Genomic DNA, 72,089 nt, shown 5'->3' with positions numbered 1-72,089 from the left:
GGTTTTGGCTGGCATAAAGTTAATGCTCTTCACAGTGGCTAGTACAGGGCTATGTTTTCAATTTGTGCTGAAAACAGTGTTGAAAATACAGACATAGTTCCATTACTGCTGCGTGGTGCTTGTAGTCAAGGCTTTTTCTGCTTCTCACCCCACCCCAGCAGCGAGCAGGCTGGGGGTGCACAAGAAGCTGGGAGGGGACGCAGCTGGGAGAGCTGACCCCAACTGACTAAAGGGTTATCCCATACCATACGACATCATGCTCAGCATATTAAGTTGGGGGAAGAAGGAGGAAGTGGGGAATGTTGGGAGTTAGTGTTTGTCTTCCCAAGTAAATGTTGCATGTGGTGGATCCCTGTTTTCCTGGATATGGCTAGGCACCTGCTTGCTGATGGGAAGTGGTGAATGAATTCCTTGTTTTGCTTTGCTTGCACAAGTGGCTTTTGCTTTGCCTGTTGAACTGTCTTTATCTCAGCTTATGAGTTTTCTCACTTTTAGTCTTCTGATTTGCTCCCCCATCCCACCAGAGGGAGAGTGAGCAAGTGGTTGTGTGGGGCTTAGCTGCTGGATAGGGTTAAACCACAACACCTCTACTGCATCCCAGGAATGAATGTATTTAAGTACAGCAGTAATATAGTGCAACACATGGGAGAGAAAATCCTCTTCAGTTCTTAAGGCATGAGACCTGCTTTATCATTACATACATAACAACAAATGTATCTTAAAATTTAATTACAGGATGACCTTCATTTGCAATAGTTTCACAGGGGTGACTACTTACTCTTGGGAGGTGTAATAATGTATATTTTATATTTTCTAATAACACTAATTCTTAGTGTCTACCAATCTTTTGTAATAATATAGTGTAATGTGAAGGAATTACACCAACCAGACTAGTTTATGCCATGGAAATCTGGTCTGTTGAGATTCATTTGCTCCTACTTTAACTTTCTCTGTCTTTCTTTGCTATTGTCTATCACTCTTAGAAAAAGAATATGTCAGACCTGAATCTGAACGAATCCCATTAGTTTTTATTTCCTTTACAGAAATAAAACCAGAAGTGTTATTTCTGACCCTTCTCTGCAAAAAAGAAACAAACAAGATGTCCCTCCCAAATGTCTTTTTTCTGTAATCTTTCTTCAGCTACTGTACGATAAGGTTTTGTGGAAATTATCTCATGTTTTCTTTGACTAAGAAATCTTGGAAAGGTGAGCTTTCTTTTCACTCCTGAATACTGTCATTATTCTCTGCAAGAGTTCACAAGAAGTGTTTGGGTCACATATTCACAGTTAATATATATGAACCCAAGTCAAGTCCCTTAAAAGGATGTTGCTTGTTAACAAGGCCTATTTTCCTGGCCCTGGTTGCTGCACTGCAGATAAAGTGGAGTCTTCTGCAAGGAAAGAAAAGATCACATTCCACAAGAGCTGGTGAGCACATCACACAGGGGAGAGGGGCTAGAAAGAACAGTGAGATTCACAGTGGACCCACAGATATTGTGTGGGATTTTTTGAAATCCATCATGTAAAGGCATAGGAAGGAAAGGGGAGATTTGCTTACAAGTTACTTTGTTTCTATTCTTTCTCATCCCCTGTTCTTTTTATTTCTGAAAGCTCCTTGTTTCAATTTCTGTTCTAATAAGCTAGCTTTGTATAGTCAAAGCGCTCTGATGTACAGACTTCAAAGACGGAGTGGAAGCAGGGCCATCTTAAGGGTTTAGGGACCACATCCTTATCCCCGAAGACAAAGAGAAGTTCTTGTCTTGCCTTTAATATACAGTTCTCTAACTGCCTAATGGTGGGGGAGACGAAATAATAATAAAAAGAAATTCCTACTTTTCACTGAGGGATAATTATTCTATCAGGGAACATCTCCCCTCAGTCTCACTGCTTCTTTTGCAGCCCATCCAATCCATTGAAATTCATCTTGTTCTTCTGCATCTCTACCTGAGATGATGATTTAGCCAAGTACATGTTTCTGCTTCTAAAATACATGAGGAAAGGCTTTTCATCTGTTGTGGGTTGACCTCTGCCCACAACTCAACCCCACACAGCACTTGCTCACTCCCTCTCAGTGGGACATGGAGAGAATCAGAAGGGCAAAAGTGAGAAAACCTATGGATGAAGATAAAGACAGTTTAATAGGTAAAGCAAAGCCACTCGCGCAAGAACACAAAAAAGGAATTAATTCACCACTTCCCATTAGCAGGCAGGTGTTCAGCCATCTCCAGGAAAGCCAGGCTCCATCACACGTAATGGTTACTTAGGAAGACAAATGCCAAAACTCCAAACAATCCCCTTTCCTTTCTCTTTCCTCCAGCTTTTGTTGCTGAGCATGATGTGATATGGCATGGTATATATATTAAAAATAGATATATAATATATAATCCTGGTAAATATAGGAAGTTTGTTTTTATTTCAACTCCAGTTCCAGCATTCTGCTTAGATGTCTGGAAAACTTTGTTTCTAAGGGACTGTATGTATAGTTCCTTACAAGGTTCTGGTACTACAGAATACCCAGATAAATTTCAACCCTTTGAAACACAGTCTCAAGCTTCTCTTGAGAAGTCATTTCTCTCAAAGCCACACGAAGGCAACACAGATATGAAGAAATAAATTCAGTGTAGCTGCAACTGAGATTTTGAAGCTCAGAGCATTGCCTATTTTCTTCAAAGATGCAATGGGAAAATTAAAAAAGTATAATTTAAAGATTTACTGAACATCTGACATTCCCAAAAGTAATGCTGTTGATCAAACTCTGCTTAGTTGTCCAAGCTCTCATTTCATCCACCATAGACACAGAAGTGCATTAGTAACTCCATATTTTAGTGACATTTTTACTTGCAGGAATTAACTAATATTAGTACATTTGTGTCATGATGTAGCAAGGTGTAGTTTAATCTGCTTTAATCAGCTGAGCACAGCTGCAGGAAAGAAGCGTTTTCTTGTTTATCTTTCTGTAAACATTTAGGAAGTTTCAGTGGGCAAATTCCTTGTTACTCAGTCACCTAAGGAAGCTGTTCACACCACTGATTTCTACTGCCTTCTCCTTATGACTCTCTACATAATATTTGAATTGGGTTTTGTTTGTTTGTTTTAATATTACAGAGTGTTAGGGATGATTTGGAATTGTGACATACTATGTAGAGATTGTAAAGTGGAATATCATTATTTTGAAGCTTCTTGACTTTCATTAGCTTTGGCAAGTTTGCAGATCATTCAGTCACTTTTCCAGGTGCTCTTTTCTTGCTGCTGACACTTACTAATGTTGCCCTACCTGCACAAAGCAGTGCAGAAGACAGACAAACATTGCCTAAAGGAATAGTTCAATGATGCGACCATCTAGGCCTGAACAGAAGACACTTCACACTTAGCAAGCCAATCCAACTATACACTACCCTACACAACTGAGACCTAACAATGAATGTAATCTGAGGCTGTACAGATAGGTTTTGGTAAATGTTGCAAGATACTCTACAGAAGAAATACAACTATACAGATTTATGAGGTTTTGTCTCATTTCTGGTTTTAAGCAACTTTGCTGAACTCTGTTTGTTTGTTTGTTTCTCTCCTTGATGTACACCTATCGGGTCATGTACTAGGCACACATACATCTGTCCTACTGATACAAGGAACTGGGTGACAGAGACACAGGACAAATACATGTGCACTACAGTTATCATTTGCTTAGGAAATTAAATCATCTTTTTTCCTGGAATTTTGCTGTAACACTGAACTTTGCTAGTTGTATTTGTTAATGCTCACCTCTGATGTACTTAAAGAGAAGCTTGACAAGGAGAAAACAAAAAAGTTTCCCCTTAAAAAACTCATACTGTACAAGTTTTGTTAATACATGCAAAATTTCTTACAAGTTATAATGACAGACTGTTACATTAATTCAAAGAATCACTGAAAAAAAATACATCTAAGTTGTAGGCAGGTAGAGAAACTAAATTTAGCCATTATTTTTGCATTACAGCAAAACCTAAACATGGCACATTTTAAAAAGATTTACTTGGTACTTCATTTTAATTTATGTAGAAAAACAAATACAACCAAGAATAAACCTATTGTGCTGTGGGTTTGGGTTTTTTTCTTGTAATGATTTTCATCCCATTAGCTTTTTCCCGATGTTATTTAGCTTTCTAACAGTAAGTCTTCAGATATAGAAATGCTTGTTGGGAAACTGGTCTTTAACCATATGAATCTTTACATATATATTAGATTTAAATACAAGAAAAACATCTGTCAACTCCTACAAGTTAATACACAGCTTACAATACAAGTTAATACATAGAAAATGCTATGGTTTTTAGAAGAAAAGGCATTTATGCTTATCTTGAACAAAGAATAAAGCTATATTATTACTCTTTCCCCATCTACTTTGCAGTGTCATGTCTACATTAAGGAATAATCAAAAGATAATGAAAAAAATATCTTAGTACAGCTAAGGCCAAATTTGCCCAAATTATTAAACTCTATACAGCTTTTCTGGATAAAACACACAATGTTCAAGTCCTTTCCCTCTTGCTGGTATTCCACAGGGACAGGCAGTTTAAGTTACATACTGTAACGTCATCTGAAGTTTGAAATTTTAACTGATTCAGTAAAATGCATGGTTATCTCATCCCATTGCTTTGGCTACTTATATCCAATAATTTATAGTGAGAATGGTTGTTTAAATGACTACTTTAAATTTTCAGTTGCCAGAAAAATTAGTTTTGAAATGCTTAGTTGAAGTATTTGGTGAGGGCAAAAAGGAGAGGGAGGTCATTAAAGCTTCACTATGTAAAGCAGTTCTGTACAAAGCTGCTAGAGAAGATGAATTATTTTTCAGAGGTTTTTCGTATTTTTCACATAAAGTACTCAGAAAAACTTTGCAATAACCAAGTATTTCAGAATCATTTTACACTGACCTGTGTTGGCAGCTCTGAGACTATTTTTCTGATTTATTTTTAAAAGAAATTTATTTCCTGCTGCAAATAGATGAGAGCCCATTTCAAAGAGAAACTTCCTTTAACCTGGTAAATAGAATTGAGATGAGATATTGTTTCAATCACCACTTGGACTCGTGGTGGGGGTGGACACAATGTGGTTATTGCCAGGTTGACCTGGAATTGGTGCTCTTAGAAGATTGAAAACAAGTTCACTACTTAAAGCCATATATATGTTGTACCAGGCAACAGCAGCAGCTAGACTCACAGATGGTCCCTTCAAACAGCCCCGTATGGTGACAACAGCCCTGCTTCTTTTCTTTCTTATCCAGCAGTGCTCCTCTGAAACATCTGAACTGGAACCATGGAAGTTGCAATGGAGTGAGTTCAGAGAAGTAAAGCCTAGGGTATATAAGCAAGACAATTCTTGGAGCTGCCATTTTCCTTCTGATTAAAAGAGCTTTACATTTTGATACTGTAAAGCTGTGATCCCACAAGGACTGCTGCTCACCTCTGTACAGCTGCCTGGTATATCTTCTCAGAAGAAGTATATCTATATGAAGCTTTCTTATTCTTCTCAGTGTTCCCTTTCTAGTATGAAGGCAGTATTGAACACAAAGGTTTATACCTCAAGTTTGTAATATTTAGTGTTTTCCTAAAGCCATAGTCACTGACAATAGGTATAGCATGAGAATCACCTGTTAATCTGTTGAGGAGTGTGTTTGCTGAGAGTGAGAGATAGAGAGAAAGGCTCCCATGCCTCCACATGGAAAAAAAATTCATCATGACAATCTATAAGGACAGCCAATACACCTGGGAACAAATCCTGAAATCTATTTATGCACATTAATAAAAGCTGTTGCACTACTTTTTGTAGTTTCATTTTATATGAAAATTAATATACCTCAAATCAATATACTCCAAATTAATAAATTAATATACCTCAAATAAATTAATGTACATCAAATAAAAATTAGATAGAAATTCAAAATGTCTGCCCAGTGGGATGGAGCCCACTGATACAGCAGGAGAGGGAGGAGTTTGCTCACTGAGGATAAGGAGGAAAAGGAGGCAGAAAGAAAGGTAAAGAAAAAGAAAAATCAAGGTCCAAACACTTGAAAAACTGAAGTTCTCTGAAGTGGATGAGCGAGGAAGAGGGCACCCCAACAGCGCTGTCTGTACCTTCCCTGCTGAGGTTTCTGACAGATCTGGAACCCAAATTGCTCAAGGTGCCCAGGCCTCATGCCATTCTCAATGGTTTAGACCAAGAAATCCTGCTAACTGAAATCAAAACAAAGCCTCTGCAAGGCAAAAAGAGCAAGTAGCCTGCAGAAAATATATGAAAATGCCAAAAGTACATGTCAGTTATAGGAGATACTGAGGGCACCCATGTGCTTTCTCAGACTCAGTCACTAAGCTCACAGCCAAGGCAGCCAATCAGCCACAAATGATTGTCATGGCACAACTAGCTTGTTACAAACCAAAGCTGTTAGTCACACATACTGCACTGTCCTTCATTGCCAATATGTTGTCACTAGGCACCAACTCTTGCCTGAAGGTTTTGTTCTCGTTCTCTCAGTTTCATATCCAAGCTCTACATATGAGCACATATACATAGACATGCAGAGCAGAAAAACAAAATAGTTGAAGAAAAGAAGAATGTGTCAGCTTACCAAGGTGTAAATATTTTTTCATATTCCAGTCAGTCAGAAATGCCTATAAATAAATGCTTTCAAATAAATCAAAATTTATAGATAAGATGCCATCTGTAGAAAAGATGTCTTTTAAATATTCTAAGATCACAATGAAATACTATTCAAGAGTTCTTTTTTTGCCCTCAGTAGATCCATGTTTTATAACATTCTAGTAACAGTGACTTACTAGCCCAAACAGTAAAACTTCATCAGACTTTCTGTTTAAGGACTGACATTTTAGTAAGTTTATGTATTCAATTTTTTTCAGTCATTAAAGTGTAAAAATAAGATATTTAACAATAACTGTTGTCGTGGTTTAACCCCGGCTGGCAACCAAGAACCACACAGCCAGTTGCTCACTCCCCCTCACCCAGAGGGATGGGAAGGAGGATCGGAAAGGAATGTGAAACTCAAAGGTTGAGATAAAAACAATTTAACAGGTAAAGCAAAAGCTGCACATGCAAGTAAAGCAAAGCAAGGAATTCATTCACACTTCCCATGGGCAGGCAGGTGTTCGGCCATCCCCAGGACAGCAGGGCTCTATCATGCGTAACAGTTACTCAGGAAGACAAACGCCATAATGCCAAATGTCCCCACCTTCCTTCTTCTTCCCCTAGTTTATATACTCAGCATGATGTCATATGGTATGGAATATCTTTTTGGCTAGTTCAGGTCAGCTGTCCTGGCTGTGTCCCCTCCCAATTTCCCGTGCCCCCCCAGCCCTCTGGCTGGCAGGGCTCAAGAAACTGAAAAGTCCTTGACTTAGTATAAACATCACTCAGCAACAACTAAAATCATCAGTGTTCTGTCAGTGTTACTCTCAACCAAATCCAAAACACAGCGCTGCACAAGCTACTAAGAAGGAAACTAACTGTCCCAGCTGAAACCAAGACAACTGTCTTGTCATGAGCTCTGTAATGATGATTTCTTACACAAGCACCACAGAAGGGCTCTGTCTGTTGCATTGTGTGATGGCTATTTTCCCTAACAGGTTTATTATCTGTACAACTTGTTTAATGAGTGAAGGCTACATTTATGAAAATGAAATTTCTGCCAAACTTCAGTGTTGTATGGAAAATAAAAAATCAGCACAAGGAAAATCCTAACATTGAATTGTAATCAACAAATAATTACAAAAGTGATAGTTCTTCCAGGAATTTTTGTGGTTATGGGGTTTTTTTCCAAGTTCTTGCACTACATGGAGAGAATATGGTCATAGAATCAGTGACAGCAGAAATTACCCAGTAATTTAGAGTTACGCAACTGGTTCAGCATGCATGTCAAGATAACCAAAATACTTTTGAAGAGTCTCCTTCATACCTATCTGATAAGATTTCCAAATAGTTTATCACCCTACTTGGAAAGAAAAAGCAAATGTTTTGGGTTTACATAAGAAAGGATTTTTGTTTATTTTTTTCAACTATAGCAGTTGTTTAATTAAATTAAATTACCTCTGTTTCATATCCTTAAAAGAAAAGTGGCTATATCACAAGATATAAGAATACTGCTTTTATTCTCCAGGAAGGCTTCTTCTGTTGCAAAGAAACAAGCAAGGCTATGAGAAACAAAGATACAGACCTGTACAAAGTTGATAACATGAAATCTTTGAAGCCGGAAATACGAGATGAAAAAGCAATTGAAAGAAACTGCATTCAAGGCAAAGCAAAAACTTCATAATCTGATTACAGTGACATTTACATGAGAAACATGGGAAACAATGAAGCAATCACCTAATCATATTTGAAGCATCTTCTGGTAAAACAAAGTCAATATATACTCACCTATTATCTTATCATTGACTGACAGTTTAAGAAACAGCAAAGCATATGAAACAGTTTAGGCAGGAATGCCATGGAAATAACAGAGCAGTAGAAAAAAATTGCCTGCTTTTATTACAGTGACCTAAAAAAAGAAAATTTAGTTCCTGAATGTAATCACTTAAGACACTACTTTCTAGAAACAGAAGAATCCTTGTCTATGCCCAGCTTCAAGTATGAAGGCTGACAACCTAGATTCTACCTTTCTTATCACTAAAATTGTTTTGCAAACTTTCTTTAATATGATGGTAACAAACTGCAGCATTGAACTAGACCTTTTTTGAAGCTGAGGCTGATTAAAAAGGAGTTATGCATCTCTGTGATATAAATAACACTAAATTATTTGTCTCTGATGGCTATGAGTTTGATGTACTTCAAGAAACCGTTTTCAGATGTGATTTGCAACTTCCCTAGGAAGTTATCAAGAAGGTATCTTTCTTAATGAGTCAAATAAATGTGTCTCTTGCTAAAATATGCAGCACATTTCAGAAAGGAAAATATAACCACACTTAGATCTAAGTTTTGCTATTTCCTGTACTACAGCAGCACTGTTCTTAGAACTGACAAAACCCATCAGATGTCCCTGGCCTTACCTCCTACAGCTACCCAGGTGGATGGACCCTGCACCCTATTGTACAGATATTGAAATGAGCAGCTGTTCTTTCTCCAGCTTGCTATTGAGTCAGTCTCTGGCAATAATAAGGAGCTTTAATCTTTCTGAGAGTACAGTAGATGAGCACGCAGCAAGCAAAGGTGGGCTACAAGGCTGCATGAACCACATCAAAACAGCTACTGGCAGAAACATAAATGCTGATATCCACAGAAATGGAGTGGTGAACGCTTGTCCTGGAAGATAGCTTCCAATTTCCGAGCCCAGAAATGACCAGCACTGGTAATGGTAACCTACCTGTATGAATGGCTGGCCAGGGTATTTGAGGCCATGGATTAATGCAGTACTCTTGTTAATGATAATATCTGTTAGCTCTTCAGGGCAAAATTGAATGAGGATCTGTGGCCCGAAGGTGCCTCTAGTGAAACTGAGCATACTATGTATCTGCATTTAGGAGGGGGGAAAATAAAAACAAACCAAACCAAAACAAACCAAAAGCCATTGTGTATAGCAATAGAGGAAAGACCAGATGGTGTGTACCTTGCAGGCCTCAATTAGATTGAAAACCATGGTGGATGTTCTGACCTACTTTGCAGCAGATCTGTAATACAGGCAGCTTCAAAAGGACAGTGATGCACTGTACTGGAACGCAGAGCCAGGTGACTGTGACCTCAGCGCCAGTGCCCATGCAAAAGCATGAAGAACAGGAGCATCATTCAATTAGCAGACCATTACTGATCACCCTAATATGGAGAATAATCTGATGCCACTGCAGGAACTCTAACACAAACCTATAGCTATCTAGAGTGGTAATTATCTCATTACCGGTAGGCTCCAGCAACTCAGTTATATACATATGTGTATCAAAGATGTCTAAGATGCAGCTGGCACTGGCACCAGCTGAACCAAAGTCCAGGCATACCACAGTCACTGTAGAACCATGGTACTACCGTCTCAGGTATTCCCAGCACACCTTGACCTACTTTTGATAAATCAGACTCTATACAGGAGTGAAGCCAAAGGGAAATGGGTATAGGGTTATGGTAAACATGACTTTGTGGTGTAGTACAGGATGATTGTGACTCTCCTCTGTCATTTCTGTTGATTGAGATAGTAAGAATGATGGCTAAGGTCTGACAAGTAGCAGAGTCCTTGTCCTTATACATAGTATGATAAACCCTGTGGTGGCAAGGCACAGACTGGGCTTAGGTGAGAGCAGGGAAGAATTGACATGAGACACAAGAAAAAGCAGCGTGGATTTTAAAGGCTCAGAGGACAGGAAAGTGCTGTAAAACTGTAACTAGATGGAAAGGCAAGGTGTCAGTCCTTATGCACACCGGTACAGTCATGCTGTTGCTTATCTAGCTGTACAGAGGAGACAAAGAACTTGTGTTTTGAGAAATTTGCAGAGCCCAGTGAAATATTTGGAGAACACCTTGAAGTGACTTATAGTCAGGTGATTGTACCCCAAATGAACAGTAGCTGTACTGTTCACCAAGAATTTCAGGGTTGGTTTACGCTGGAAGAGTGGTCCTGGAGCATAAGGCAAACAGTAGTATTTTTCAAGCTAAGCAATAAGAAGTATTTATTTTTAACCAACTGTTTACTGTAGTCCATAACAATCTGTTACACTTATTTTTTTGATACATTACAACATTTCTTTTGAAATACATCAGGCATTGGTTTTTAATAAGAGAGATTATGTAGGGTAATGACAGGATGTAAATATATTGAAAGTGAGGTCAATTTTAAATTCGTTAGGTTGAATAAATTAGGACTTAAAATTGCAATGCCACAATGTCAATGGCAGCATTACTGCAATAGTGCCAAAATACATGCAAACCACACAATTAAATAATATTGAAGTTGCAAGACTGATTTTTAATTGATTTATCAACAGATTGAAATACATTTATAACAGATCTTCCAAAACTGTATTGCCAATGATATGTATCAATCTGGCATTTTGCTCTAAAATGGCTAAGTGTTGCTTTTCAAGCTTTGAATGAATTGGGCTCAGTAGAGCCGTTAGTAAGAGACTAACCTTTTTTGGTAACAAAGTGAAATCATAAAATAGGCAATAACTATAGTGTTCAAGTAAATTTAAAAAAGTTCTCTAAGTACAGACACTTGCAAAATTGCACCTATCCAGCAGAATAATATCTAATTTAACACAGTTACTAAAGATAAATGATTTTTCTTGATCAAATTATATCAGGATGAATAATTTTATACTATGTAATTGGTGAGCTGGATAATTCAATAAGCCTATTTGCTATGGTTGACTTCCTTTCACAAGTAGAAATTCTGTAATGAGGAAGGCAGTTTTGTCAAAACAGCTGCCAAATGGCAACAGCATAATAAAAAAAGCCCATTAATCAGAAAATTAATTAAACATTCTCTGTATGTAAAACCTGCTGCATACTGAGAAAATGTGAATGGCCTGACAGTAGCATTTGTAACAATTTATTCATTGGAGAATTGTAGGAAACAACCAATGTGTCAGAACAATATACAAATACAGCTATTCTACAGGATGAAAAGGACTCAATTTCTAAGGTTAACTGGCTAGGAAAATAAGAGAAACAAATTAAATATTTTTCTTCCTTTTCTTCTTAATCTCTGTATAAATGCCATAGGATACCATTCGTCTTAAGTGAAGAGTGCTCCTGGCAAAGAAGACCAGAGTAAAGTGCAGTTGTAACATGGGTGGTGGGTATCAGACCCCTGACATCTCTCAGGATTGAGTAGTGTTATGGGACGAGCTGGGGCAGAGTTATTCTGCACCATTTGACACTGAATGAGCTAACAATAGTTTTGATGCTTGTGAAGAGTTTCCGAAGTTTCTTTGCATTTGTTGAAACAGTTGATCTATTCTTGGCGTTTAACCTGTGTAATATTCATTGAAGGCTCTGTTTTGAAAACATGTTGTTAACTTTCCTCAAGCTGGGCAATACCTTAAAGATCAAGCTGACATGGCAGTCTTATGACATTGAGAATCTGGATAAACATTAACCTATAATGGTAGGCACTAAGATAAACATTGGTCTCTACATTGATCTGAAAAAAAGAAAAGAAAATAAAAAAAAAGCAGGGTAGCAGTCTATATCTACTATGGAACAAACACAGAGTTGGGCCAGTGGTCAGTATTGTATAGATGTATTTTATATAACTTAGTATTGAACAATAGAATTTGCTCCCTAAGAAGAACATCAAATTATTTTGGGAATTAATGTGGAATTTTGAGGTGTTTGACCCTTTGCTTTCGGTGGAATAAAACTTCAATGGCTGTGCTGCATATCCACAACCATTTTGTATGGTAATGAAATGTGCCCTGATTTTCTGGGATATATAATCATAGAAGATTACAAACAAAAGTTCCAAAAGCTTCCAATGAATTTAGACCCCTCAGTCCTTTGAAAATCAAGGAGACTAAAACAGGTAATGGCCTTAAGCAATTTCCTTGTATCTGCATAATTGAGTTTGAAATAAATGAAAGAAGGAAAATTTGTGGCCTCATGTGCAATGCCTGCTACTTTTAAATAACATTCAACATAATTACTTCTTTTTATTTCACATTCCTTATTTCATTTTTAAGGCAGAACTGACCAAGGACAGGATGATACGGCTGAGAGGAACCCCAGGTCCATGGTCCCTATCAACTGGAAACGCACTCTGACTTTAGGAAAGCACAGATTATTTCCAATGGAGTACATTTGAAATACCCTTTCTTTTTGGCACCAGATGTTCTTTTCCATACCATGTATTTGATTTGCAGTAACAAGAAAATTTCTGTTTATAGTGCTATGTCTGGTTGGATGGATAGAACGCCTAAATTATTTTATGTGCTACATAGCTAATGAAGTGATCTAAGTATTTCCATAGTACCATATACAGAAAAGATTAAATCAGAGTTATATAGAACAGGTTAAATTTAATGTCTGATTTTTTGTTTCCCTTCACATTTTGTTAAGGGAAATGATTTATTCATAGGTAGGTAGTGCTTGAAGAGCCCATATATATTTTTGCTATGGAGGTCAAGATGATGCTGAAATAACATGAAGTCAACTCTTAGACTCTACAGAACATTTTATTATTACTGCAGTATCAAAACAAACAATAGGAAACTGAAAATTAATAATTATGGAAAAAAGCCATTGCATAGACAACAAAGCAAACAAATTGTACTAATGAGGAATAGCTTTTGTGGATGTGTTCCACTTGCAATATTTTAAAACTGTGTCTCCAGCTGCAGAAATAGTGTGTTGAACTGAAACCATGAAAACCACTGAATCATTCATTAGCTTGCCGGAGGTAGAGGGTGGTTAGGCGGCAGAGTGGGCTAATGCAAACTGGAGGCGAGTTATGTCTAGATTTAGGTCACAAGTGAGACATATTCAGTGGTATCAACTTGCTTTCTGTGGATAATTTGTCACCTGCACAGATATCTTTTATGACTGGCAATCTGTTCCCACATGAAAAAAGATGGGCATAGCAATAATATTGCAATCTGGATTAAGAGGCTGTGTAGACAAGTATTTAAAGTGACTGCCTACATGATGACTAGCTCTTTTCAAAACTATTGCTCCATTCAGAAACTTTAATAAGTATATAAATCACAGTCTTCCTCATAAAATAAAAAAAAACCACGTTTGTTTTTAAAATAACACTAAAATTGAGAAAAAAATATAAAAATTATTGTATAGATGCACGAATTTTTTGAAGCAACTAAATAAATCTCCAAATTTTATGTCTTTTGGGATAATAAAAACAGGCATTTAGTCTCTAAAATACTAATAACACCTAACTGTATACATAAATACAGCTGTACAGCATAAGAAATTACCTACATAGACAGAGATATGATTAGGAAACCTCTGCCATCTAGGGGATGAGTGCTCTGGGTAGATACAGACTTTTTGCTATGCAGGTATTATTTGCTTCGAGGCTAAAGTAAAGAAAGCTTTGATGCTGGAAAACCAGTGAAGTGAAACTCATGCTGCGCTCAGTCGTCATATGTGGCATCTGTGTGTGTGCTCAGGCTGTGCATGGTGTGGTACATGTGCACAGGAAAAGGAGGTGGGCTAATGCAGCTGAGAAAACAGAAAACTAACAACCATCAAGATTGTTGTATGCCTCCTGTTGCTCAAATGATGGTCTTTTTTTCATCTCACTCCTTGAGGATGTCAAGGTAGCCAAACAGAAGTAAGAAGGACTACTTTGGTGTATCATTTGTAGACTGGAGCATAAGATGTGATTTCATGACATTCAGCTTCACAAACAGGAAGCTTGAAGCCACAGGTGTAGGTTACTTGACTCATTTGCTTCCAGGTCACTTAATAAATACGCAACAGTGATACATTGTTCCAGAGAGTTTATACACTGAAAGCAGAAGAATCAACGTGAAGCAGTCTGTAGGCTGCACCATAATGTACTGAAAAGTGCTAGTTATTGTGCGGTATTATAAGCTCTTTTTTTTTTTTTTTTTTTTTTTTTGTCTGATTTCTCAGGACAACACTTGGCAATTAACCTCTGAAGTTGTGACACTCAGATGAATTTTTGCTTCTATGTCATTCTTATCCTTTAATTCACCATAGAGAAGATTAGAAACTCTTAGGCTTTCATTTGCATCACTTCAATCCTTATTTATTCTATATTCAAAGGCAAACCCCTGCTTTGTAGCAACCTTCTACTTATCTCCAACCATTTAACAATCTTCTTGGGAGCTTTGAATGGCATCTAGAGTAACAACAAGTTTTACAAATTGGAAGTCTTACTAACGAACCACAATTATAGGTTTATGAGCCCAAGGCAAACTCTTTATTAATATATTTGAGAAGTCTGCAATTGGTTTAAACTGTTGGTGGCAAGTTTGTGAAAGAAACGTCCTTCTGGGTGGTATGCTTTTCTGATGGATTACTGGCATGAAGTAGGCTCTTTTTAAAGAAATATGCTGGGCTTTCTGTTGTTATTTTTTTTGAAAGAGAAAATGTTATTTTTTAGTTCACTTACAAGCTGCATCAGCGTAATATCCTGCTAAGAAAAAAATCAATACTGAGAACAAAAGTATCGGTTGGATAGCTCTTCTATGCCTCTATTCTTTATGTTTGAGGCATCATTTTGGAGAATAAAATGAGCTCACAGGATTCTTAGCAAGTTCAAAGTGCAGGATAAAAGTAGCATTTCCTTTTAAATACACCACAATGCACATAATTCATTTATTTCAATGTCCATCTATTTATTATCATAGTTACTCATACAATGAGCTAGATATGAGCTTTGGTTTAGACCATCTAAGTGGCCACTGTGTATGCTCCTAATCTATCAACTCTTAATTGTTTTCTGAACAACTTGTTGACACTGTTGGGAAAATAAATGTTTATTTATGAAGTTGAAGCAGATGCTCTAAATGAAATCAATGAACAGCTGGATTAGTATGTAGAAGGTATGAAAATTAACTGGTGAGCCACATGTACCTTGCATTTAAAAATATGAAACCCTTGCTTTTGCTTCCATCTTCCACCTTTAAGTTGTTAAGCACTCTTCCAAAAAGTGGACAAGAAAGAGAAAACAACTTTCTCTCTTCAATTTCCTGACATCTATTTCTTGCTGGTGGGTTTATCTAAGGCCCCTCAATGGTTTAACAAAATTTAAATATGATTTATGTTTTTTCTTAGAAACCAGATTCCTTTACAGTTGTAAAGTACTAAACTCTTAAATAAATACATAATTAAAACACTATTTTGGAGTTTCATAAACTGTTTTGCCTAACTGTCATTGCCAAAAGTATTATAACTGCTCTATAGCATTTCCTAAAGGGTTTTGAAATATTTGGAGAAAAGAAATATCCTGGAAGGAGCCAGGTTCTCATAACAGCACTAGCAAGACACAATGAAGTGACATGTAAAGAAAATGTTTTGCAAATATGGAAAAGTAATGAATTAAACCAGCCTTTACCTAACCTGTCTTAATTTTTGACCTGCTTAACCTCTGATAATGTATTTTGACAACTTTAATGTTCCCATAGCAAATAGATGATGGATAGAGTTTTGTAACACAGTCTAAAATAACTGTAGATGTTGAAGAGTGTTGCATAGAATTTTTATTAAGACATGCTTATAATATTATCTCTCTAAAAAAAAAAAAAGATTCCCAATGTATATTTGCCTCTATTGCATCTTGCCCCTGATTGCATGTATAACTACATTTCAATATGCCAGATCTTTCATCCTAATCTAGAATGAGCATTAACTGCAAAAATAGGGGCTCTTATCTCTGGCCTCCAAGTCAGAATCTCCACTTGGAGAGATGCCCCCAGGGACAGCACATCACCCACAGTGAAAGCAAGCAGGCAAGAACATGGGTTAACCATAGTCATGCTTTTAGCCTGAACAAACAGGCATTCATAAAAGTTGCAGGTCAGCTCCAGGAGATTTACAAAACAGACAGCAATGTTGTGTCTGAGAGGTGTTAAAGAAGGTGAGCAAAGCACTCTTGCTTTCAAGTTATTCCCACCACATGATCATCAACACTTCCCTTCACCCCATTGTCACAGCACTATCAAAACTAGCTGGCTGTAACAAGGCTTTTACCATCCCACCAGTTTAACTTCAATAAGTAGCTCCCATGCTTTGCCCCAGCACAGCCACCGATCCTCAACAAGGTTTCAAAAGTTCATCTGCTGTCGATGCTGTTTCTTCAGCCTCTTCAGGCCAGTCCACCCTGCTTCTTGCCTCTGCTGCATCCAGATATTTCCTTTTCTGGGCTCCTCTTTCAGCAAGCCTCTCCTCATCCAGGCCCCTTCTCTCTCCTACATCTGGGGCACACATGCGCATGCTCACACTCTCTCTCCCCTTCCTTTGCTTCTTCTGGGTCTCTCTTCACTTAGTGCTCCTCCCCATACAGTCCTCCTCTTCCATACCCCTTAGAGCTATTTAACTACTTAGTAGGAACCATCCACAGCTGCACATTATCCACATCAGCCAACCCACCACCCCTGAAGCAAGCCCACAGCTCTATATTATCAATGTTAATTAATCTGCCTTCATTCCTCTATAATTCGTCTACACCCCACCATGTTCTTTGCTAAGCATCAGCAGCTAAAGGGCAGGTGCTTGCCACCCAGTGGCCCAGGAGAATGAAATAGGGGATAGGTGGGGACCTTTGTACTTGGCCAACCTGGTTGCCTTCTCAGATGAAAAAACTTGCTGAGTGGATGAGGGTAGAGCTGTGGTTGTCATCTGCCTGGAGTTTGGCAAGGGTTTTGACAGTCTCCCACAACATCCCCATAGACAAGTGGTCAAGCTCTCTGCTGGACAGATAGACCATCATTTCTGTAGAAAATGATCTAAACTACCAGGGTCAAAGTGTGAATGGTTCAAAGTCCCACTGGCAGAAATCAGATGTAGAGTTCTCCAAGAGTTTCTCCTGTGTCAGGTGCTGTTAAGTATCATTATAAATGATCTTGATGATGGGACTGAATAGACACTAACCAGGTTTGTGGATGACACTGAAGTGGCAGGACAGGCAGACAGTGGAAGGAAGAATCAGCATGCAGAGAAACTACAACAGGCTGGATAATTGTGTCAAGATTTGCATGAGGTATTACAGAGAAACACAAGCCCTTCACACCTGGGACAGAATAATCCCAAGTAACAGCACAGGCTGGGATCTGACTCAGTGGGGTCTTTTATCACTTTATAACAATCTTTGATTATATTAGAAAGAGAAGTGGCTGCTATATTTCTGTGTTGTGACTCTCACCTATCCAATCTCCTTTCCAAGTCACCATTCATGTAGACTCCCTCACACTATTCAGGACAGAGGAATAGAACAGAGTAGCTCTGGTGACCTGAGGGACCCCGAACCTGTGACTGTGAAAGGTGGAAGTCTTCCATGTATGCTGCAGTTCTCTTTCCAGAGATGTCCTCTCCAATTCACTGATGCTGAGTCACATGCCCATCAGTGACTCAGGCATAAGCCCCAAGTCCCTAAGGCAGATGTACATCAACTGTTTTTCACCAAGAGAAGTGACATCAATTCCCTGATGGAGACTGTTGAGAGATACAAAGGGACAGAAGAGGCCAAGCTGTGATCTCTCAGGGAGAAAGATGGTATGTGTATCCTTGTTATGAAGGTGCTTTTAGACTCTGCCTTGTTTTAGACTCCTGCTGTCTTGGTTAGTGGGAGAAAAGAGCTCAGGGTGAGCAGCAAAAGGAGACCATTGCAAACTAGTGTTGAAGATGTCCTCATTCATAGGGAAAGAAGGGATGGAGAGATGAAAAGGGGGGGCATGATGGAAGGTATATAAAGAAAAGGAGAAGTGGAAAATGAAGTAAATCTGTAACAGTAATCTCTTGTTCATATACAGATATATATTAACCTTTCTATATTGGTCTCTCCACTGCCATACCTAATTATTAATGCTGGAAAGAAAGCAAGGACAGATATCTTGTTTTGGGTGGCTTTTTGCAGGCATAGTCAGGTCAGTTGCTTTTATTTAAAGTGTATCAGTTGCTTTTATTTAAAGTGAAACCCATAAAGATTTGCAAGAAGAAAAAAATAATTCCATGAAGAAACAGAACTCAGAAGTTCAAGATAGGTTTTAAGCACTGACAAAGTAAGAGGTTGAAATTCAGCAGGGGTAACAGAGCACTTTGTTTCCCAAAGTTTTATTTTGTTTTCTAAGTTTGTCAGAAAAAAAAGGAGAAAAAAAAAGACAAAAAAAAAAAAAAAAGACCCAGTAAAAGATAATTTATTCATCATATACAATCTGTTAAAATTATAGCTAGTTCTGGTTCTACTAAGAATAGATGCTTAGCATAACTCTGGAATACCATCTAAACATGCTCCCTCATTGAAAAAGACAAAGGGTTAAAACAGTTCTCTTTAAAAAAACCGAGTGGAAAAGCAGAAGCTAAGAATTGTAAAGAATTATTTTCAAATAGCAAAGAAAAAAAATGAGGATGTAAAGGAAAAAAAAACCCTCACAAACCCTTGTGCACTGGAAGCATATGCAGTTGCATATTAATGACGGCATCTGTTATGTCCTGCCTCAAGTTCCTTTAACCACAGAATGTTACATAACCACTGTCAGGAGATTTAAAAGACTTCCATTAATTTGTGATGGCAGCAATTAGCAAGGAGGGTGTTAATACTTACTGGTGCTCAAGCTGTCAATTTCCAGCTATTTTTCATTTGGATGCTTTGTAAATTCTCACTGTTGTTTACACAAGGATATCACTGCATCTAGATAGAAAACAAAATTTTTCTTACTGGTGTGAGATACTCACCAGACAGCTGAAATTGTTTTAGGAACAGCTAAGGATATTTTGCTCAGAATAAAATCAATACTATCTATAAGTCAGTACATACAGAAAAACTAGGAGGTGCTTGTTTGATAAAGTATATTTCTGTTTGAGCCCATTGCAGTTCTTGCATGTTACATGCTGACATATGTGCCCTATGTAATATGGCAATGTGAATGGTATGAAGTAGATCTTGGTGAAATATATTTGCGTTAACATCTTTTCATAAGGAAAAAACATTTAGTAAGAATTGAAAGCTTTTTAATGAAAACACGCTAATTTTTTTACAAATAGATTCTTTGACAAGGTTTCTCTAGTCAAACACTGAGTTTGTGGTCAAGAAAATACAGTGACTTGAACCTACAGGACTTGAAGCTCCCAGACAGGAAAGTATTTTTTTCACGTAAGAATGAAACTCGGTAGCTGAGTTGACAACATTTCTATGTCTTACTTTAGAGTTAGTTGCTCATCACATTCTAAGAAACATGGTGGAGGCCAAGAAACAGCACAGAACATCAAGGTATCAATGAAGCTCTCTTGTTATTTTCTATTACAGGTGATGCTCTGTCGAGGATAGCATAGACCCAGTCTCCTTAAAAGTTCTGCTGGAGGTGGCATCCAACATCAGGAAGCTGTAGTTATGCCGAGCTAAATACGTGATCATTTAACTTAGCAGATTTAGTCATCCTATTGTGGAATGCCAGTTCAGACTGGTTTTGAGATAATTAGTCATTTGATAAAATTACAGTATGGTCCAGCATCCTGAATCACTGGTGGTGTTTTGAAATCACTTATTAGTTCACACATCTATTATAAATATAATACTAGCCTATATTTAAAATATTTTTGTGTCACATGGGTCTGCAAATCCTTTATGTAGTATAAACATATGGAATTGAAGAAGTACATCCCCTTCTGGAAACAGAGGGCAGCAGCTGAGCTGTGCGAACCATGTTGTATAATGATAAAAGGAGAGAAATTTTTTCCAAGGAAAGCAAATTCCATCACCTACAAAGAACAGCTATGGGATCTTTTTTATGACCACAAAACCCCAAAAATCATAGAGGTCTTACTTGAAAGATCCATAACACAGTAAACTGCATGCTACTGGGTTTTTCTCTGCCTCAGATTAATTACTAGGTTAAACTGGCACTGTCCAAAATTAAACTTTTGATTCTGTGGAATTTATTTCATGCTTAGCATAAAAAATACTGTGATCTGTCCTAGTAATATCTCCAGGCTGCATTGCTTGATAACATTAGTTAATACATACTGAATTGAAAGAGTCCCCATCATCTGCAATGGTTTTCGCAATCTGTATTTAAATGTTCTGTGCCTACAGTATTCCAAGATAAGCAGAAATAATATTTCTTGGGTTTTGTGAGCCTTTTTTCCCCCACTGGTAAAATGCAATAACTTCCAATGCTCAGTTTTGACTATAACTACAAATGTCTTTTACTCCTCTGTGATCATCAGTTGCATGGCTAATAACAGCAGGAAATTCTGAATAACCGTAGAGTAAGAGGACACCTGGGGACAGGCAGCTAAATCAAACATATAATTGAACTGTGGAGCTCATTTTCAATGGATGTTGTGGATAACAAAAGAATAAATATGTGTTAAAAGATGTTAAACAAACAGAGGATTGTCTATAAGTCACTATTAAAGATGATGATCCAGATGCATTGTCCAGTTCAGAAAATTCAAGAAGTATTTTTTTTCTGATCATTAATAATAAAGGAAAGTTTCAAATAATTCCCTGTTTATTGTCCCTAATTACCTGCCTTTGGTAGGCAAAGGGAGGATTGTAGGTGGCCAAAGAAGGACCTTTGGTCTACTACAGACTCTGAAAGTACTTATATTCACTCCCTGGATCAGGTTCTCCTGGGGAGAACAACCATACATCAGCTGCTGTAGCGGTTGGGAATGTACCGCTTCTTACACCTCTTTGCTTCCTTCTTTGCAGCTGCAGCCCAGAAAGGGGAAGGACACAGTGCCAGCACTGATGGCTGTCATGACCTAAAAGGAGACATTTAGGATGACCTCCTCCCCTTATGACCAGCGACCAAGTTTGTGATACCCTTGGACCGACAAGGTGAAACACCACCAACCAACCAGTTTTATGATATACTAATAGAAAATACAAGACGTGGTTAGATACAATAGCTCAATGGCGATCACTTTAACTGGATAAGCCAGTCCTGTGCCACATGCTGTTACTTAGATCTGGTCAGTAGTCAATAGAAAGACAGACAGGAGAGACGAACGGGGTGGGGGAAGTGTAGAGAGAGAAAGTGAAATCATCAGCTGTGGATCCAGTGGTGTTTCACTGGTCCTCTTCACCCTAGGTGTCTTGGGGGGGGTCCCACCCATGCTTTCATTTACTTGCATTTTATGCTTTCCAGAGGGGACACTACATACAAAGCAAGAGTGGGTGTCATCTGTCTGCATGAGCTCAATGTGTGAACGGTGGTCACAGGGGGTCCTCATTGGTGGTCCTGAGGGTTGTAAACAACCCCTGCTCTGCACCTAAGCTGTTATGTTATGTTACCACAGCAGGTTTTTCCAGGAAGCACTGGACAGAACCCACCATTGCAAGACCTAAAGCCATTCCATCCTGTACCCCCTTGTGGTTACCAAGTTAGGCAGTTCCTTTCCAATCTGACCAGAACAGCTTTGCACCAGCTCCACTTGAATTTGTGCACTAAGCAATGTTTCAGGCAATTATCAATATATCAGATCTTACAATGGAGGAGATGGTTCTCTGCTGTGTCACAGAACATGGCTCACAAACCTGCAGGACGTTAGTACTATACTACATAGTACTGTAGCATATAGTATTATACTATATGCAGTATTGTAATAGTATTTGGAGCCAGGGAGTTCTAAAGAACTGATGGTGCTGTGATGGGATCGAGCCACGGTTTCTCTGGGTGGTGAATGGGGAATATGAGTCCAAACATCCTTTTGCCCTCAGAGGTTGGTAAAGGGTAAAGGGTGTCTTAGAGATCCACCTTTGTTAAAACAGCGTGTGGGAGATACTGAAATATGAATTAAATTTGTTAATGAAGCCACATGCCCTTCTTACACTGATGTCATGCAGGGATTTAAAACTGTCCATCCTGTACGTCAAAGCACAGCACATGTTGATGTACTTTAATCTTATAGCTTTGGATATCAGTGTGTTGAAGTTCAATATGGGGGTATGCCCTTTGCATACCTCATGCGATACCAGAAGCTGACCTGGGCAGGCTAATGTTAACTTGAGCGATCATATCTGCAAGGAATTGGACATCCTGGATTGCAATGTAGACCCACTCACAGATAGTTGGGGAGTCAAGGCAGGCAAAAACTATTAATCTTCACAAAAGCATTTTGAATGTAACATACCTAAACACCACATACAGATACTGTTTTACACGCTTAATTTATTTGACTTAATTATCCTAGTATATCAGTTGTACAACAATATCTGTGTCGAAAAATGCTAAAGGAATGTGTTGATGCCCAGAGGCTAAAACTACATCTATACAGAACTATTTATGCCAATTGCATTAGATGCATGCTCCAGTCCATGTGGTGTTCAGACCAGCACATGATCACAGCAGCCTTTTTGGCTTCCAGGCTGTGAAGAATTACACCTAGTGTTTCCCTGGGGGATTCTCCATAATAGAGACAGGATACAGCAGAAGTACATCCCTGGCATTGAGAACTGCTCATGAAGATGGTGGTATTGAGGGTCCCACTGCAGGAAAGATTTCAGCTAACTGGAGTAAGTTCAGGGGAGAGACACCAAGACATAGAGGTCGAGAGCAGGGGGGCTGTAGCGCTTGCCTTGTGAGGAGAGGCTGAAGGACCAGGGCTGGTTCAGCCTGAGAAGGGACACCTTATAGCAGCCCCTTGGTGTGTGTAGGAAGGCTATTAAGGAGACAGAGATACGGTCTTCACACTGGTGCACCGTGAAAGGACAGGAAATAACTGTCATGACCTGGAACAAGAGAGGTCCTGACTGTGTATAAAGAAAAGCACTTTCTTCCTGCGGAGAGCCAGCAGTAGGACAGGCTGCTTAGAGAGCCTGTGCTGTTTCCAGCTGTGGAAGTTTTCAAGACCCAGCTGGATAAAAACCTGAGCAACCAGGCCAGACCTCAGAGCTGGCCCTGCTGTGAGCAGGAGGTTGGACTGGAGACTCGTGAGCTCCCTTCCAGCTGGAATTATCCTATGATCTTATGATCCTATAGGTGTAACCATTTCAAACGTAGTGACATTCACATTCAAATCCACAACTGAATCTGTTCAAACTTTGGTCTTACAGACATTAACCAGACTCTAATTTTAGCTGAATTTTTCAACCATTTTTCTGCAAAGAAAGAAAGGAAGGAAGGAAAAAAACCCCACTGAAATTCATGTTGATGTGAGAATTTCAAGCAGTGTTTCTATAATTCCATGTCCCTGAAAAGAAATCTTTGCCTTTGGAAGTAGTTGTAAAAATGGTGGCAGGCCAAAGGTAGCTCCTGAATGGATCCTGTCCAGAGTACAAAAGTATCTTGGAGGTGGAAGGCAATTAGGTTTTGCTCAGGATAAGCATAGCTTTTTAAGTCATCCTTCAAGGTGCATACTCAGATCTGTGTCCAGGATCTTGTAGACTAATATGTCTGCTTTCTGCAAGGTTCCAGTGAGTATTACATTCTCAGAAGCACTGCAAGTCACTGAGAATTTCAAAGCACTTGACAATGTTTTGCATCCCTATAAATATCTTCTTTTCTTTCTTTCTTTTTTTTTTTTTTTTTAAGAAATCAGGGTAGGAAGAAACTTTCAAAAAAACATCAGCAAAACTAAAATCAAACCACAAACTGAAACAAAGAAAGACCCAAAACAACAATAAATTAAAAAAAAACCCCAACAACAACCAACTGAAAATGCTTTACTGAATAAGGCATACCCCTCACAAAGCCTGCAGAAATGTAACAAAAATTTCAAGTTGCTTCTGCCTCCAGATACATTAAACAGTGAGTATAGAGATTTATTTTTTTTGGATAAAAATCCTGATCACATTGACAAAAACAAGAATAGTATCCAGATTATACACTGTATTTTGAAACATTGTACTTCTACTTTTTATCCAGTACTCACAAGTTCTTAGTTCTTAAAATGTGTTTGGTTTTAATGTTACTATTTCTTTGGTGCTCCTCCTCTCCTATGTATTTGAAAATGTGCTCTGTAATATCCCAATTTTAATGCTCATAAATGTCAATGAACCTACCTTTTTGGAAAATGTGCTCTATTTCATATTAGTGTCGTGGCTTAACCCCAGCTAGTGACTAAGCCCCACGCAGCCGCTCGCTCACTCCCCCCACAGTGGGATCAGGAGAGGATCAGAAGAGTAAAAGTGAGAAAACTCATGGGCTGAGATAAAGGTACAGCAAAAGCCGCGCATGCAAGTAAAGTAAAACAAGGAATTCATTCACCACTTCCCGTGGGCAGGCAGGTGTTCAGCAACTCCCAGGAAAGCAGGGCTCCATCATGGCTAATGGTTACTTGGGGAAGACAAATGCCATAAAGTTGAACGTCCCCCTCTTCCTTCTTCACCCAACTTACATACTCAGCATGACGTCATATGGTATGGAATATCCATTCAGTTAGTTCAGGTCAGCTGTTCTGGCTGTGTCTCCTCCCAATTTCCCGTGCCCCCCCAGCCCTCTCACTGGCATGGCCTCAGAAACCGAAAAGTCCTTGATTTAGTATAAACATCACCCAGCAACAACTAAAAGCATCAGTGTGCTGTCAGCGTTACTCTCACACCACATCCAAAACACAGTGCTGCACCAGCTACTAAGAAGAAAATAAACTCTGTCCCAGCTGAAATTAGGACAAGTAGCGAAGAAAAATTAATTCAGTGGGAAAGGTTTGTGGTGGGTTTGCAAAATGCCATTATTTTATATATTAATAAAACTGGTGGAATCTATTTTTTTCTTTATTATATTTTTTTATTCCAATTCTTTATAAATTATTTGTTTTAATTTACACATACAGGCAATATACACACCCATGGGCTCACTGTAGCAATTTGGATAATTAAGTAAATTCTGTTTGCTTTTGAAAGTGTATTTGGATTTTTATTTTGATTTGATGTTATTTTTTTTACTTTATCTGACAGATATTGGCTTCAATTATTATTGTTCACTGTTTTCAAGACTTAAAAGTTCTGCAGAAAGCACGATATCCTTATCCATAGAATAGCCATCTGACGCACAGAGAGCAATGAATTCGAGCAATATATCAACAGTAGAAAATCTATTGCTACAAGAGGCTGCAGCCCAGTTTTAGGTGGAAGACCTTTTATTTAAAAGGATAGGTGTTCCCAGAATACAGCCTGAAGTACAACTATCCTTTGCAAGAAAACAATTCTCTTTGAAAAGCAAAGCACTCAGCTAGCGTTCAAGTAAGAATACATAATCAGGAGAAAGTCTGAAAAGGAGAGTACCATCCCTCCTGATTTTCACAGTAAACCTACTACAACTATCAAGTGCAGTTATTGATCTTTATTTATTATTGATTATTATTGATCTTATTATTTGTTCTAACCAAGACTCTCAATGGTTGCAGCATAAGTGCATGACTGGCAATACAATAGGTGTGATTCAAAATATGTCGCCTTTCTGCGAAGCAGCAGGTTATTTAAATTACCTATTTTTTCTCCATTATTCTAAAATATATTTTGTGTTTAAAGATGGCAGCAATATTGTTAGATACACCTTATTCATCTCAATGTAATGTGTACATCCACTGTAATGACCTACTGAAACATGATGGAAAAAACTGAGTATGGATGCTTTTATGTAAAGATACAAAGGTCGTATGTTGATGCATTAAAATTTCTATTACTCTAATTATAGACTCCTTTAAAAATGCAAAATATGCCAAAACACATGTATATAAACATTCCATATTTTCAATATAGGCTGGCTTCCATTTCACACATTACTGCTTTCTGAAAGCCTGAATTTCAAAATTTCTTTCATAACGGAATTTTAATCATAAATTCACTAATCTGGCTTTTAAAATCCCACCTCTGACCAAAGAGCAGTATCAATTGTAGAAGTCTCACCATATATTCACTGCCTCAGCCAGGTTAACCAAGCATAGCTATCCTTTGGAGAAAAAGGACCAACAAAAACCCCCAAACCCCCAAAACAAACAAATAAATGTAGAAGCCTGAAACACCAATTAGAATGCTCTGGTATTTTTCAAAATTCATTTAAATATATATATAAAAAAAGGTTCCTTTTCTAATTCTAAAGGAGATTTTTAAAAATGCAGTACTTTTTTTTTTTTTTTTTTTTTTTAATTCCAAGGTGTACAGAAGATCAAAATGTTTTGAATTTCTAAAATTAATACAAGAACAGCTAGGATTTACATAATCTTCAAGTTGTCTCTTGTCTTTGTTACCAAACTAGGAGAATAATCTAAAGGTAAAAAGCTTTTCTGATCAGTATAAATCCTGATAAACTTTTAGCCTTTCTTTAAAAGAAATAAAATTCATTGCATCTAAGAATACTTGCCCATTGCAGATATACACTAAAATTCCATGCCATCAAAGGTAGTTCTTTGTTGCTATTGTTGTTGTTCATACAGTTGTCAACAAGACAGACATGTAATTGACTAATACCTAGCTTTACTGGACTCAGTCCATCAAGGAATGCTTTTATTGCTGTTCTTTTATTTATTCTAAGTAACTGCTTCCTGACTTGTACTTTTCTTGATCCTCTTCTGGACTATGTAGAGCCTAGAAGAAAAAGAGTAAAAACAAATGGAATAGCACTGAGCAGTGCTATTGAGCTTCATTATCTTTTTTGAAGTGTGATATACCACCAGCGGGATTTTTACTGCTTTAGGGAGACAAAGTATGTAGATATAAATTGCAAAGAAGAAAAACAGAATTGAGATTCTATGTATTCAGAAGGAAGAATAGGTAAAGGAAGGTAAAATAAAAGCAAAGCCCCAAGTAAATAGAAACATAAAACATTTTGCATGAATTTAATGTTTAAAGTTGAATGAAGTCATAGTCCTTTCTGCAATATAACTGCAGAGCTGACTGAAAATGGCTATTTAATTCTTAGCATAATTCAGACTAATTAATTTGTTTCTTATAATTTTACAGAGTTCTTTTGCAGTTCAGCACTTTCTGTATTTAGCTGTTTAAGTTGGTGCTGTGTATGACTGATATAACAATGAAATGTGAGCATTCCAAGTGTGAATAGATACAAATTGCCTTGTTAGTGGCTGAAACATCTGGCATAACATATTTTTACAGTAAAGTGAAGGTGAAAACCACATTTACATTTGTTGGTACTATCCTCCACCTTATTATTCAGTTTAGGATTTAGATTAGGCTAAAAGTACCATATTTTGCGAACAGGCATTAAAACATGCATTTCAGAAGGAAGAAAATGAACCTAGACCTGTGATTAAAGAAAAAAAAAAAAAAAGTAGATATGTCAGCTACATTACACTGCCTAAGAAGAGAACTGGTCACAGTGTCCTCTTCTTACCACTTGCAGGCAACTGATGATAAATCTTAAATTCAGAAGGGGTCATAAAATCTCTATGCCACAAACAACAAACCACGTCTGACACTCTGGTAGAAAAACTGAAAGAGAGAAATTATGTTGTCTTACGGAACACAGTAGGAAAATGATATATTTTAAAAGATTTTGGTTCCCTGTGACAGAATAAACTTTGTTAGATGATGTTCTTAGACAATAAACTATGCTACCACAACTCTACCATTGAGTGTATCATATGAATAAGAAAACATCTTGTTATTTTGCATCCTTCAAATGGCCACCTAAGTTATTACACCTAGCTATATATTTCTGAGGGGTTTTTTTTCAGGTTGTTGGTTTTTTTACATGCTCACAAACACACACTCACAAAAAAAGGAAAACTTACCTGCTTAGACATAATTTTACTTGTGGCTAAGAGTGTGGGAACTTCTGCCTGACTACTGAGGCAAATGCTACTTGTTCAGTATCTTCAGTCGTTTACTTCTGGTCAGTGGTCCCACTGAGCTTTTGCACCTGGCTGCCTTAGAAATGGCACTTCTGACTCTTTCAGCTTATCCAGAAGTAACTTGCTTGGAAGGTGGACTGTTTCCCAGTGACAGGAATTCAGGGAAAAGCTGAGACCCTCACCACTGTTCAACAATATTGAAGACAGAAAGCAAAGCTGTGACAGGGTGGATATTGGAAGCAGAGATCATGGGCTTGAGACTGAAGGGTAATGCAGTAGAAAGACACTGGAAATAGGATCTTTGATTGATAGCATAGAAACAGTGGGCATGGATCAACACCCCTCCTGAAACATAGCAAAGCATTTAAAAAAAAATCTGAAGAATTATGTATACAGAGATCATCACAACCTCCTCTATACTTAGGTAAATACAGTAACCAACCCTCCAGGCAGATCTAGAAATGATCATGGAAGAAGTCACCTTGGAAGGCACAGAATTTAGGAGCTCCAGTTTCATCCAGGTTTATCCAATGGAAAAAAGGGTACGAACCTTCAGCATGTGTTCTTCTGAATCCCTGCACTAGATACCTACAGTTATGTGGTGTAAATTTTTCTCCCACAGTATTTCTCTTTTCACACTTCGTTGCTGTAAATGGTTTTGTTATTAATTCTTTAGTAATGTTTTTTAATTACCCATTAGTACACTAGCAACTTCCCACATAGTAAGACTATGACTGTGGAGGACAGCAGAGGTATAGTCCCCTGGTTGTAATCAAGATGTATGAAAACAGGGGACACAAGGAAGCTCAAGTTAGCCTTAGGCTGTACCACACTTACTCACACGAATTTGTTTAGATTTATTTAGTTGAGGTTAGAAAAGAACTGCAGAATTTGGACAACAGTTTCTTACAGTTCAGCATTTTGAGAGCATTCTGTACTTCATGCCTAAAACTGTTTACTTTCAATTACAGGCTCACGCTGGTGAACATTAGGGGTCATCACTCAGCCACTTAATTGTAGACAAGGCCCAAAGAGACTACTGTCACTTAAAAAAGTAACAGAAACAACAAAATTAGACTCAGATTGAAATTTGGCATCAGCCCAAGCATGGGAGGGAACCAGTTATCTTGGATGGATTGTGCAAAGCACCATTTATCTGGATTTGTAATGTACTACTTCAGGCAACTTTTTGATAAATTCACACTTAAAGGCTTTAGTGCTTATTCATATGCTTACACTGTCCATGTCATTCACAGTTTTAAAGATTAAACAAGCCTTAAACATCTTAAGGCATTAACAGTGGAAATAATTACTGTGGGCAACCTGAAATTTATTGCAATGATTAATGCCGGCTTGTGTATCACTTCATTCCTACATAAATCTTAAAAATAATACATGTAGAAAACAGTGATGTATCTTCCACTTTATTGGTTACTCTGGTATTTGCATCCCCAATGCCCTATGAAGTATGATTTAAGTGTCTTCTCTGATATCTGATATCTTTGATGAATCAAGTGACAGAAGAAGACAAAATTCTGCTTCTGGCAAACCCTGCAGTGGACTACCACTGAGTAAATGTGCTGAAGAGTAAGTGTGGCAAATTCAGAGAAACAGTCGCACTTAGGTAGTTTAATAATAATGAAAAAAAGAATGAGAGAATGCTCACAAAAGTCTGGTCTGGGAAGATGCTGAAAATACCCGTTTTATATGATGTGCTATGGATAGTGATGTAAATATATCTTCAAATAGCAAGCTCATCAGTGACATCTCTCAACAGAAACAGTCACGCACAGTGTTACGCACACAATTCAGTGTTTGTAGGCAAGAAGTTCAAGTTTTCACTATTTCTTGATCTCTGAATTTTCTGGAGCTTTATGGTAATTAAACATAATGCATTTTTACACTGTCATAGCCTTCTGTATCTGATTAGCTATGGGTTTAATATTTTTTCATCCTATTTTATTTAATTAGAACCGCTGTGTACATTCTTTCCATATTTTTATGAAACATATTCATTTGCAGAATGAAACATTTGCAAAAAAATGTGAAATATCATAAGTTACTTGTTTTGGATTCATAGTCAGAGATGTTTTCAACAGCTCTTTAAAATCATTATGACAATTATCATCACTGCATTACTAGCTAATTGGATTGAACTGATCCTTTGCAAATTGAGACAGCAATTATTTTTTTTTTCACAGCAGATATCATTAGCTAGGAGCAGAAGTGATTCAGTACCAGCCTGGAATCTGATATTCTGGTATGTTTTTAAACAACACATTTTATATATTCACAGTTGCTTGTGGATTCTCCAGTGACTCACCACCACTGGAACAGAATGATGAGTGTCATGACAGTGCAAGCACATGCTATCTTCTCTTCTCCATAACTGAACAGAGTGATTCTGGAGGAAGTTATTGGTGATAGCTCACCAGAGAACCTTTTAGATATTGGAATGATTGGTCTTTGGTTTCATACCAAAGATCTCTGTCACCTAGGAGAACTTAAATATAACTATACAAGAGGGTTCATGGACAGGGTAAACACAGCCAAACCATCTAGAAAGAGATTTTCTAATCTTTCTTACACTGATCAGGAAAACTATGTTAGAAAACATTCTAGCACACTGAATTTTAATGACATTAAGTAATCCCAAAGGTGAGGATCACAGCAGCTCCATGTAAAGTGCTGTTTGGTAAAGCAATGTAGAGGAGATCTGCATGCTGCCCTAAGGCCACTGGACAGTCACCTGCAGGACTCTGGCTCATTAACATGTCATATAAATTCTTGTGAAGCTGGTCTGTTTCATGACCATGCACTTTAATAATTTAATATTAATATCCTTCTTGAATACTGTTATTTTTCTTTTTGTTGTTCCTTGGGCTGCTACAATTAGCAGCCTGCAGAAGAAAATGTGCATTTGTACATAACACCAGTTTTACACATCTTCACCTGTTTTTTCACTAGAACTTTATACAGTTCTTTAGGTCTTGTGCTAAAATTCACATGCATCTTTCAAATAATTTAATAGAACCAGATAGCTAGTTTGCAACGATATTCCAAAAAGCAAAGAGATTAAACCTATATTACTTTCTGTCTCTTGCTCCCTCTTGCAAGTATTTTAGCTTACTGTCCACTAATGCTTTTTATGTATATCTTTCAAAATGTGTAGAGGCAATTGGCATGAACTGAAACACAGGAGGCTCCATCTGAACATCAAGAAGCACTTTTTCACTGTGAGGGTGACTAAGCACTGGCAAGACAGGTTGTAGGTCTCCATTGCTGGAGATACTCAGAAGCCACCTGGACAAGGTCCTGGGCAACCAGCTGCAGGTGATCCTGCCTGAGCAGGGCGGTTGGACAAAATGACGTCCAGAGGTCCCTTTCAACCTGAGCCATTCTGTGATTCTGTGAATAGCTATAAGCAGCTCAAAACAGAGAAATATAGACAAGACAATAACTAACAAGAGAATAAAGCTAACCAAAACATCTGAAATCCTACAGAATATAGCTATCACATGTCCAATCAAGGTTGTCATGTCTTGCTTTAAAAGTAAAGTCAGATTCACGATCTTCAAAAATAAGGTATCTTTATTAATACTAGAAGATGTAAATCATTATACTTAATGTACCATGTTTAAGTGAGGAAGAACAAATCAGTTCTCAGACTATTTTATTAATATCCCTAAATTGAACTAATTTTTTTTGTAAGTATCATTTCCATAAATTAAATTAAAGAGAATAACAGCATATTGTAGAAGTTGTAAAACACGTTTTTGGTTTTGGATTCAAATATGAAATTTCAGAGAGCTTGAGCCCTAACACACAAGTAGATTGTATGTATATAGCAGATCCAATACTGACAAAAAAGACTTTCAGAAAATTATTGTCCTAAACTTAGAAGAAGAAAAATAATGTCATATGGTTGGTTTGAATTAGATAAAAAATATTATTAAAAAAAAGAGTAAAATTTAAAATTAAATTAAAGACCTCTCACAGAGTGCTAAAGAGTTGAATAATTTTGCAAGAACTGAAAATGCACAAGGTAGAAGCACATAATCTAAGCAATCTTCTTTGAATAAAATTACCATATATACAGAAATCAGCACATAAAGGTTTTAGGTACCTAGAAACAATTCATAAGCAGATTTAGTGGTTGAATGAAATAGTAACAAAGAATTACAATAATCTAGCTAATCAAAGTGATTTCTTCATGAATTGGAAAATAAAACCTAACTCTGTGGAACACAGAGAATCACAGCTCAGCAGCCCTCCGCACACCCTGGGGCTCATCCCACTTGTACTGGTGTTCAACCTCCTCAAGACGGGTGTTTCCAAATCCCTATCATCTGCCAAAGCTAGTACAAAATTACTGGTAGCAAAGAACTGTCTCCCAGTATAAGATCACTCCGAAGTCTTCCTGCCAGTCTTTGGAGACAATGTTCACGAACCATGGAATAAAAGCTATGTCATTATTCTTAGCAGTGTTATGCATCTGTAAATAATAATAAAGAGACTGGCACATCAATACCTGATATTAGTCATTTGCTTTTTTTTTTTTTTTCTTTCCTATTATCTTTTAAAATGCCTTCTTGTCTCATGGACTGTTAGGTTTTTATTAAGACATCATCAATAGGATGTGAAACGAGTAGTCAGAATTGCTCCCTAAGCATCAGCTACAAAAGGCTCGGCTCCTTTGATTAAAAACTGTATACACAAATAGATAACTCTGATGTAGGAACTATGGAACCTTTACCTCAGAACTCAAAAGGCTGACTGACAGCTGTGCCACATAAATCACTCTTTCTTCTTGGTCATTTTGGCACTGTTTCTTCAATAGAATTCATAGGTCTGGGATGCCTCTTTATTTACCTGACATATTTTGATATAGCCAAGCAAAATTTTATTTCTCAAACTCTGGAAAATGCTAGACTGTTAACTAAAGAGTTGGGGGTTTTTCTTATAAAAAAATATATCCATATAACTGTTGTATCCTCAAAAATAACTGATGGAAGCGGTACGGGTTTTGCAAGTGGTCAAAATGCAGAAATTCATTCTTTTTAAAAAAATGAACTTCTTAATTTTAATTCTCTATGAAAACTAAAAAGAGTTTAGAAACAATGTTTTGTAAAAGAAAAATTCTGGAAAAAACCTTCATCTCAGCTTAAATAAATTGAAGAGTTCTTTGATTACACTGAAAATCTTTCCAGTTTCTATGTTTTATTGTATCATTTACATAGCAAAATACATTGCAAGAGGCTGATTTTTTTAAAGAAAAGATGTTATAATTATGGAATGTTAATCATTATTTTTTTCTTCATGAAGTTTAAGGACTAGACATTTCTCCTGATATGGAGATGTTCATTGATATTGTAATAGTTGAATGGGTCAAAGACCATAGACCTCACTCTAAAATTTTAATTATATCTTTACTTCTGCCAGAATAAAAATGAATCCTTAGCTCCTTATCTGACATTTTTCTAATACTTTAGTATTTGAAGAGCCCCTTTAATTCCTGATATTATGTATTTTGATCTTTGTTTTTCTTCTTGCTTCCACTTCCCTCAATATTTTCTCTTTTCCTTCTCCAAGTACCTGTTCCTCTCTTGCATCATTCAGCTACAACCACAGTGACTTGCAAAATTTTCTACAAGAAAGTAATATGAGATCAGATATACAGATACTTTCACACACGTATAATATACATGTATATACTATATATACATATAAACTTTAAATATGTCACTTAAAGGACAACGTCTTACTATCTTATTAATTATAGGTGAGATATTGTAACAAAATTTTTTGTGTCCTGTAATATGCTTGAACATTAGAAGTTTCTTCCCTTGTTTATGCAGTGTTTACTGTGTTTTGCATTCCATTTAAGCGTCAAGGCAGTAAGTTACATCACTGATATTAAGTCAGACCATATATACCAGCAATTTTTGCAGTATTCATCTTGTTTCATCGCAGGCTGCATCCACGGAATTCAACTGAGTTACTGCTAAGTGTGGAAGTACAGAATAAGAATAAAATCTATCCTTTGCATCTTTCTTAAAAAAAAACAGCAACTAATTCTTCATTTTTTGATCACATTAATTTCCCAGAAGCCTTAAATTAATATTAGGAAGACTTATGTGTCTGATTTATATCATATAATTCATAATTTATTGCCGACGGTATTTTAAGTAAGGAGAAGATTTTTATTTATTTTTGGTCTTGGTTTTATAAGTTTACCATCATAAACGGAAAGGACTGTCTTATTTTGCTTCATATTTTACAAACAATATATAGAAGTATCAGTCAATTACTAAACTTTAATTGCTTTCCAACACAATGTGCAAAAGTCTATATTAAATAATTATAAAGATTTACATATTTCCCTCTGACAGTTACTTCTCATCAGCAAAATCTCCTATCTAATCAAGATCTTTTTATATTTTCACATACCAAAAGGGAAAACACAATTTTGCTATATGATCCTTCAAATATTTATGCAAAAATCCTGAAACTAATCACAGGAAGAAGTAAAAAAAAAAAAAGGAAAAAAAATATTTGCAAAAAGCTATAGTGAAAATATTCATATTAAAGAAAGTTACAGACCTTAAAATACAATACTTCTTTATCCCTGAAAAAAAAATAAATGACAATCTGAGGAGTATGATGTTTGAGTGCTTGAGCAATACTGTGGTTTTACGTCAAGTGGCTCAATGGGGCTAATGTCCTATTTGCATAGTATAGGACAAAATGCAGCAGGTATCCCATGAGGCACCATTGCATTGGTAGGTGTTAAATAACCGTGAGAACTCACTCCTGCATAAAACGCCTCTGGTTTTGTGCTTAGAAGTACAAAATCTGCAAAGCTAATTCAGTCTGTGTACTACGTCTGCTATAGTCTTTAGGTCTCATCTGTAGACCTCCCCAGTGTAGCCAAATCTATTCAAATAGTATGTTGCAAATTTCATTCCATACACATCTCAAAGAGATGTCAGTGAATATAAGATAACTAATATCCTTTTAGTGCTTTTAGACAAAGATGATGTAAATGAAGTTTTAAAGTTCTTTGAAAAAATATATTTTTTAATAATAAATATTTTTTTTTTCCACACATCTTTTTTTGGTTTACTGTAAATATTTTCTTTTCTCGAACACCCTGATTATTTTGTTCTGTAGGCTTTTGACTTTTTTGGTTCAGTGATATCCTTGGGTTTTATTTTTTTTAATTCCAGAATTAATCACTCACCCATATTTTTCTACCATCAGTCATTTTCTGTATCACTGATGAATTTGGATATATTTCCTTTGCATTATATTTTGTTACATTTTTCTTATTTCTTAAGCAACTGAAGAGGAAGAACAAAAAAACCCCTACATAGTATATAACATCTTACATTTTCAAGCATAGCATTGATGCAAAGTCACCACCAATGTTCATATGCTGATCCAGTGATCATGTCTAATTATTCTGTTTATAGAATATGAAATGTGGAATATGAATTTGAATTGCAGTCAATATTTGTCTAAACACTCCACAAAACTGCATTGAATCTCACTGTGTAGTGAATGGTTTAATATATCATTTTTAAAAAAGAAGAGTAAAAGATCTTTAACTATTTCTCTTCTGTCTAGAGTAACCATGATGTTCCCCCTTTGAAAAGTGAAACTTGATTCCTAAAGCTGTACCTTGTAATAACAGTTTTGATATTTCCAATGTTTTTGATATATAGTCATTTATTTAGAGCAGGGGTCCTCAAACTTTTTAAACAGGGGGCTGGCACATGGATGAAGTGGCAGGCAGTCATGTGCGGCTGCTTGGTTTCACCCCCCAACACCTCGCAGGGGGGTTCTGTAAATACTGGGGGCCGGATTGAGGAGCCTGGGGGGCCGTATCCGGCCCATGGGCCATATTTTGAGGACCCCTGATTTAGAGGCAAGATAAAAAAAAAAAATTAAGAAGGACTATGTAAACTTTTTTAAATTTTGTAATATTTTTGCCAAATGCACCAGAGAAAATACTCTTATGAAGAGCAATGTAACCTTGAAACAAAAAGTAACCATTACCCCTGTTTTTACATTATCACATACTGAATGACACTTTGACTGTCTGTCTCCAAATGACAGTAGCTTCATTTCACTCTGCTGATGTATGTGGTTCCAAAGAAGTTAAAGATCAGCAAGTATTTTGACTGCTATAATTCAGGAGCATGACTTCTTCAACTTTCAACTTGTTATATATGGTTGATACAGTTGGTTTTGCTTTGTTATTTGTTTTTAAATTAGAGTCCTAATTCTTCATTCAGGAGTTGAAATAAAGTTCTTAGTTTTTTAAAATGTGCTAAGCACCTACCTTTTTTTTTCTACCAGTAAAAAAGAGGATGTTTTCTTGAACAGTGCATGCTGAACTTTGAAACTCTGCTATTAAATACTGCAGTAAATATCTACCTTATTTTTATTGAAGGTATTTATTACCTTATTTAGTTTTTTTCTTTTGTTTTGCTTTTCCTTGGGCAGCTTGACTTATACCATGGTCTTATACCATGAAAAACAGATGTTGCTGCAGTACAGACTGAAGAAAGGATAAATGGAAAAGACATAGAGCAGGTAGATCTATATATATACAAAATCAGTCTATCATTCTTCTCAAGTTTTCCATGCAAATCCAATGGTTAGTATTACAAATTTAAAGTATGTGCTTATATTTTGTTGAATCTAAGTGAATGCAAAACAAAAATAAAGCAATGGATAGCCAAGCATTAAATTTACAAAGGGAACATAAACACCACTCAGGAAACCACTTGTTTCCCTTTAGAAACAGAAACCTGAATAGGTGCTGTTTAAGTCAAAAGACTTTACTCAGACTTCTTTTATTCTCCAAATACTGCATAAATTCTGGAAATCACATGCAGCTAAGTGTCATTTTATTCACAAAATATCACAAAACATCATGATAATGCTCTCTTGGGTTCTTTCTAAACATTCTTAAATTGATATAAGGATAGCTGGCTTTGTGAACCTGTTGAAATATTCTAAGCAATGTAATCACATCAGGACAGACTTTTTCATGACCTAATTTATACTACAGGCAACCTAGAGCTGATTCTTAGCTGAACGAGCTGAATTATGATATCCAGTGCTGAAATCATCAAGCCCTCTAGAGCTGTTTTCAAAGACTTAAAAGATTTTATTTACCTTACCTAAGAATTTATTTTTTAACACTAGAAAAAGAGAGTTTATGAAGCTAAGCAGTCCACATTGTACTCCACATATTTTCCCAGATATATATTTTTTTAATTTCTTACTAATAATTTCATTTTTTTCTTAGGGTTTGGGTGGTTGTGGTTTTTTTTTTTTGAGGGGGAGGAATGTTTTGTTTGTGGGGCGAGGGGGCTGGGTGGGCTTTAATAAATGGGAAAACCTGGAACAAGCAATAAAAAGTTCTTTATATGTTCCACAACCCCAAGTATTTCAGAGCTTTTTTTTTTTTTTTTTTTTTTTTTTTTAGCCTATAAGGTTTGCGGGTACCACTAAAATCCAGTATCTCCTTGCCCTTGTTTTCAGTGCTTGCTTACTGTATAAAATTTGAGGTTTGTTTTTGGTGTTTTTATTTTTTTTTTCTTCCTCCTGTTCTGTTGTCTCCATGCACTGTTCTGTACATGTACTTGCTTTTCCAGCTGGTATTGTAAACATCACCATCCTGCATATGTTAAAAAACGAGCAGCCTGCTCTTTCCACTTTTAAAACTCAGAGTAACAGAAGCAGATTGGCATTGTTTTTTGACATGCACAGCGCACATTACTGCAAGATGTCATATTTCCCCAAAGGGGTACTCAGAATGTCAAGAAACTTGGACCAGACACAAGAAGATCATAAATATGCTACAGAGAACACACCAGGATATTTGTATAGGATTATCATTAGGTATCAGATGAATCCTGTTTCATCACATGCTCTCTGTGGAATAGGATTTGATGGTTACATACTTATGATAATATGAATTATATCTCTATTTTAATACCACTGCTTTGCAAATAAGATTTCAAAAATAAGTGGTGCTTCTATTTATTCTATAGTTTAGATCTTTAGAAATCTTAGTTAAGAGAAGAATGGAATTGCAAAGTTTTCCATGGCCATAAACATCACTTATTTACGCTTCATACCGTAGGGTGGATATTCACATTGTGCCAGGAACATTAAAAACACAGTCAGAGGCAGTCCCCACCTTAAAAAATCCAAATCTGAATTTATTTGATATGGAAAAATAGTAGTTTATAACTATCTGAGGGCAGAAAAAAAAAGTGTATTACCCTATAAATACCTTTTAAGTAAAAACTTTACAATGTTTTAATTAAAAAATGCAGGCAAAAAAAAAGTAAATCTAATTTCATTTTGATCCAAGTGCCTTTTCCCCCAAAAAACCCTAGTAGAACAAAATGTAATGAAGAGTTTTATGTTTTACTTAGGCCACAACCTTATTACTTCTTCTGGGAACTATTTGCAATAACCTATACAGTGCAAGTCATGATTCCTACTTTAATGGTTCCTATCTTGTGGACAGTTTCCCTTCTAATAAATCTCCACCCAAGAAAACTCAGAAAAAGAATGAACCTGCTACAAGCCAATGCTACAATATTTTGATATCACAGCTGGTCTCCACCTACTGTGACCCATAAATATAACCCTGAAAAAAAGGATAAAATGTAACAATTTAGCACATATAAACCATTGATTTACCTTCTGTAGGTGGAACTTTTACACCTGTTTATGCTTTCAGATTTCACCATTAACAACCCTAACTTAATGGCCACCTATTTCCATGTGGAATAACAAAACCAACCCTGAAGAAATTAAATCCTGATTTACCAGGAGATTGGTAATACATGTCTGTAAACAGCACTGTCATGAACTGACACCCCTTTCCTGTAGTAACTCCCTCCCTGTGAAAATGCAGCCTCTCGGTACAGCCACATACTGTTAGAAGCAAATCTGTGGTGCAGTAGTTTTGCACAACTTATATTTTCCCATAGTCCTACAGTTTTTGTCCTCTCTTATTTTATGTGTTCAGAGACTGAGGGTAGAGATGCTAAATCTGGGCTTCCCACTGCAGGCTTTTGCACTACTCAGCCACATTGCACCTTTTTCTTCTTATACCCTACATGGAAACCTCCACTCCAGTAGCCACGGTATCACAGATTGTACAAGCACATTCTGCAAGGTCTCAGTCTGGCCCTAAAATAGAATTCAGTAAATTTCTCCATGCCTCAGATATTCACCTAAATGGTGCAGGAACCGAGTGGTTTATACTAGGACTAATCAGAAAAAAAATCAAATTGCAAAAGTCTAACTGTGCCAGGCAACTTCCTTTGATGACTTCCACAACCAGCTAATTTTGCTCATTTCATAGACTGAGCCAAATGTTGTGTGAGCTATATACAATCTTCAGCTGTACGTACTGTGCATCTCTATTAAAAAAAAATCCAGCCTCTAGAATAAACATACACTTCAGTTCCTCTCTCAGGCCTGCCTTCCTGTTTATTGGTCCATTGATTGAGTTTTTTCTCAATATCTGTTATCAATATTTAAACAGACCTTATGACCTGTGGCTGACTATTCCGGATCTTTCCCATAAGTAAGCAAAAAACACCATATTTTTTTTTTTTTAAGGGATTGTGTAACTACCTGTCTTTTGACAGAATCCTGGCTGCTGCTGCTGCATTGTCCGTACTTCAGTTGTTTTTTCTTGGTAAAGAAGTCAGCTCATTTCTGATTAGCTGTTTCTGAAGATATGGACCAAATTCATTCTACCACAGAAACACTGTGTTTTATCACACTGAGTATGCTGTTACGGACTTGCTCATCACAGGTGGTCTTCACACAGAGGTGCTTGGCCTCAAACCTGAATTTTGTTTCTGAATTTGTTCAAAAGTATCTGTATCACATTCCGGGTCCTGGTATAATTATATTCCTTTGGCTGTTGCCTCCAGGGAGTAGAAACTGCCAGTTATTTATGGACTGGTTGGTAATATTGTTATTCATCAATATATGTTTCTTACTAAGAAAGCAGCACACCGTATCTCTGACCGTAGGGGTAGTTTTGCCATGGTCCTGCACTCACAGATGAAGGAGAGACCTGTCTTGTTCCTCAGAGCTTATCCATCCATCCCTCAGTTTACAAAGGCAGAAGGAAAGAGTTATGTGTTTGGGGAAAAAGTCCAGCCAGTCACCCTATTTCCCTGGCAAAGTTTTTTATTTGTGAGATAAGAAAGTTATCCACCAGCTCTCACGTGCCTCAGCCAGTCTTGCACTGTTCTTCATATCAGCTCGCTCCCCATCTGAAGCCCTTCCTCACAGTCGGCTATGTGCTTACTGCAAGGCAGAAAGGTTGGAGGCAAAGCAAAGCCTAGGTGAAAATAATCACCTGCTTCTCCAGCCACACTTTCCTGCTTACCTTTACAGGGACAACCTTTATGCTGGGGGGCAGAAAAACTCATCCTTGATGCCTGACCTTGGCCCTATTGCCAGCTGGCCATCCTCATTTCTCTTCCATGCCTTCCCCTGTAGTTATTATGGGAAAATTTCAGCAACAAACATTTGTAACACTGATAATTGTGTTTGTTGGGACATGGACCTCACAAAGCTGCTGAGCTGCATGTAACCACACTGCAGGGCTCTGCAGGCCTTTAGGGGATGCTTAATCTTGGGAGAACAGGTTGGACTTGTCATCCCACTATGCATGATGATCAAAGGCTTACCTTGGTCTCACTCCTACCTGCCCAGTTACATACTTTCTAAGCACCTGTCTTGCTATCTTCAGAAGATTGGAGTCTTTAAAGGAGATACTTACTTTCCTCTAGTTCTAACAAAGACCTTTGAGACTTTGGTTGAATGGGAGCTGTATTTAGAATGCTAGACAATTGAAAACTCAAAATGTGTCTGTCACAGTAAAGCACGCATATACTTCTAATGATAAAGCATAAAGTAAATACAGGATGGACTACTGCCACCTCTTGGCTACCTATATGTTAAGGCATTTAAAAAAAAATATTAATTGTTCATGTTAAGAAGGTTAATGTCAAACACAAAGAATAGCCTTTCCAGATATTTTTTTTTATGAGGATATCACAACAGGAAATGGCTAGTGTCTCAGCAAAAGGAACAGATGTGTAACATGGTGAGACAGAATGCCAGTCTGCAGCATCTTGGTGAAAATCTCAGCTGAACCAACCACATCTGAACTTTCACTCATACAAAAACAGGAACTTGAAAACTTAAAAAATTTGATTCCACAAATGTTACTTCTTTTTTTTCTCAGATTTCATTCTCAGTGTAGTTTGCAACCGTTTTTCAGAACAACTATTAGTGATTACAAATCTTAGAAACCTAGAAGTCTAGTTTTATAGCCACATTTTTATCCACAAAATGTACAGCTGAGTGTGCAAAATGGGTTGAGCTACTCAGTATTTTATTCTTCTCTGATTAAGTCACAATTGAAAATACCACTCTTCAATTTGAACACACAACCAAATGCCTGACAAATCTAAGTCAGATGCAAACTATTAAAATGCAAGCTGAAGATCCTCAATTTTTCATGTACTCAATAGGTCATCAGGGAATAGAAGTCTGCAGTATTTTCCATATATTACAACTTGACAGAGCAAGAAGAATAGCAATTAAGCCACAAAATGCTGTATCAATATATTCATTGCACCTACAAAAGTATCAGAGATCTGTACCAGAGATAGATACATTTAAAATTGTTTTACAATTAGCAATATTGCTTCTATGAGACTGATACCTAAATATTGATACTGGCATTGTTTAGGTTATGGCCTTTTGCTCCTCACCAAAACATTTCATAAAAATAGAACACTTCATCAAACTAGTTTTAACGTTTTGTCACTTCAGAAAAACAAAACAAAACAAAACAAAACTGAAAAACTATTCCAGCTTCTGACAACTAAAAATGAAAGCATTTTTGATGTGTAACAAGCAGTGTTTAAGGAACAGCTAAATAGTTTCCCTAGGCTGATGAAAATAATGAATTTACAGATTTTTTTATTGTTACTTTTCCAGCCAAAATCTGAAAATAAAATAAAGTAAATAAACAAATAAATAAAAGAGGAAACAGAAATTATTTCAGGTGGAATTTCTATTTTTAAGACAACTTTTTTTTTTTTTTTTTAACTACCACAAACTTTTCTATCATTTATAGGTACTTGAGTTATAGGTCCAGAATTAGAAGGGACCTAAGTAAATAACTTAAATGTAGTCAGGCATTGCTTACTGTATCCTTTTCTAGAAAACCTTGTATGAACTACTTTGATTCAAGAACTGAACTTCACCAGCTTTCTCTTGTGAACAGGTAAGGGCTATTCTAAAACGAAATAATTTTCAAATTTATGGTAAAATATAAGGATGTTATCCCTTTAAATAGTTTAGATACCTTGTAGAGGAAAATTCTGTCTACTATCAGGAGCTGTCAGAATTTAACAGAATTATCAGGGCATATATGTCACTCTGTAGGCGTGTCTGTAAATTAAACATGAATTTTGAGCCCAGAGGCATCTGTGTGAATTCCTCATATCCAAATGGTACCAGAAGCTTCTCAGACTTTCAACTCCCCTGCATGCTGTGGGCATCCACAATGATGTCAAGTACTCAAATTATTGTGAGTACATCTTTCATGATGACTTGGCTTGCAAACCACAGTGATAAACTGATAAGCTAATGGCATACAACCCTTTCAAAGTTACCTTATGAGGTTCAGGGGTGGAAGAGAAAAGGAAAAAAAAAACCCAAAGGAAACCAAACATCAAAAGAACATGGAGAAAGCAAGAGAGAAAGCAAACCAGAAAATTAAAACCTCTTCCAAGTGGACAGCTTGGGAGAGAAGCAACAACAGCCTCCGAATTAGTATTGTCTCTTAGACATCCTTCCCAGTCCAGGAGGCAATTTCCCCCACATACTTTTTGCTTAGTAGCTATACATTTCTCACCACGGCCCACTCAAACTGCCCACTGGGTCTACCTGCCCATGCTTGGAGCATGTTTGACCCGATACAATCAGTTGCACACTGATTGATTAAGCTTTATGCATGTCTGTTATAAGGTAATTTTTGTTGAATATGTAGATATTACTACTAGACTGTGGAGTTATAAACCAAAAGTTGTGGTGGGAAGGGTGAAGACGTCTTAGTACAGAGTTACAGACTGGAAGCTACAAGGTGAAGGAATGGAGACAGAGGAAGAACCAAACAATGTGAGTAGCAAAGGCAATCCCTTCCCACAGAAAACCCAGCATACCAGTGGTTCAGATTCCATGTCTGAAAAACCACAGGAAGATGAGCACTTGGGATGGGAGGCTAAAGGCACTGCCATAGCATCCTCATGGTGGGTCTGTGAAGGGTTGTGGAGTTCCTTGTAAAAGGCAAGCTACAGGATTACAGGAAGAGTTTTGCAGTATGACTTCTCATGTTGCAAGGCTGTATTGGGTTTACATGGCGAGATTTTGGTAGAAGAGAGGCTGCAGAGGTGGCTTCTGTGCAAAGATACCAGAAGCTGCCCCTATGTTGGACAGAGTCAGTTCCAGCTGTCCAGCTGGTTCCAAGACAGACTCACTTCTGGCCAAAGCTGAATCGAGAGGTGTTGGTAGTGCTTCTGTGATAACATATTCAAGAAGGGGTAAAAAAAGGCACTTAACAGCAGCTGGGAGAGGAGAGTGAGAAAATGAGAGAGAAACAGTTCTGCAGATGCCAAGGCCAGTGAAGCTGGTGGGGGAGGGGGGACAGGGAGGGGGCAGGGCGGTGTTCCAGACACCAGAGCAGAGATTTCCCTGCAGCCTGTGGTGAAGACCACAGTGACACAGGTTGTCCACCTGCAGCCCATGGAGGTCTACAGTGGAGCTGATATCCACCTGCAGCCCATGGAAAACCCCACACCAGTGCAGGCAAATGTGCCCAAAGGAGGCTATGACCCGCTGGAGAACCCATGCTGGAGCAGGCCTCTGGCAGGAACTGCAGTCCATGGAGAGGAATCCACACAGGAGCAGGTTTTCTGGCAAGATTTTTGATTCTATATGGGACCCACACTGGAGCAGTCCATTCATGAAGAACTGTACCTCATGGAAAAACAAATACTGGAGAAGTTTTTGAAGAACTGTAGCCCATGGGAAGGATCCATGTTGAAAAAGTTGGTGAAAGACTGAATCCCATGGGTGGTACCCCATGCTGGAGCAGGGAAACAGTGTGAGGAGGAAGGAGTGGCAGAGAAGAGCTGTTTTGGGCTGACCACAACTGTCATTCCCCATTCCCCTGCACCACTCAGGGAGAGGAGGTAGAAGAGTTGGGAGTGAAGCTGACCCTGGGAAGAAGGGATGGGTAGGAGGAAGGTGTTTTAAGAACTGTTTTTATTTATCTTTATCCTACTTTGATTGATTGGAAATAAATTAAATTAACTTCCCTAAGAAGAGTCTATTTTACCAGTGACAGTAATTGGTAAGTGATCTTCCTGTCTTTATCTCTATTGATGAGTTTTTTGTCATATTTCCTTTTACTGTCCTGTTCAGAATGGGGAGTGATGGAGTGGCTTGGTGGGCACCTGGTGGTCAGCCAAGGTTAACCCACCATAAATAAAGGCTGAGGCACTAAGTCACTCTGCAACACAGAGACATAGTATCACTTAGGTTGAAAAAAACCCTTAGGATCATAGAATCCAACCATTAACACTGCCAAGTCCATTACTAAACCACATCCCTAAGTGCCACATCTACATGTCTTTTAAATGCCTCCATGGATGTGACTCAACCACTTCCTTGTGCAGCCTGTGCCAGAGCTTGATAACCCTCTTGGTAAAGAAATGTTTCCTAATATCCAGTCTAAACTTCCCCTGGCACAACTTTAGGCCAGGGGAATTCAGACTGTCTTGTCACTTGTTACTTGGAAGAAGAGACTGACACTATAGTGCTGTCTGCCCCTTCCATCCCTCCACAGCTTGCTCATATATGTGAAGATATCATATAATAAAGCGAACGGTGTCCTGAACGGACTGCCCACATTGTGAGGTTTAGACACGCTCATGGGGAATGCTTCTTTTCTGCTTTCTCACTTTGCGTTGTTCTGCTTCTGACTTAATGATCTGTATAAAAGTGACTATGGGAAACAAAACTATTTTTTGTTTTCTTGTCCATTTAATAACAAAGGAATCCTTCTGCCTGTCCATTTTACGTGTGATTATTAAATTTCTTTTTAAAAAAATACCAAGAAATGCCTACATTTAGGGAGTATTTCTGAATTATTATTTCTATTTTACACATGGGAAGACTGAGGCTCAAGGACCTTTAGAAATGTAATTGTAGTTATACAGTGGCAGAGCCAGGAGTAAAATCAGGATTACCAGAGTACCACTCCAGTACTCATCCCGTTTTAAGAAATGTTAAATTAAGAGTTAATTTTATAGAAATTACACACACACACACACACACATAAATAAAACAAAAAAGACAGAAAGGAAGAAAAAGAGAAAGGGGAAAGAAGAAGACGACAACAAAGAGGAAACAGAAATTTTTCAGATCCTTTTGCAAATATATTCTCATAAGAAAGACATTCTGAAACAATTGTACAGTACCTAAGTCATGCTAGACAGACCACAGAATAAGCAAGCAAGGTTTTTAATGTTATATGCGAAAAAGGGTAGTCCTTGAAACATCAGTGGCCAAATACAGCTACAGCCTCTGGGTATTAAACTGCCAATAGCATGCAATTGTACAATATGCTTTACGCTCCTCAGCAAGATAATCTTAATTCCCCATTTCCTCCTTTTTATTTTTTTCTTTGCTCTTCCCAAACCTGACACAGAAAGTTATTCTGTTTCTGTATCACTTTCAAAGAAAATTCCAGCGAAGTCTCTAACCCCATATTGTAAAGAGCATTGTTTCCCACAAAATTGAAGGAAAATAGCATACAAATAAGATAGGATTTCCTTTCAGGTTTTTTGACAGTTGTATTTTTGAATATATATGCACAATACTTATTTTCACTTTCCTGCAAGATGATAATCTTGGCTGCATTGTATCTATTTGATGAATCTCTTATTTTTAGCTTGCTACTCTGACTGTGTCACCTGAAATCTCAGGTCACTGCCACTTGCTTCTCACTTTAGTCAATACCACTTAGCTGCCGTTATCAGCTTCGGGTATTTTCTTTCTTTTAATTTTCATGTATGTAATGGTGTTACTTGAAAGTGAAGATGTGGATTCTTTTGGGCTACCCTGTCGTGCCTCGCTTCCAGATGATGTTGATATTTTATCTTCTGTACTTGCTGGCTGCACTTGGCTCCTTTCATTATTTTCTGTTACTTGTTTCCCAGTGAGCAACAACATGATGAACTTAGAGACAAACGCTAAATGAATCACAACAAAAGAGATCCCCAAAGAAAGAATTGATGGAGAGCCACTCAAGCGCTAACATCAGAATTGGGAGAACAATAAAATAAAATATAAAATACAAATATAAAATACAAATAGAAGAATATCATTAGAAAAAGGAGGAAAGGAAAGAGGAAGACCTTAAACATTTAAAGAAGATTAAATATTAGACATTTATTTAAATGAGGCCACATATAATGTCCATTTCCTTTCTCATTAGTAAACCTATTCCATAAACTGACAAAACCAGTTTGCATTTATACACCAAACCTGATCATTTAACAATGTTCTAGCTTTTAGAAAAGATTAATCACCATTAACTTTATATCTGGTTTATATATTATACACATTATTCATATTATAAGTCTATTATTTTAATATGTTAAATTTAAAATGTTCACAATTATGTATTTCTGTATTATGTATTACTGTAAATCAGAAGTAGTTTTACAGGAAAGTAATAAAAAAATTAATTGTCATTTTTCATGCTTTCTGGCAGACACCACTTACTTATATAGCTGAAATCCCAACAATCTTGTTTGCTTTTTAGTCTAACACAGCTCTAGTGACAGATAAGCTGATATAAATTCTTATTCTGGCTTTAAGATTGATTTTATGTGAAATAAATAAAAAATTCTCAAACTCAAAAGAATAAGAATTTTCTTATTTTAGTAATGATAAAACAGGTCTATTATTTTTCATTACTTTTTCATCATACCAAATAAAATTAAAATGTCTGACGTGACCAAAATTGTGGGTTTAATAACCCAAAAAATAGATTAAATACAAGTACGAGCAGCAACAGGTTTTCAGCATTTTTTCCGTTTTCAGAAAGAAAACACTTTTTAAAAATGCTGAGAGGCATTTGGTGATAAGAATAAAGACGCTAGAAGCTGTTTCTGAATTTCATTTCTCAGTTTCCCTTGACTTCAAGCAATTCACTTTAAACTCTCAGAATCAGCTAAACTTAATGCATGCCAGTACTGTAAGCCCTTTCTTCACTTACTCACTTCTGCTTGTCCTCCTTTTTTGGATACAATAAATATACATAAATATATATACATATACATATATATAATAATAATTCCTATTAAATTTGAGTTAAACTGAAAAAATACTGTGTATGGAGTGAAATACACTGTTTTCTAAAATTCTTGCTTTGAACTTTAATCATCTATCATTTGTGATATATTTTGAGCTCTTTGTCTTATATAAATAATGTTGCTACTTAAAAAAATTATAGTGGGTCTACAATCTAGATCACCATTAACTTTAGACACGAGCAGAAAATAATTTTAGGCAGTCAATGAAGTTTAAATGCCTATGCAACATCATACACTATTAACACAAGATTTTGACAAGCTAATGAAAAAGCAGTGAAGGTATTTTAAATCCATGTAATTTAAGTAATCTCCCTCTTAAGTCTGACAGAACAAAATCAAAATAAGATATAATCACCCAAATCAGAAAGATAAAACCTTTAACGATCTATTTTGACCAACTACCAGTTGCAGCCATAAGTATTTTCTAACTCATACAAGAACATTTTTTCCCTGCTACTCAGAAATAACTAACACACTGAAATCCTAGGTTTAGAAGGCTAAGTATTTGAAAATATTGTGACATCTAATCCATAAAACTCTAATATATACTTTCTTATTCAACTATGTATACTACCCTTGATCCATGGATGAACTGTCTATCTGTTGTCCTTTATGCCAAGTAGCTTGTGTCTTGGTAAAATTCCAGCATGTTTAATTGTAATTTGAAAAATAAATATTACGCCATTATTTTGAACTGAAGAAGTCATTCTACTTCTTTTGTGCCTGAGATATTTGAGGTTTTCTTTACTTTGAGCTCTATTTACCCCTAGAGGTAGATGTATTTCACCAATTAGTGAAATATTTTATATTTTCTGTTTATGTTACAGAAGCGGCACAAACTGATTTAGGGAAAGAATTTTGAAATAAAATTTATAGCTATATAGAAGATAGATGATTAGATAGAGAAATGGTTTTCATGCTGAACATAAAGTGTACAGACTAACACTGAAAACACTGAGCTGAATAAAGTGTGTAATATGGATGTTACTGATGATGCATTTAATAGTCAGAATTCAGATCTTTCATACACTGTAAATGCATGTTTGCTGATTTCTTTCACTGCATACATTCACAGATTTTTTTTTATGTAATATGCATTGGTTTGGCAGTAGAAATGTGTCCATACAGCATGGGAAGACAATTTCACCTTAATTTTTCATAGCACGAGTTTGTCCCTGGACTCACTTAAGGCTGCACAAGAAAGTGTATGTTAAGACCTGTGATTCACCTGATGTGCTTCCTTTTGTACTCAGTGAGCACTAGCTGGAGGTTTGTGCTTATCTTTTAAAAAGCATCCTCAATTTTTCTCCCCAAGACACCATTGGATGCAGCTTCATAGTGTTTTCCTTTTCTGGGTTTGGGAGAAACCCTCACATTACAAGTAGTGCCAATTCTAAACCTACCAATTGCAATCCAGAAGAGATTTAATGCTGTTTTAAAAGCACCAGAGTGGGTGCAGAAACTATATAAATTTCTGCTTTTCACAAGTAAGTTTGCAGCTATATTCATGCATAGTGCAGCAGCTTTGCTTTTAAGACATGACAGCACTAGTGAGAGCTCTAGCTATTGTTAGCTAAAGCATTCTAATGATCACGTCAAATCTCAGCTAGTCTTAGTGCTATCGGTGCTGTCGATGAATAAAGTTAAATGTTAATCCTTGCTCATTTCCAAGGAAGTTCTGCCACCTACCAGCTGAAAATGCATGATCATGGCATCACAAGTCACTGAACTCAGTCAAAGTATGAGACTGATAGCAGTAAAAGCAGATAAACACTTAGCTGTAAGACTGTTGTAAAACTAATCTTGACTGATATTAAAAATGGGTTGTTTGGGATTTTTGCTGTTGTGGACTATTACAAAAATATAGTGGTTAGGAAAAAAAAGATTTATTTTAATAGCTATGATAACAGCTGATTGAACACTATATTCTAGTTGTTTTCACCAACAGGTATTTCTTCACTATTCTTTCTAAGGTATTGTCTATAAAGAACAAAATGCTATTGGCTAGTGTTAAGATAAAATTCACCATTAATCACTTCCTTTACATTTGAGAGGTGCGTGTAAAGAAACCCAGGACTGTGCCCTCAGGTTAGGCTTCCACAGCAGTGTGTACTCCCTCAGCACAGATATAAATGACTGTTTAAGGTGTATGTCAGAACAGGTTGCTGACCTGTGTGTCCTCCTTTAAAAATACAAATGAGTCTACCGAATACATGCATTCTATTTATGTACAGGATAGTGAATCAAGTTCTTAATTTGTTTGTGGCTTTTATTAACTACAATAAAATGCTTCTTTTAGGTATGATATAAAACCAAAAAGTGATTCAAAATAAATGCTTTTGCATTCTTTTAATATTTTTGTTTGTTTAAACCAGTTGAGGCATAGTATAACTATGAACCAACACACAGACCTTCTAAACTGCTAGTAAATAATCATCCCTTTCAACAGCTTCTTCCAGAACTCATGCTCTTGAACTAGCAAAGCCATGAGTCACCTGTTCATGCATAACACTGCTATTAAATGGGAAAGCGCATGTTCAGTAACTTCTGTTGTAGCTTTCAAAAATTTCATTTAACTGCCAAAAGGATATTCCAGCAGCTAGAATACCGTGGTCATGCTGTGCATCCTCCAGACTACAATGCCAGTGAGGGAAAATGCAAAGCGATAGTAACAAGGGAAATAGTTGGCAGTAGGTGCCACCCAGAGACCCTGAAACACAGATTCTTCCTCTCAGGAGCTCTACCCTGTCTGTGCATAAACTTGCTGACCAGGGTTGGTGAAAAAAACCCAAACAAACAAAAAAACCCAAACCAAAACCCAAGCAAATTCACTTGCTTGGTATCAGTCACTGAGAAATGGAATAAACCCAATACTATTTAAATAAGAAATGTCCCTGTTTGTGCTTTACCTCCATTTGCCCTCAGAAAGCCTTCCCTGCCTGCTTGCTGCCTGCCCTCCGAGGCGTACCACGCAACAGGCATCTACCTGATGAGTCAAGGAGCCTGACCAGGCATCTAACCTTTCATTAAAAAAAAAAAAATAATTCTGACATTACTACCATTTGTGCTATTACAAAACACATAGGATTTACAACTGCAACTTCTACTGAATTTACCATTTATCAATAGAGAAAAAAACGGTCTGTGTTTTAATAAATCATCTGTGTTTATTCAATTCCTTTGCTATTTTGACTAGCGCAGTCTTCCTCAATAATCATCTCTGAAGACAATATCAGGGGCTAATAGCTATAAAATGAAGAGAACAGATCACCCATAATGGAAGCAATAAAAAAGGATTGTATTAAACAGAAATTGCTGGTTTTCCCCCCGTGCAATCTACCAAAAATTAGGCCCCTGTATTTCATATTTCTTTTGCCATTAACATAAATCAACTTAAGCTTAATGGGGAGGAGTCAAGAATCCCATTATTAAAATAGATCTAAATGAATAGCACATAGACAGTGGTAATAATGTGAAACAGTTTTTCAGATGCATTTACTGACAGCATAACATGCCTCTGGGCATAAATTATTGGGAACACATCTTTTAAAGCACACTGAGATTCAAAGAATGCATGCAGATGCCTATTGCTTAGACTAAATTTAATCACCTCCTGCTTGTGACCATTTGGCAGCTTCAGGAAAGTTTTCTCCAGAACTGGCTCTCTGAAGCCAAACTAATAAAGTGCTAATTAAAGAAAGTACATGGAAGACATGAACACTAGGAGCCTGAAGTAATTGGCTACAAAAAAGACAGAGCTGAAACACGTCACTTTCTCTGCTGCTCCTGATTAGGCTCTAATTCAAATACCAATATTTCACTGCACGTCAAGGTGCTTTGGGAAAGATCTCAGACTTTCTCCATGGAGTAGAGGGTCTGCTACAAACATGATACAAATGCTTAAGAAAAAGATCTATATCTAATCCTGTGCTACCATCAGGATAAAGTTTGTGGCAGTCTGGGCAGTATACAGAAAGCTTTTATTTTCATTCCACAGTGGTGACTCAGATCAGATAGAAATAAAGGAAGCCACGATTAAAAAAAAAAAAAAAAAAAAAGAAGGCAAAAAATAGGTTCTGGAATAGAAACCATCTCCCAAGCCTGTCACAACTGAGCAGTAATTAATCTGAGGATCCTTTCATCTGCCTCGCAGGCAAAATGGAAAGGACAACTACTGACACTTTCCTGAAGAAATGGATGAGCAAGAAAGAAGTGAAAATCACTTCCTTCATTTTATTTGAAATGGGTTTTATTGTCCATTTCCTCTTGAGTATCATAAACTTAACTTTGATTGCTGATTACATGAGCTGATGTACAATTTCATTCTTGTTGCTATTGCTGCTGTAGCTCAATAGATTTCCTTCATTTCCTGAGAACAAATCCATTTTCTTATCTGTTTATATTATTATTATTTAATAGCAAGAGAAGATATTTTTGAGGTAAATCTATTCCACATGTGAAACAGGAAATCACGCAACTTACTGGGCAACCACTCACTTTATGATTCAGTAGAGCTGATAATTTAAAGGAAAATTACTTACGTATCAATAACCACATTACATTCATACATTAACACTATCAAGCTACTTACACACACTTATACATACTTACACATACTTAGTCATACATTTAGGCATATGAATTTAACAAGATATGGACCTCTGTTCAATGAAGTTCTTTAAACATATACTTAATCCCACATCTGCTCAACAAACCTAGGTAAATATATATATATAATTTGAAGATCGTTCACATGCTACACCAGAGATGATAAAAATAAGATAATTCTAAATTTTGAGTTAGAAAGCCTTGTTTTTGTTAAGGTTTTTCACTGCATTATTTTCAATAGAATACTGTAAATTAGAAAGATATCACAAGAAAACAAAAAATGCAGACTTGTAAAATTATGTGAATTATATTTTGTTATGCTAGGGATAAATTCTACTCTACTTTAACAGTACTTTTAGACCAAATAATACTTTCTCTTTTTTTTTTTTAAGTTAGTAAACCTGAATCCAAACTGCACCTCAGAAAATATGCAAAACCTCCTCAGTCTTTCAATACAACATGATAAATTATCAATCACAACCATTAAGAAAATGTTAACAAGAGAAGTGGGCTACTAAATGCTTCTAGCAAGGCATTTGGCACAGTTTAATATTTTCTATGGTTACTTTATCATAGTTCAAATTCGATTTCAAAATCCAGTATTTTTCAAGTATTAACATCTTAATTATATTCCTTTCTTCTGACAAAAAGCCCCAAAATATTTTATCAATTTTATTGTCTGAGAGTGATATTTATGTTCATGTTTGTATTTAAATGAAGGCAGGATCCTTAGAAGACAGTTTCCATACCAAAAGATAAAAGCAGTCATAGCCACATATTTTGAAATTTACAAAATACCAACTTTAGTAAACTCTAATGGCTGCCATGACTCACCTAATGGAGTTAACTGATAATTCAATCTTAAGGATAAACAAGAAAGAACAATTTCATGAATGTCACTCTTCACAAAACTTTGTACAAATTCATAGTGCTCACTAGTTTTGATGAGGTGGGGAGACATGATTCTTCATGATAGCACCTCCTGTAAGTATCTACTGCAGTGTTCACTAGATCTAATTGTATTTGAATTTCATTGACCTAGGTCTAATCCTCTCCTTCTGTACTTCCTAATCCTAACCCTTCTGCATTTTGTACAAAATACATAAGCATTAATTGGTATTGCTTATCCAAAATGAGTGCCCTAAACTAGCATCCCAAGGAGCTTCTCATAACCTTATCCTCTAAATACATTGTACTTAAATAGTTCTTGACATTAAAATAGCTATTGATATTGCAACTGAGAAGTAATCCCCACTGCCCTGGTGATAACTTGTTGCCGCATGAAACAAGTTTTTTGAATATGCCGATAGTACGGGCACTCTTCTGGGAAGTGGGAAACAGGAGTGCAAATTTCTTCAAGGCAGAGGAAGGAACTGAATCTGACTGAGAGCCAGTAACAAAATAGCTCAGTCTTCCAGTAATCCATTTTCTTGACTTCTTCTGCAGATGTTTAAAATACAGCTTGACATACAGTAAAACGCTGCATGAAGATCAGAAGGAAGTTTTCAACAGAAAGGAATGCCCAAAACTGTAAGCAAAGCATCAGTGAAACTAATTGCTTCTTAGCATTTCACTTTGGCAAGGGAGTAGAAAATTTATTCCTTTCTCAGCTTGAAGTGTAGAGATAACACATTTCTAGTCTGTTTTAGCCACAACTTAAATATTTTATTCAGAAAAGTTATGCAGAAAAAGGAGGGCAAATGCAGTTTCAAATCTAGAAATGGGAGAGCAAAGTACATTTTGACACACTGCAGCCAGTGAGGTGAATCCCAGTGAAAAGATTTTTCATCCATTCTATGCATACATTATATGTTTTAGGAGCATATTTCCTCCTCTTTACAAGACATAGTTCTTTTTATATTCGTAATACCAACCTTGCAATTACTGGAAAACTTCAGCACTAAGAAGAGGATGCGAGCAACTCTCTAGCACTATCCCCCATTGTGTAACAGCTTGTTTTGGTGTTGGTCTCAAAATAAATTATTATTACAGGAATATGAATGTCTAATGTGAATAGGTAATCATTACACTATTCCTTTTATTAGGTCAAGGCTAGCACGTACCTTCACTTGTCTATAGTCATAATAGATGTGGCTTCTAAAACAAGTAGCCTTTTAAATTTTTCACTGTTATTGTTTCACCCTTCTGGCTCTTTGTCTAGTTACTGCTGAATCATAGCCACCCAGCTGCATTAAAGCCACACTAGAGATTAGGCCAAGCTTGTTATCTCCTTGATATAAAAAACTTTGTAATAGTTCATAACTTACAATAAGAAAGAGAAAATAAATCCAAGATAAGAAGAAAGCTATCAGTATTCTTAATAATCATTTGAAAAGTATAACAAGATCATGTTTATTGGCTTACAGAAATCACTGTAAAGGGAGGGTGGGATCTCCGCCCTCCCCCCACTACCCCCCCCCAAGAAAAATAAAGGCTACCCCAACGTTATTTAACTGAAATTACCAAAGAAAAGGTGCTCTGTCTTTCTGTCTCTTCCCTCCCTCTCTCCCTCTCCACCCCATCCCTGGTGGGACAAGAGGCATATCCATCAAAACTGAACTGTATCTGCAAAATTACTTTAGATTTCACATGAAGACATTTATTTTAGCCTGATCATTTAATAATATATTCATCTATAAAATATCAAAAAAATCACTGTGAACAGTAAAAATAATGCATCACAGTCAAGGCTGTATGCAGAATCGGTTTGGTAATCTATCCCATATTAGTTGTAGAATAAGTATGAACAGCAGAATTAGATTAGATCCCGAAAACAGTCAAGTTTAATAATACCTGGGATTTTTAGTGTGTTTAAAATAAAGGGAATAAAAATACTGCTGAAAATATTTACATATGCAGCTATTGAGTCAGTTATGTGAAATTTTTTGTCATGCTATTTGATGCATGAATAATGCATTTCAAACTAGTCATGAAGCAATTTGGACCTGCTATACCAGTCAGCTTCACTACTTTGTTCCCCTCTCCTTTTTAACATCTTACTTTTAGTAATAATGTTAAGATTAGAAACCTTTTTTTGCACAACATCCTTATTTATTCTTCCATAAAATGCAACTGACTGCAGTAGAATTATACTTCAGGTTACTTAACTCTGTGGTCTTCAATCCATTTCGAAGAAGATGTCCCCATCACCCTTTATTTTTGTTGCACATACTAGAGTATGAATTAGGCTCATGAGCTCCAGGTGGTAGATGTGCCATGATCTTTCTTTGACCTATTTTCTGAACTACAGTTCTGGATAGACCTTTTCATTTTAATACTATATATAGATGCGAAATGAAGTAATCATTTGGGTCAAGAAATTTAGTGCCAAAAATTTGTGTCAGATTTCTATAATGGTGTTATACACAGAAGTTTAGAGCATCTGTGCTGTGACGTGCATTTGAAAGATGGTTATTGTATAGCATAATTTTAATGTTGGTTCCCAATGGCAATGTTAATCTGTAGTATGGATGCTAATGCCATACTCAATTGCAAGACTCACAGTGGCATTAAAGAGAGCAGACACAGGCACATGTATAGTTTTCATTAGGTTTAGTACTAATTTCTGTTGACATATAAGTGAAGCATGTATCACTTTAAGTAGAATTGAAACCTTACATATCATAACTAGTGCATTTTCAAATATAATTCTTATAAGATACCGATAATAAGACATAATTCAATTACTATTAAAGCAATTATTTGTAACCTCTTGGGCTTTGCGGAGAAATTATTTCTTTACATGAGGATTGCCTGCAGTGCAGTTAAAGTGAAATATAAATGAAAAATATTATGCTACCTTTAATAATGAATTATCAGTCTCAAAGTGGAAAGAGAAATGTTACTTTCCAGCAGCCAGAAGGCAGGTGTTCACTTAGCTAATACTTTCAGTGTTTAATTTCCCTGTTTTAGCTTCTGTTATTTCTCTACCTGTGCCTTATTCCCCATTCTTTTTCCATTCCCTATATTCCCAATGTAGTACTCATGCCCACATGCTTTGTGAAGCTTCTGCTCTTTCCCAAGCAAAAAATTTTGCACAGTAGAGAGTATGTAAAAAAAATTTCACTTGTTTAATTCTTTACAAGAGCACTATCATGTGATGCAGTATAAGAAAGCACAGGCATTTGTTGTTTCTGCTATTTCTAGAACTGTCCAAATTGAAAGACCTGCAAAATGTGTTTTCATATATTTTTATCTTTCTCCATCACAGGCAATCTGCATCGGGTGTGAAGTGTTGGACACCCTCCCCTGCATACAATACACCTCAATAATGTCTGTTTCTTCATTTTGCTTCTAGGCAACACCAAAGTTCACTTCTTGGAATATCTTTAATAAGAACAACCAGCAAACACTCCAACTTTTCAACAATTTCATGTTGCTAATGAGCATTCATATAACATTGCCCTAGCAGCCCTTAAATAAACCAATTAAATTAGATATAACCACTGTAAACATCTGTAAAATATTGACACACACACAGCAATTAAATCTCTTAGCAAAGAAAAATGCAAAGATTTAATGAAGCAGTTCACTCATACAGAAATGAGAGTGCCATGACCAAACAGCAGAAGCAATTGAAGAATGTGTTGATGCGGATCAGGCTGGGGAGATACCGAAGAATAAATTAATGTTAGAGCCAGGAATATGCCTACTGGTGGCCACGTTAAGCACTTCCTTTGTCTCTTGATGTTCTGCAAGGAAAACGAGTTTAGCTGGGCTTTAGAAAGACAGATAGGAGAAAAGAAAGACGGAAGGTGGCTAGGGATAATTAAAAGTGCAGTGTGTTATCTAATTACTCATTTAGACTTACTGGAGTGAGGAAGTTTGGAATGACGGAATAGAGGAGAGCTGGAGGAAGACCCAGCTCCAACACTGCTACCAGGACAGGTGCTCCCTTATTTCAACCTAGCGCTAACAGCAATTTCCTCACAGTACAGAAACCTCCTTACCCCCAACATCCAGTGCTGAGCTCCTTCAGCCCTTCTAGAAACGTGCATCCAGGTTTCCTCTGCAAACAGCACTCATTCTGGTGAGATGCACAATTGCACAAATCACTGGCTTCCTATGTGCAAAGACAGATATTATTTTTTTTCCCACAGAGAAAAAAAAGGAAGACAATACACTACTTTCACTGTATAAAAAGTCTTCACAAGAATTAGCCTTGAAGGGAAGGCCTGAACCAGAAAGTGTCATCCTCAGCTATTGCAAGTATTTACTTCATATAATCCTCTTAAATAAAGGTCATCCAAACCCATTTTAAAAATGGGCTGCTTTTTTGCCCTCACTATGCTGTTTGGAAAATAATTCAGAATTTCATTGACTGGATATTTAGAAAACCTCCTGTAAATCTATCCATGACCAGTTCAGAGTAATGTATTCTTGTTCCAGCATAGTCCTTTAGTTTATATAACTCTTTTTCTCTGATGTTTGCTCCCTGAGGTATTTATAGGGAGCTTTCAGCTGAGTGAATTCAGTCAAATACTTTTAGTCTCTGCCAATAAGAATAATTATTTTTCATCATGATCATCCTAGAAGCCCTTTTCTGCATTGGCTCCTGTATGACATTATCCCTCTGGAATACCAGATGCACACTGTACACTGGTCTTTAGTACAATACCCTTAAATACCTCCCTAATTCTACTGGAAAAAAATTGCTTGACATATCCTAGGATTGCATTAGCTTGGAAATACACAACTGCTACTGTAGAAAACTACAGAAGAAATATTGGCATTAATAATTCATGTGTTCATTATAAATGTACTGACCATAATAGAATATTTTAGTATTAATTCTAATAACCAGAGGATTGCCTTCTGTTGAACCAAGTGAATCTGTTAAAGTATCCTTGAAATGAAAAATCAGTCTGAAATTCAAGCATTCAGACTCTGCAAATCCTAACTTTAACCTTCATCCTCAGTTCTGGTCCCTGCTCACTTGGCATTGAGCATGAGATTTAGCTGCTCAGCCCCTGATTTCCATAGGACTGATTTCATGGTAATGTATTGCTTAACATCAGTGTTCAGTCAAAATCAGGCTTTCCTATTGAAACAGAAGACAGCATTTTCTGTGTAACGTCTCTCTTTGTAATGTTCTCATACTGGAAATGCTGACAAAATTAACAAATGAAAACAACAAGCAATTGGGCACTACTTCAAGAACATTTGAAGCAGTGGCAGCTTTCAAGGCAGCAGGGAGAACTTCTGTCTTTCTATTCCCAAGATCAGGGAGGATTTTGGGGCAGCGTTAGCTCTCATTACAATTTAATGTCTAGTAGTTGCCAGGCGGAACGGTTTCTTATGGGCCGTGTCAGAAACTGGCATGCAGCATGCTCCAATGATGTCCACTCTGGCAAGAAAAATTATGAAGAGCTTGCTGTATCCCACACGTAACCCATAAAGAGAAATCTCTAGTCACGCTAGAGCAGTTCTTGGTGCTCTTTTCACTTAAGCAACCAAGGATCAGAACCAATATATCAACCAGAAAAAGTTCCTGTGGAAATTAAACCTCTGTTCTATTCTACCACATCAAGTTCATTCATTTCAAAATACCCTGTCATTAAAAAACAAAACCAAAAAACCTAAACCCAACAAAAACAAAACAAGAAAGAAAAAAACACAAACAAAAAGAAATTAAAAACTTGGTGTGCATGAAGGTTTCCTGGATCCTCAACAGAAATGTACTAATCACATAATCCTCTGTGCCATTCTTAGCAAACAGGGGATTCCAGGCAAAGCTCGAAATAGGAGAATTAATATTCTAACACTTAATAATCTTAGCAGTTGTAACCCAGTGTCTAATATGTACTGTGGCAATGAACCAGTAAAGCCCATGCAACAGGAATGCCCTCTGTGAAAAAAAATCCCATCCCTCAATTTCCACGGAGCTCAGGTAACAGGAGTATCCATATACTTTATTTCTGTGCTGAGACTGAATGTCTTGATATTCACTGAGAAACAGCAAGCCTCAATGAAGCAACCAATACCTACTTACTTCCATAAAATATATGTACCTGAATGCTACAGCTTTTGGTGTTTCATCTGTTACTTGAAGGCAGCACGTGTACTCTCATAGCCACAGGATAGTTAAGGAGACAGGAATCTATATTAAATAAAATTCTACCTGAAACTAGGTTGGACTGACTTCTCATTGTTCCTTTATATGGTGTGTTAATTTACAACACTGTTCAAAATTGATACAGGAAACCTGAGCGGTAAATTTGTGATTTCCTTTTTACTCTCACACAAGAAACACACAAAGAAACAGCATCTGTCAGCCCACAGGCTGGCTTAATGTATCCAAGATTACCTCATTCATGATTCATTTAGAGTGATAACTCTCCAGGTTAACGAAGATGGAAGTCACTGTTAAAGTGTTTTGGTTGTGGCAAAATTAAGGTTCGTTCAGGTGCCCCTTTCCTCAATGTGAAAGTGTATGAGAGCTCTGTTTTTATGCTAACTTTGACAACAAGGTTACCAGCTACCTCTTTTAAAACTTCTAGGATACTTGCAGAATAACTGTAGGACTCATCTCTCTCTCTTAACCAATACATACACATCCCCATGTATAAGCAGCCCACCTATATTTCACCAAGTACATCCGGAAAAATGTCTTTATTTATTTCCTACTTACCTGTGAAAATTTAAGGAGATTCTATATATTCAGCTCTTGAGCAGTATTTTACTGGTTTCAGATATTATTTCCTGAATTTACAAAATACTTATACCTTTTACCTAAGAAAATTGAAATTATACAGAATTTTCATGATGTGGAATTTGACCATGCAGTACAGAAAACTGCTAAGAAAGAAAGCAAAATATTGTCACCTCTCAGAGGGACAATCTTGTTTGTACAATATCACGTAAAACTGCTGCAAGAAGATTAACAGAGCACTTCTTCCTGTTTCCCCAAAAGAGTCTGTTTTAAAATAAAAGCATTAATAATATTTGAGACACAGTGAAAAAGAGGTAATGACCTTCCTTTACAGATGAATAAAACTAGACTGTGAAGGGAGGAACACTGGTACTGTGGCAGGTGGCCTTCTTTTAGGTCACCCATTGAGCCTCTGGAGAATACAATGAAGAAAACTAGAAAAGACTGAGAACTTGAGAAAGCCTTGAAAACAACCAGCCTCAGGTAACAATCGAAAAGTCAGGCTTGGACTTCATCACTGATTTTTCGTCTGGTAACTGATAGCTGTTGCTATGGCAGCACATTTGCCTAGCACTCTCCCCTCACACACACACACACCCCTCCCCCAAAAGAGGAAGAGCATAAACTCAGATAGACAATAAAGGAAAAGCACTCAAGAAGACAACAAAACATTCTGTAAGCTTCAGTCTACAAGATTTTATGTAAAACAGCTACTGCAGGATTTCTTTCACTTACTACTCCCAAAGGTAAACGTCTAAACACAGAGTTTTGCAATTAAGAGAGTATATTCAAAGATATCTATGCCTTCCACTTGGTATAGATGCTCTGTATAGCTAAGGAAATAAAAGTGTATTGGCAGACTTCTGAAAAAATGCAAAAAAGTATTTCTTAATTATCTGGGAGTTCTGCAAATCACCCCACTTAGTCCAACATTTTAAATACGGTTTTAAGAACGTGACAATTATATTGTCATTAGAATAAACAGAATTTTTAAGCCAAAATTTGTTCGGAAATATAGTCTCTACATACCATTTCCTCAGTTTCTAATAAGAACATACACTTTATTCTTATGTGAGATCTTATTTATTTTTTTAGTTTTAGAAAAGAGAAAAAAGAAAAGGCAATCTATAAAGGCATTGCAAAATATATGTTTTATTTTGCCCTCAGGAAAGTAATTTTCCAAACATAAATCTAAAACTAATTATTAGAATCTCAAGTTTAAGATTTTCTCCTGCAATGTGACATCGCCTGGTTCATGTCCTGTAATAAAGCCATATTTCAGTTCCATATTGCTGTAACTTACTTCATCTTTTTATCTATATATTTACATATAGAAAAAGATCCCTACAGATAATTTTTGAATTTTCAATCCTTTTTTTTTTGTAATATTTGGTGTAACAGATCATGTGTTGTTCAACTGGAACTCTAGATTAATGACTGAATCATAATTTTAGTCAAGAAGACATGATCAGTATCATCTCATGCACTCCATTAACATGCTTAGACTTAGACAAAATTATCTTGAAAATTTTTGCTTGTTTGCTTGGGCTGGATGCCTGACTAGCTTTTCCTCATGAAGGTCCAGATTTCTACTCTCATCTAGCTGAGACATTGCTTCTTGCAAGACCAACTCTGTAGAAGAGGTGTCCCACAGAGCCATACAGAACAGGAAGATTTGCTGGGCAGCTCCTGCCCTGTTGCTGCTGCTATTGCTGAGCCACTTGGTTTTACATTGGTTGAAGGATCTAGCCAAAGGAATACTTAACGGCAGATTCTAAGTGAAGAATTTGCCCCGCATTTGTAAAGGGAAACAATCTACAAGGAAAATCTACCTCCTTGGGGAAAAAGACAGTTTAAAAGGGAAGTAAATAAATACCATACATGTCATTTTTATAAGGTTCATCATGTGCCAGCATAAATCCTGATAAACCACCCAATATAATTATTTAGCAACAGATCAATTTCCAATGATAGATTGCCCTAATGTCTGTATAATGTCTAGTTGGGGTTTTTTTGTTTTTTTTTTTTTTTTTTTAAATGCTATAAAAATACGAGGCTTTATTTCAGGGGTCCTCAAACTACAGCCCGCGGGCCAGATATGGCCCCCCAGGGTCCTCAATCCGGCCCCTGGTATTTACAGAACCCCCCCATCCCCGTCCCCACCAGGGGTTGCGGGGGGGGGGGGGGGGGGGAAACCAAGCATCCGCAGATGACTGCCTGCCACTTCATCTGCGCGCCACCCCCCCCCCCCCCCGTTTAAAAAGTTTGAGGACCCTTGCTCTATTTGATTTCTCTAAGAGTAGAGGGAATTCCAACCAACTCTATCTGGATAATAGGAGACAATAAACAATTCTGTCTTTGCAACAGTGAAACATCCATGTGAATGTTTTTTGTCTTTAAAAGGTATCTTCAAAATAAGCTAATATTAAGAACTGATTTTAATATCTTTACTCTTGATATTCCATCTTCCAAAATGGAAAACTCAAAGCAAGTAATGTACTAACAAAGTGAAGTTCAGATCCTTAAGCTTTTTAAAATTTTATGTTTCTAAAAGGTCCTGATTACTTTGGAAACTTCTATTTAAAAAAAAAAAAAAAACAAAACCATAAATTTCTCAACATGTTCAGCCATTAACTCAAAAGTAATAAAAATGCAAGAGACTCAAAGGGCATCTGTGACTGTTTATGCTTCCTAAGACTCATGATCTCCTGATTTATATTTTCCCAGAGACAGGAAAAAACATAGATCAAAAATATCTAAGGCCAATCACCATCTGAAGATCGTGAAGGCTAGCACTGAGCAACAGTATGTCAAACCAGAAGTACTTCAATTATCCCAATCTTGAGAACAAACACAATTCTCTTTCTTGTGAGAGAAATTATTTTAATTGATTACCCATATAGTTTGAAACTGTCAGTTGTGCATCTTTGTGGTTGTGGTTCCATGTGCATTTGGGCTAACAACAAAATGAGCAGGGAACTGAAATTCATCTATCACTTACGATTTGAGGATTTTGTCACCTCTGAGTCTCTGCAAGATCAGTTCAATTAAGAATAAAATTTAAACCTTTTTAAAATGTAGCTGTAGTGCTGATAAGTCTTGCTCAAATAAACCTGCTAAGCAGCCTTTGGGGAATATGACTGCAGGACGGCTAGCCATACCTAAATATAGCTAACAGTGTGGTTTCATTTTTCACACAGGTCGTACATGGCCCTCGGCACTCACAGATCTCTACTTCATACTGTGTCTTTGTTGATATTGTTTCTCAGATATCTAGCTCTAAGAGTATGTCTAAACATGCTGTGGTTTCAACATGGTCTGCTCTGGGATTTTAAATTCTGCACTGCAGCTCTGATAAAGGAATTCCAATGGTCCCCTCTTGGTTCAGAGGACCAAGGACTCCATCAGTATAAGTCTCATGTTTGGACTGAGATCCTTAGCCTGAAAGCATCAATTTGAAAGCCACAATCATTTTTCATCTGTTTTTGCTAATTATCTGCATGGCACTGTTGAAAACAAGGCAGAAAATGTCCTTTTGCCATTGTATGAAATTTCTACAAGCTAAAGCACTGTGTGTGCTTTTGTTCCTGGCATCTCAGAAAAGATACAGTAGAGCTAAAGAAATTGTAGAGAAGGCCAAATATAACGAACAAGAATGTAGAAAAATGCCCATACCAGGAGAGAATAAAAGGATCATTTGGATATCTTCCATCTGTAAAGACGACTGAAAGGGCATCTAATTGAGATGTGCAACATCAGGAATGTAATGAGTAACGTTTATGCAGAACTGACTTTCATTAAAACTTGCAATACTACAATTAGAGTAAAACAATACAACTAGTAGAGATTCAATTTAAAATTAATAAAACACAGCACTCTTTCACACAGGGGGCAGGGAACTTCTGGAATTTCCTGGCGCAGAGGTCACAGCAGCAGACAGTATCAGCAGGATAGAGAAGAGATGAGACAAATCATGGACAATAGCTCCATAAATAGATAGTGAAAGAAGTAGAAGAGGACAGTCTTTGCAATGTCCCCAGTCAAATCATCAAAGTTGCAGTGGAGCTTGAGGGTCAGCAGAGCACAGAAAGAGACCAAGCTTGCGTGCTTTTCCTAAACACTCTCTGCTATCACCACTGTCATAGACAGACTTGCAGAGTAGATGGTATAACATTCTCTCCTTTCTGGTATTCTTATACCCCACCCTGCAGAAGTCGTCAGTGAAATCAAGCATCACAGTCCTAAGCAATAAAGGAAAAAATGAGAGAAATAAAACAAACTCTGATCCAAACTACTGGAATAGGAGAACCAAGGATGGACTTATGAGCAAGGATTAAACATTAGACCAATGGCAATACTAAAAAAATTTTGGTTTGCTTGTGTTTTTTTATTCCTGGCCCTATTGCTCCGCTGGCAACATCCTACTGTCTGTGCAAGTAACGACACAACTTCCAATGGCACAAAGTGCCGCAGAGTAGCTTTAGGAGCCATCAGGCAGAGCATGGAATGAACATTTTTTATCATTTGGGTGGTTTGGGTGTTTTTTGTTTTTTTTTTTTTTTTGTTGTTTCTTTATTTCCATAGAACCCTATCAAACTGTTTCTCTGTTTTTCTCTGCCTTTTTAAATTTGATTTTTTTTTTGTCATGAAACTTTCTAGTACAATTTTTTTCAATCTTTACAAAGCAAGGAAAAGTGATTTTCTTCCAAAAGTTGAAAATGTCATTGAAATCAGAGTATAATAGTTCCAATTTTGGTATTTTCTTCTGAATAGAAGCAATAACAAAAGATAAAACGAGAAGGGGGAGGAAAACCACAGGTGTACACAAAGATGTGTCTGTTTAGTGATGCATACAGGAAGAAGAGAGGCAGGAAAATGGGGGTATAAGGAAAAAATAACTGAGATATTACAGACATGGATGATGGCTGAAACTGGATAATTCTGACTTTATTAAATGGGATATTTCTCTACCTCATATACTAATGTAAGCTTAGAAATAGGTAGAAGGAATCATTAGAAACATAGAAAGTAAACCTGTGGAGAGACACCAGACTCCAGTAGGTGAGAAAAAAAGGAACAGGTAAGACAGGACGACTGAAAAGAAACACACCAAATGCACAAAGCTTCAGAGAACAGATGCAAAACTTCGTCCTTTTGATATATGAGAACATCAAGGAACTGCAGTAAAAGCAAGTAAAGACGAACTTAAATTTCATCAAGGAAAAACTTGTTTTCATAAAACGCATGATGAAGTCCATAGAATGTTTTATTTTTACTGGAAGTGTAGTTTTAAATTGTACTTCAATCTTTATTCCCCCTCAGAAAAACAAAACCCAAAGTAAAAATTGTAATATCTTAAAAAGAATCTAAACCATGGGCAAGTCTTCAGAGACACATTTATGGAGTTACAAAATTTTATTTTTTTTAATATTTAAAATTTTAGAGACCCACTAAAAAAGGGTTATGAAAAAGATTTAAACAATGCATAATGGAGTGTTATTCATGATCTATCACAGTGCCTTTGTAAGAAGGCTACTTCCCGCTTGTTCACCTTGAGTATTCTTTCAGCTTCTTCTGAAGGATTTAGGACTGCCAGGGGTAGGAGACTTGCCTAGACTGACAACCTGTATGATCATGTACAACAGTTCCTGTGATTGAGGCAGCCAGCATGGCTTCACCAAGCATAAGCCTTGCCTGATCAGCCTCGTGGCCTTCTATGATAGAGTGACTACATCAGTGGAAAAGGAAAGAGCTGTGGTTGTCATATCTCTGGACTTTTGTAAGGCCTTTGATGTGGGCCCCCACAGCATTGTCATAAATTGGAGATATGGATTTGATAGATGGACTGTTCTTTGGATGAGGAATTGCTTGGATGGTCACATTCAGAAGGTAGTGGTCAATGGCTCAATGTCCAGGTGGAGATCGGTGACAGGTGGTGTCCTGCAGGGGTCCCTATGGGGACCAGCACTGTTTAATGTCTTCATTAATGACATAGACCATGGGATCAAGTGCATCCTCAGCAAATTTGCAGATGACACCAAGCAGAGTGGCACGGCTGACATGCTTAAGGAACAGGATACTATGCAGAGCAGAGGTCCTCAAACTACAGCCCGGGGGCTGGATTGAGGACCCTGGGGGGCCATATCCGGCCCGTGGGTTTACAGAACCCCCTGCCTGCCACCCCCCGCCGGGGGTTGGGGGGGGGGGGGGGGTAACCAAGCAGCTGCAGATGACTACCTGCCACTTCATCCGCGCGCCGGCCGCCTGTTTAAAAAGTGTGAGGACCCCTGATCCAGACGGATTGGAACGAGCTCAAGAAATGGGCCCATGTGAATCTCACGAGGTTCAACAAGGCCAAGTGCAAGGTTCTGCACCTGGGTTAGGGCAACCTCCAGCATCAATACAGGCTGAGGGTGCAAGAGACTGAGAATAGCCCTGAGGAGAAGTATTTGGAGGGACTGGTGGATGAAAAGTTGGACATAAGCCAACAAACTGTGCTTGCAGCCCAGAAAGCAAATTGTATCCCCATTCCTGGAAACATTCAAGGTCAGGCTGGACGGAGCTCTGAGCAGCCTATCTTGTTGAAGATGTCCCTGCTTATTGCAGGGGGCATTGGGCTATATGACCCTTAAAGGTGCCTTCCAACCCAGACTATTCTATGAGTCCACGATATTTTGCTTTGCTTTGAGGAAATACATTGCAAAATCAGCACATCTTGTCATATACTTTTAGAGAAAGAAAAGAATCACCACAAATTCAGATATAATTCTGATCTGGAAAGGCCTAAGGCCAAGAGAAATATTTTGTGTTTCACTTTGTTTTATTCCAGACTACTAAAAGAAGGCAGATGGGGATTCTTAATATTTTTTTTCCAATTAAATGGCCAACTGTTCCATTAGAAAATAGAACTAAAATTCTAAGAGAATCAATGCAACTTAAGGCAAAAGAAACCGAATAATCACTGGAATCTTTAATCTGATACGAAAGAAAATGTCATAATACTTCAAATGCATCTTCTGCAGTTCTGCAAATTTCCAATAGACAGCGTCTCTTTCCATGCAGGATAAGCCATCCAGTGCTCTGACCAGAATAGAGTCAAGCTTGTAAAGTTGTTTGTCTGACTCTAAACCATCTATAAAAGGCAATAAAGTTCTGTTTGCATCAAGAATGCCAACGGGCCAACTGAAGCTCTGAAAACTTGCTGAAAATCTTGATTAAATGAATCGCCTGATAAAGTAATTGTGTATCTTAAACTGTGGAGAAAAAATTTACATATTTATACTGTACAGAAATGAACAAATCTTATCCTCAAGAGCTCTATGCTAGAAAGAAAAAATGCTTGAGAATTTTAGTTTTACAAACTAAGCAATGAAATGTATTAAAACAGAAATTTAAAATATTGCAATATTTTTGTTAACTATTGTAATAGTTTCTTTAGTTACCAAAATGTAATCAGCATATGCCCTTGAAATATACATTAAGGGTTTCCAAAACTAGAATGCAATGGTAGACTCATTTTACAGGTTTAATGAAAGTATTGGATAGAGAGTTTTTTGCAGAAAGCATTTACATTCCAGTTGCATTATTCTTAAAATAAAAAATGTTTGTCTCAGGCAATGACATTTTAGGTATCAGCCAGAGAAATTGCCTATCACACGCTCGTACATGTAGTTGAACACACTGGTAAAATGCTATATTTTATTTATTTCATTTGCAACTGCTACTTTTAATTACCTGCAAAGGTGTGTGCAGTCCAAAGTAAAACATTGGCAAAGCAGTAAATGAAGGTATATTCATAATGTGATATTTTAAATTAAGGAAGATAAATTAAATTACCACAAATCTTTGAAATTTTTGAAGTTTTATGTGTTTACATATTATCAGACAAAAAGTGTGAGAAGGTGGGAGAATTTCCTACATTTCAGAAAGATGCAATTAAAAATGTATTAGTTATTATGGAACAGTTGGCTTGTAATGTATCCAATTCTCCTTTTAATCTGCCTATTAGCTTCACGTTTTAATAATTGTCCTAAATGTACTAAATATAGCTGAAGCACAGTTGTAAGTCATGATTCCTATTTTTAAGATGGATAAGGAACAAAACACCTCTTTAAAATTCTCAGATTTTCTTTGAAGTTTGTGTTAACTTTTCTCATAATTCATGTCACACAAAAAGCTCTTCTCCCTCACCAGGTTGTCTGGCTGTTAGTTAGCAATAATCAAATCACTGTTGACACTGCAAACTGAAATACAGACAATGTAAGCTTTAATGTGTGTTTGGTTTGGTTGCTTTAGATGTTTTCACCTCTTTCCTACTTTTCTACAGGCATTCTTACTGGTGACCTCTTCAAAATGATCTGGTGAATCTAAGCACTTTATAATACATTTCTAACATTACTTTTTTCTAACTTATTTGACAGATGAAGTCAGGGAGTGAGGACATTGGCAGATCAATCCCCCCAGGGGAGGACAATGAGAAGTAGCTGTAGGGACAGAAATGCTGCTCAGGGCCAGTCAGGAAGCAAGTGTGCCTACATTGTATCCAAGATACTTTGTCTCCTTCCAGTGCAGCCTGCTATGTGTGTGCACTCTGCATGGCTAATGTTGAATTGTTATTGCTACCGTAACTTTCCAGGTAGTCCTATATAGTGACTGCAGAGGAAGGGGTAAGTATATATAACTATATATACACACACATATCTATGTATGTTATTATGAATGTAAAAAAAAACCAACCAAAAAAACCCCTAAATTCTACTTTTACTATCCTCCTTTTTTCCCCAAAAAAAGCTTAAAATGTGTAACTGTAATGAGCTGCAATTAGCAGTAAATGCTGTATTTTGGTTTGTTTACAACGGAGCTGCTTAATACTGTTATTTACAAAATTGCTATGGTAAAAACATCTAGTCACCTAAACAACTACATAAAGTTCTTTTCCACCAAATGATTCTTGAGTAATTTTTTAAAATGCAAACTCAGTTTGACAGCTGTGAAAACTGCAGTCATGTAAATCTGCATAATTCAAGGCCCACACATTTGCAAAAACTCCTAGTGAAAGGCAGTGAAACTAGAAGCTTTATTTCTGAACTAAATGAAAGCTTTATAGAATACAGAGAATGTACTTTGTTACAAGTGTTGGAAAGTCAAATGAAATCCCAGAGTATCTGGAAAACAGTAATTACAGCAATAACATGCTTTTTTTCTGTTTTGTGGTCTTTCCTGAGCTAACAGAAGCTGACCAGACCATCAGAAAAGTTGTGCATTTTCTATCTTCGGAGACGGAATTGGCTCTAACTTCAGAGTTTGAGTAGCGACTTCCAGACAACCTCCTGGATCTTCTTCAAACCTAAGTTGTTCTATAAATATTCACTTTATGATAATGTTATCTGTGAGCCTGTACACAAAGGTTGAACCTAAGAAATAAATACATCAATACAAAAGTGTATATATACTTTTATGCATGTCCATTTCCCTTTTACAACTTTCAGGACAGCAATCCAATCAAGATCAAACAGAGATGAGTATATGGACTACTTTGCTCAGAAACTTCCTCTAGAGACTAAGAAACCTTCACTGAGTATTGCAGCTGATCTGTACAGACTATTTCTATCCCTGTTCTGCAAAGTACCAGTCTACTCAATGTTTTTATACCACCTATAACGGATTTCTTTCTCTGACATTTCAAGATCCTCAAATATCTGTAGAATGCTACAGGAGACTTGTTTTTATCATTGGACATCACATTTTGTGTAGCTGATAAATTGTAAGCTCCATGTATTAGAATTAAGAGTACTTTTCATTAATTAATGAGCAGTATATTTAACAATATCATTAATGATAGCTTAGTGTGGAATAACATTAATTTGAATATCAAGCAATGAAGCAATAACTTCCTTTTTGCTGCTGGGAGCCACCATTTCAACTAAACTGTCATTCTCTCTTACTTTATGTCAGTGTCAGAGTTCTTACTTGGCACATTCACTGTGACAGTGAAAACTATCCTCCACGCAATAAAAATCTGGGTTGCTATACAGTCCTTCAGATAATCTCATAATATAACATTAACTGGACTATACAGTTGTGTTTTGATTTTTCCCCCCAGAAATTTCACAATAGGTATATTTTACAGAATTCCTAGAGATTATTTTTTTTCTTGTCTTGTTTCCAGTGTCCTAGTAAATCCTTAAAACTGAAGTACTTCTTAAATACCAAAGATCTTCACAGTGTGATGTGTAGATTGTATAATGTATTCTTCCTCTTTCCCAAAGTCTAGAGATAAAACAAGCACTGAAGAAAAACTATTAGTAGTACTACATAATCGACTGAACTATGATGAAATTGTTTTAGGGAGAGGAAAAACACCAGTATTAGCAATTTTTGGTGATGTGACTACATAGTTTGAAAGAAGGACTGCATGTATTAATTAACTTTGTATAGGGCTTAAGAACCAATTTTGCTTTGTAATAACCAGAAAAATTCTGATTTGATTTTTAATTCTGGAAGGAAGTGCTCATTCATATAAACAAATATCTGCTGGAGATTCTCATTTTTCCTTGAAATATGGCTCACTGAATTTTCAGTACATATGTTTACACATAAAACCTGAAATTCTGTGTATCAAAATTATGAAAAACCAAAAGTTGATCTCAGATAACATTTTATTCATTTGTTTCTACTGCTGTCAATGTGACATTTCACCCAATGTATGTTGAGAACTTTCTTAATTAAAATTTGATGGAAGAGAACAAAATTTAATTTCATTATGATAAAGATTATTCAGCATGTCAGGAGAGGACTCCTATGTTTCAGAAAAAAACACACCTGACAATGCTATTTCCTCCAGTAATCTATTCTTTCTTTTCTCCTGAATAAAAGTAAGCAATCTCTGTTGTAACCAGGCCTATCAAAAACATTCAGTAAACAGCCTACGACAGACTGAGTTAAAGAGACCTGATGGCTCATAAAATATATCTCTAGTGCATAAAGATTATGCTCGTTTTAAATTGAACAAATATATTTTTCCAACATTTTGTCACTTTTCTGGGTCCGTCTAAAGTTCCTTACCATCTTTTCAAGTTTTTCAGGATCTAACAAATGTTTTAACTTCACAGTCTGGCTGCAGTTGCAGATTACTGGAATAAATACAACAGTTTGGTAGTGTGGCTTAGGTAGGGTCCACAGCCCTGCCGCTTTCTGAGGGTGAGCACCACAGCATACAGGGTAAGCCCCTTGGCAAACCCGACATAACTTTGTGAAGAAGAAACGTTTCTCACCATCAACAAGCTCCCCTGTTAACTGAAGTGCCTGTTTTGACATATTTTATCACGGATTTAATAGGCCAGAGAATCTTGCCCTACATCTGGTGTATCCCTTTCCCTCCCTGGTTTTCTAAGTGTGCTATGGGGACAAGAGTAATCAAGCATGTCTGCAGAGACTGAACTGACCTAATGAACATATGTCTGAGTTAATGAACATTTCCATGAACTCTGCCAGCGCACTTCCTAAGGCAATTGTAGGCACTGAGTGGCTGTCATTTTCTGAGCTGCAAACTTGTTCAGCCAGCTTGCCTCAGCAGTAAGTCACTTCAGTTAGTGTTGCTATTAATAACCACATTTAGAGGAGCTCTAATTTTGCTAGGAGTTCAAGCTTTTGTCAGGGGCAGAATGCTGCACTGATTGATTACTTAGATCCATAACTGCATGCTACTAAGTGAGAGTAGTGAGTGGTCTGATTTCTTTCATATTTTGTTTCCTTAAATCTCCAGAAGTCGTGACACTGAAAGGAGAGAAGTTGGAAGATGCATTTTGGGGTGTTATGTTAAGAACAGGTTTCCTTGTATTGAGGGACCGTCTGTCTCCTTCTCTGTATGGGTCAGCTCTTATTTCCATTCTAGCTCTGGCTATGCAGCCTCATAAATTATCTACCCACTTGCTCTCTTGAATA

The 72,089-nt window shown here is 36.9% G+C and overlaps 1 long non-coding RNA gene across 2 annotated transcripts; it reads right to left on the bottom strand.

Moving 5' to 3' along the window:
* Positions 1–19,211: 19,211 nt before the first annotated feature.
* Positions 19,212–60,333, bottom strand: LOC129735745 (uncharacterized). Of its 2 annotated transcripts, none has more exons than XR_008731586.1 (3): positions 60,126–60,333; positions 57,445–57,557; positions 19,212–19,299 (listed from the first exon to the last, which is right to left on the bottom strand). It is a non-coding gene; the product is annotated as an uncharacterized LOC129735745 (long non-coding RNA). The 2 variants fall into 2 exon arrangements; XR_008731587.1 differs by lacking the exon at positions 19,212–19,299 and adding an exon at positions 55,032–57,186.
* Positions 60,334–72,089: the final 11,756 nt, after the last annotated feature.

This window comes from Falco cherrug, chromosome 3, assembly GCF_023634085.1.
Source record: "Falco cherrug isolate bFalChe1 chromosome 3, bFalChe1.pri, whole genome shotgun sequence".
NCBI lineage: Eukaryota > Metazoa > Chordata > Aves > Falconiformes > Falconidae > Falco > Falco cherrug.
The sequence above is the reverse complement of the archived record's forward strand: the minus strand, read 5'-3'. Positions and strand labels throughout refer to the sequence as shown.